The following is a 72,089-nucleotide window of genomic DNA, read 5'->3' on the forward strand; positions in this document are numbered from 1 at the left end:
TGAGTCTTCATTAAAGACTTAAAGGTTGAGACCGAGTCTGTGTCTCTCACATGGGTAGGCAGACAATTCCATAAAAATTGAGCTCTATAGGAGAAAGCCCTGACTCCAGCTGTTTGCTTAGAAATTCTAGGGACAATTAGGAGGCCTGCGTCTTGTGACCGTAGCGTACGTGTAGGCATGTACAGCAGGACCAAATCAGAAAGATAGGTAGGAGCAAGCCCATGTAATGCTTTGTAGGTTAGCAGTAAAACCTTGAAATCAGCCCTTGCCTTAACAGGAAGCCAGTGTAGGGAGGCTAGATTTTTTTGGTTTTAGTCAGGATTCTAGCAGCCCTATTTAGCACTAACTGAAGTTTATTTAGTGCTTTATCCGGGTAGCCGGAAAATAAAGCATTGCAGTAGTCTAACCTAGAAGTAACAAAAGCATGGATTCATTTTTCTGCATCATTTTTGGACAGAAAGTTTCTAATTTTTGCAATGTTACGTAGAAAAAGCTGTCCTTGAAACAGTCTTGATATGTTTGTCAAAAGAGAGATTAGGGTCCAGAGTAACGCCAAGGTCCTTCAGTTTTATTTGAGACGACTGTACAACCATCAAGATTAATTGTCAGATTCAACAGAAGATCTCTTTGTTTCTTGGGACCTAAAATTTGACCACCTCTGAACAGTTGGTGTTGAGATGTGTCTGTTTACTTGAAATCTGTGAAGCATTTAGTTGGGCTGCAATTTCTGAAGCTGGTAACTTTAATGAACTTGTCTTCCCTCTGCAGCAGAGGTAACTCTGGGTCTTCCTTTCCTGTGGCGGTCCTCATGAGAGCCAGTTTCATCATAGCGCTTGATGGTTTTTAAGACTGCATTTGAAGAAACTTTCAAAGTTCTTGAAATTTTCCGGACTGACTGATCTTCACGTCTTAAATGATGGACTGTCATTTCTCTTTGCTTATTTGAGCTGTTCTTGCCATAATATAGACTTGGTATTTAACCAAATAGAGCCATCTTCTGTATACCACCCCTACAACACAACTGATTGGCTCAAACACAATAAGAAGGAAAGAAATTCCACAAATTAACTTTCAACAAGGCACACCTGTTAATTTAAATGCATTCCTGGTGACTACCTAATGAAGCTGGATGAGAGAATGCCAAGAGTGTGCAAAGCTGTCATCAAGGCAAAGGATGGCTACTTTGAAAAATCTGAAATATAAAATATATTTGATTTGTTTAACACTTTTTTGGTTAACACATGATTCCATGAAACTATGTTATTTCATAGTTTGGATGTTTTCACTATTATTCTACAATGTAGAAAATAATACAAATAAAGAAAAACCCTTGAATGAGCAGGTGCATCCAAACGTTTGACTGGTACTGTGTGTGTATATATGTGTGTATATATATATATATGTATGTGTGTGTGTGTGTGTGTATATATATATATATATATATATATATATATATATATTACTCAAAAAATAAAGGGAACACTGAAATCTGAATGAATTAAATATTCTTATTAAATACTTTTTTCATTACATAGTTGATGTGCTGACAACAAAATCACACAAAAATGATCAATGGAAATCAAATTTAGCAACCCATGGAGGTCTGGATTTGGAGTCACACTCAAAATTAAAGTGGAAAGCCACACGACAGGCTGATCCAACTTTGATGTAATGTCCTTAAAACAAGTCAAAATGAGGCTCAGTAGTGTGTGTGGCCTACACGTGCCTGTATGACCTCCCTACAACACCTGGGCATGCTCCTGATGAGGTGGCGGATGGTCTCCTGAGGGATCTCCTCCCAGACCTGGACTAAATCATCCGCCAACTCCTGGACAGTCTGTGGTGCAACGTGGCATTGGTGGATGGAGCGAGACATGATGTCCAATGCCACTCTACTGGGTCTAATTCGACCATGAACAACACCTGCAGGAGAGAGAGAAATCATTAACGAAGGTTACTAGGGTAAGTCGGGATCTGTTTTTTTTTTATAGGTTATGGTCCCAAACATTGAATTAAAACATATAAACATATGTAGAGACTCATTGATAGTGAGTGATATTTTTTTGCGTGGAATTTCAACCATAATTTTGGACTCCATTTCAGTCTGCTGCATTTGATATCCATATTGTGCAAAACACAACTCCCTAAACATTTGATTTAAACAGGGACAACACGACGGGAAACTAACTTTTTTGAAACATTACTTTACGTCGAAGTTCACAATTTATGTTGATAACAACGTTCTGATTTCCAATGGAACGCATTAGTGGCCAAAAAGGGTAGTCGTTGTGGTCTCGCATACCAAGGCATGTGTGTATTCATTCAGACAATTCTGTTGCAAAATATTTCTTAAACGGAAGTAAAAGAAACGAAACGGGGAGGGACTTGACTGAATTTGTCCAATAGAAAATCTTGTTTTAATGACACCCTAGCCCAGAGAGGTTACTCTTTGGTTTGGTCAGCTTCGTAAACAGTGAGTCTGCGACACTGGCAGCTCATTATCCTACACACACAAATCTGAAATTACATTAGCCCACTAAATGTACTGAATCTAAAGACTTTAGGTCAAATGCACCGTTTTGAAATTCGGTACATAGCTCCCTCTCCTCACAAGGAACAAATTTGCCTCAGGGACCAATAAGGTCTGCCATGATGGATTTTTTTTGAATATTGTTAAAACGCTACTCTTCTGGCAACAAATCTGCACAAAACTTGACATGTGTGATCTATGCACAAAAGTCTCTCAACACAATATTTTCCAGACCAGTACCTAAAATAACATGGCCGCTGTTGACCAATAAACACTCACGTGGGCGTGATCTGGCTCATAAATGTATATACATCTGTAAAGGATATCCATATTGTAACACCATTTGGTACACATGTTGCAAACACTGTTAAGACTCAATATGTCTTAATCTGTTTGACTCAGAGTGCTGAAATTTGGCATACATGCTCAGGGATACGAGTCTAGCTAACCTACACGCTCTCTCAGACACCACTGGACTGATTTTGACAAAACATGGGTGAATGACGCATCTTGCCATAGAGAATCCTCATTTACAACAGTACACTGTTTGGCCCAAAGGGGGCATTGCATACTTGGGGGCGACATGTTTACTGTTGCCTTATTTTAAAGTGAGGATGTCGGGAAACTAATCTATATGTATAAAAAATGCTCTGCCAAGATTAGACCTTCAAATGGGATTGACCTCAATTGAAAAAAAGGCATACACTTCTTAGAAATAGGTGATAACATAGATGAGTCAGGGTCATTAGAGTCTAACACAGATTTAAAAAAAACATTCAGTCAGAATTGGAAGACAATCCTACTGACCCTGCCAAGACTACAAGGGCAAATACAGTATCTTACTATTGTGTTATTTTCTTAGAAAGTATAAACACTTAAAGCCAAGGGCAAACAGAGAAGCAGTGCACATTTAGCAGGCTGTGTTAGGGCCATACATAAATAGAGGAAGGAGAGGATGGAGGAAAACATAGCAGCAGGACAGGAAGAAACAGATGGTCGTTAACAAACACTGTAGACATACACATGAGTGAGTGAGTGAGCGGCCAATCTAACTTTCCTCTATTCATGAACAACAAATGCAAAGGGAACTCTCCACATTTTGGATAGAGCAGAGCACAGACAGGAAGAGTGTGTTTTCATGGGCTAAGGATCCATCACTTTCCAATAAAGGATAGCTTATGGCAGCTGGGTCTGGGTCTAAACTCTTGATTACGCCTCATGTCCACATGCATCAAACTCTTTACTTTCTTGCGGAAGTCATTCATTGTCAATGAAGCAATCCGCAACGCTACGTTGGGGGTGCCGCAATAGGCTGCGGTGCATTCTTTGTACCGCATGCATTCAATATTTTCCACTCGTGGGTTGCTTTACTGTGTGGTGGTACAAACAGAAGCACAGTCAGAGACTAACAAGCTTAGCTTTTAGCTACTGTAGTTGAAAAGCGAAGCACATGTGCGTCAAGCACGGACAATGTGGACTAGACATCCAGCAAAACAAAACGCATATGCATCTGGTGGACATCGGGCAATACAGACCTCCATGCAGTGGAAGCAGCTGGCTGAGCCAGGGGGAAGAAGGTGGTGTTATCTAGAGGTTACCCATCAGGCCACTGAACAGGAAGCAGGGACAGAGGAACAGGAAGTATGGCCAGGTCAGCTGTAGGCTGATGGGAAAAATTCCCAGTTACAGTAATAAACACAGCAGCGTGCTGGGGGATATGTGTAAACCTATTTTATCTTCAGCAAAGAGACTGCTGAGAGACCAGTCTCGAGTCTTGCAAGCTCCATACAGAGAATGCAGGTGTGTGTTTTTTTTTTGGGCCTATGTGTGTTTGATCTGTCCCTGTGACTGTGTGCATGACTGTGGTATTGGAACTTTGTTGTTGAATCCATTTGTTGTTAGTATCATTATCGTGACAGGAGGAACAGACTTTCCAAAATATTCCAATCTGGAATTCACACTGAAGCTGTCAATATCTCCAAATGGTGGTTGTTGTTCTGCTGTCAAGGCAACCTGAAGACAAGTGTGTCATCTCAGGGTTGATCTCACAGCAAGGACAGCGCACAGAGACAATACCAGTGCTATCAGTGCATGAGTTTGCTTGAGACTGAGGAGTAACACTGAGGCCCATTGAGCTCTACTGGGACTGGAAAGAGTTTCTCCACACATGGCATATTACAGACAGATCATAAGACATATTTCCATCTATTCAGGGAAATAATGAAAAACGTAGTTAGAGAGTTTACATTCAGTAATGCTAATACCTAGGATATGTATTTGCATGGTAGTACCTATGTAATTACAGTGTAGAAACACATTGTTGCTACATACAGGTAACTGCCAAAATAATGGAAGCACTTGAGGGATGCAAAGTACTGTATATTGAAGACAGGTTATTCCACACAGGTGTGGTTCCTGAGTTAATTAAACAATGAACATCCCATCATGCTTAGGGTCATGTATAAAACTGCTGGGCAGGCCATTATTTATTTGTCCGCATAGGATGAGAATGTCCCCATCCACAGGGCATGAATGGTCAATGAATGGTTTGATGAGCATGAAACGATGTAAACCACATGCCCTGGCCATTTCAGTCACCAGAGCTCAACCCAATTGAACACTTATGGGAGTTTTCCACCACCATCAACAAAACACAAAATGATGGTATTTCTTGTGGAAGAATAGTGTTGCAACCTTCTGATAGAGTTCCAGACACTTGTAGAATCTATGCCAAGGTGCATGGAAGCTGTTCTGTCTCGTGGTGGCCCAACACCCAATTAAGACACTTTGTGCTGGTGTTTCCTTTATTTTGGCAGATGCCTACTTGCAATACCTGTACTTGAAGCAACCCTTAAAATGTGAGGCACAATGTTCTATTTGATATTCAGTTGAACATTTTCCTTCCCCGATATAACCAATGCAGAATGGATCACCTGAAAAGCAAAAAAAAAAAAACAGGGGGAGCCACCCCCTCCCTCCTCCCTCTCACACACCAGAAGTAGTCTTCTCCAAAATGATTGACACCCTTGATAAAGATGAGCAAAAAAGACTATCAAATAAATAATTAAAATACTGAGCTATATCGTATGCTCAGCATATTAAGAAATATATATTATTTTAAAATAGCACAATTGCTTGTAGAAAGATATTTTGTTTAACAAGTAGCCTAATACTTATTGTCACCCTGGCTTTCAATATTCCAGCACTATTACTTTGCTACTATGGCCAATGTATTGCCTTACCTCCTTACGCCATTTGCACACACTGTATATAGACTTATTATATTGTGTTAATGACTGTATGTTTGTTTATTCCAGGTGGACCTCGGTGTTGTTGTTTGTCACACTGCTTTGCTTTATCTTGGCCAGGTCGCAGTTGTAAATGAGAACTTGTTCTCAACTGGCCTACCTGGTTAAATAAAGGTGAAATTTAAAAAAAATCAAACACATATTTTACAGTAGGTATGAGGTACAAGATCCCTCACAATGTGTTCTCCAATCTCATAAACATTTTAGAAAAAGGATGTGCCGTTATCCTCGCAAAGGTGCTGGAGTATTGAAAACAGGGCTGCCAATAATTTTGTAATTAATTTTTTTGTGAAAAAAAAACGTATTACTTGTTAAAAAAAACATATCTTTCTCTGAGTAATTGTGTTAGTATATAATTTCCCATTTTTTGCATGAAATATAGCTCAGTATTTGATTTATTTATTTGATATCGTTTTTTTGCGAATCTTTATCAAGGGTGACAATAATTTGTGTGGTGACTGTGGTGCCAAATCGCCACGCTTCCACCTACAAAGGCAAAGAGCAAAAGAAGGAAAGCAAATATTGTGAAAGCTGTTATTCAAAAGGAAATCAAGTCAACCTGATTAAGATTGGGTTGCGAAATAGAGCGGGTAACAATATTTTCAAAAACAATACGTAATCCCAGAGGACACCGCTCCTTTTACTGCATTACCTAATCCCATCAACCATTGCGGGAGGCGGGAACATGGCTGGTTGTCCACGCAACGTGCATGTCATTACAAAAAGTAACGCCCATCACATCATCTCAAACCAATAGAAAGCCTTAGAAATTACATCATTGTTATTTTCAGTATAGCAGCAGCATAGAAGTGGATAAAGTTCGTCTCCACGTTGGAAGTGCTAGAAAGTACATTGTATCGAGTGAGATACAGCATCTGCTTAGAAAAGAAAAGCCTTATTTCAGTTGGCAAATCGAATAAAACAATTATTAATTGAAAAGACGTATATCGATTGAGGAAGTGAATATTTTTGTTTGATACTATTCTTCTTTTATCAAGTCTCAAGAAAAGTTTCCACGTAGGACATCAAAAGTTGTCCTCCGACTTGAGTTTCGAACATTAGTCTACTTGTCCTAAAATTGTCAAAAGATTGGGGACATCGGATTGCAGTTTATCACTCCAAATTGTTTATTGCAATTTCAACAGTTGATGCTTTTATTTTTTCCCAACAACTATCTTCGAGATAAAGACCAGTCAATTGATGCCCACCAAGATGGAAGCTACATTCTATGACGAATCGGTAAATGGTCAGCAAGGCGCAGTGGGTGGATATCATGGGTTTAACCCGAATAGTATGAAGCAGAGTATGACACTGAACCTCAACGACCCTAAAATGTTTAAACCTCATCTGCGGGCGAAAGCTATCGATATACTGACGTCCCCTGATGTGGGGTTATTAAAACTGGCCTCTCCGGAATTGGAAAGGCTCATCATCCAGTCCTGCAATGGTTTGACGACTCCGACCCCAACTCAGTTCCTCTGTCCCAAGAACATCACCGACGAGCAAGAGGGTTTTGCTGAGGGTTTCGTGAGGGCGCTCGCGGAGCTTCATTATCAACAGCATATGCCTAATGGCAGTTGTGACTCTCAGACGAATGCTTCCAACGACATGGCATCCGCATCTACTGTGTTGGACAGTCCTATACCCTACAGCTGCACCGTGCGCCCCGAGCCACCGGAATACACAAACTTGGGCCTTTTCAATCGGACTGTCAGCTCTGCGTCGGCACCTACCGGCGACAGACACTCTTCCGCCAGTTACACGTCCGTCCCGTCCCAAACCCACATCGAGACCCAGCTGCCAGCCCAGCACCCACGGCTACAGCCATTCAAAGAGGAGCCCCAGACGGTGCCCGAGATGAGCGGCGATACCCCTCCGATGTCTCCTATCGACATGGAGAGCCAGGAGAGGATAAAGGCCGAGAGAAAGCGCATGAGGAACAGGGTGGCCGCGTCTAAATGCCGGAAAAGGAAGCTGGAGAGGATCTCGAGGCTGGAGGACAGGGTCAAAAACCTGAAGACGCAACACACAGAGTTGGTCTCTTCTGCCAACGTGCTCCGGGACGAACTGGCACTGCTCAAACAGAAGGTCATGGACCATGTTAACAGCGGGTGCCAACTCATATTGACGCAGCAGCTCCAGGCGTTCTGAACAGCCATAAGACATTGCGGTTTGAGTGAGACTTTTCATTATGGGACCAAACGCAGCTCATATAGGGGCGTGTTCGTCGTCTTTGCCCCCTGACAGAATGGCGACACGAAAAATAAACGTATTCGTGGAATAAATAGGCTAGTGGTGGCTACGGCCAACAAACAGTGGAAATGCCTGTTGATCGATTACGAGTTCTGACATTGTCTAGTATGTATATAGACCAAGTCTAGCACTGAGTTTTCTCACCAGCGACAAGTTGTACAATGTAACACTATAACGTTACGAGACATTGCTTTATTGACACACCTTGTGCGAGGATTGACCCAGAGGTGTTTGTGTACTAGGACTGACACAAAACTGCCTTACTTTCTTAACATTTACATTAATACCATTTTGTGAAAAGGTTCAAATAAATGTTAGACCTGAATGAATACTTTATCATAATACTATTTTTATGCCTGTCTTTTGAGCACTTCAGAAAATACAAATATACGACAAATACAATGTGGAATAAAAAGTCATGAATTGAGAATATTGTCTTTGTTATAATTATAAAGAATCGGGTTTTAAATAGCTTTTATTGGCGCAGAAAACACGTTGAATAGTTCGTTCTTGGATGAGCAGTGAATGCATTTAATGTTTGTTAACAGTAAAATGGGGACAGACTGACCATTGAGTCACTCCAGTGTAGTGTAATCGCTTGGTAGGGGACCGTGCTCCTCGACAACGATTGGACACCGTTTCGGAAATGAGCAGCAAGCAAGCCAAATATGGCAAGAGAGCTCTGGGAGCAGTTACGTTTTCTATGACGGTGGGTCAGGGTGTGCCTAAAATACTGTCTGTCTCCTGTTGTAAATGCTGGTTGGTACTAATAGTCTTACGACTGGTGTTTTAAGGAGCTGAGGTGCTATATAATAAATTACATTAATTATCTTTCATAACGAGTTCCCATGACTGAGAAAAAAAAACATTCTTCAATAGTGTCGTGTAATGTGTTCAATAGATGTGTATACGTGCTCAATAGTGTCAACTACTGCCCCCCTTCACACCTACACTGCTGCTTAAATGATTACCACTATGCTGCTATCCATTGGTTATTGATTGATATTCCCAAGTATCTATTCATACTGCTACTGGTCACTATTACTCCTGTTTACATGTACAGTGCATTTGGAAAGTAATTAAGGCCTCTGGACTTTTCCCCCACATTTTATGTTACAACCTTATACATTTTAGAATGAGTTTTTTCCCCCCTTAATCAATTTACACACAAAATCTCATAATGACAAAGCACAAACAGGTTTGTATACATTTTTTGTAAATTTATATTAAAAATAAAAACAATATAATTTACATAAGTATTCAGAAACTTTACTCAGTACTTTGTTGAAGCACCTTTGGCAGCGATTACAGCCTTGAGTCTTCTTGGGTGTGACACCACAAGCTTGGCACACCTGTATTTGGGGAGTTTCTCCCATTCTTCTTTGCAGATCCTCTCAAGCTCTCTCGGGTTGGATAGGGAGCGTCGCTGCAAAGCCAGAGATGTACAATCAGGTTCAAGTCCAGGCTCTGCCTGGGCCACTCAAGGACATTCAGAGACTTGTTCCAAAGGCACCCCTGTGTTGTCTTGGCTGTGTGCTTAGGGTCGTTGTCCTGTTGGAAGTTGAACCTTCGTCCCAGTCTGAGCGCTCTCGAACAGGTTTTTAATCAAGGATCTCTCTGTACTTAGCTCACTTCATCTTTCCCTCGACCCTGACTAGTCTCCCAGTCCCTGCCGCTGAAAAACATCCACACAGCATGATTCTGCCACCACCATGTTTCACCGTATGGATGGTGCTAGGTTTCCTCCAGATATGACGCTTGGCATTTAGGCCAAAGAGTTCAATCTTGGTTTCATCAGACCAGACCATCTTGTTTCTCATGGTCAGAGTCCATTAGGCGCCTTTGACAAATTCCAAGCGGGCTGTCATGTGCCTTTTACTGAGGAGTGGCTTCTGCATATCCACTCTAACATGAAGACCTGATTGGTGAAGTACTGCAGAGATGGGAGAACATTCCAGAAGGACAACCATCCCCACAGAGAAACTCTGGAGCTCTGTCAGAGTGACCATTGGGTTCTTGGTCACCTCCCTGACCAAGACCCTTCTCCGATTTCTCAGTTTGGCCGGGTGGTCAGCTCTAGGAAGAGTCTTGGCGGTTCCAAATTTCTTCCATTTAAAAGTGATGAAGGCCACTGTGTTCTTGTGGATCTTTTTCTTGGTACTCTTCCCCAGATCTGAGCCTCAACACAATGCGGTCTGAGCTCTCCAGACAATTCCTTTGACTTCATGGCTTGGTTTTGCTCTGGCATGCACTGTCAACTGTGAGACCTTATACAGACAGGTGTGTGCCTTTCCAAATCATGTCCAATCAATTGAATTTACCACAAGTGGACTCCAATCAAGTTGTAGAACCATCAAGGATGATCAATGGAAACAGGATGCCCCTGATCTCAATTTCAAGTCTCATAGCTAGGGTCTGAATACTTTAAATAAAAAGGTATGTTTTATTTTTAATACATTTGCACAAAAAAAAATCTAAAAACCTGTTTTCACTTTGTCATTATGGGGTAATGTGTGTAGACTGAGGATTTTCTAAAAAACAAAACAATTTTAGAATAAGGCTGTAACGTAACAAAATGTGGAAAAAGTCAAGGGGTCTGAATACTTTCCAAATGCACCGTATATAATACCATTAGTATATTACCATAAGTAGTTATATATATCCCTGCTACCAGTCATGTTTTAGGCCAATATACATGTAAACAGGACTATCACGCCTACACGGACACTTGCACACCACTTATGATGCTGCCATACTGTTTACTATTATTATAAGGGATTCACAGCAAAGCTATGCTGAACAAATTTGCCTTAAGAACCCATACGGTCCCTCAGGATAGATTTTCCTCCATCTTGGACATTTTGAAAAATCTTTGAAAAACTTCTCATGAACCATAAATCCAAATTATACCATCTCTTATTAACTTAGTTTTTCTCAAACTAAGGGATTGGTGACAAGATGGCGGAGTTATTGATAAATCAGGAAATCAAGATTTTACATGTCCATTTAAAACCTTTGTAAATCCACAATGGCCTATCAACTTTGTAGGGTCATCAAATACATTACCATGATGAACCATGTTAAGTTTGGCTTTGATATCTTTAAAGTTAGGAAACTATTAACAATTCACTTTGACTATGTAAGGCTAATGTTTAAAGTAATCATAAAATAATCTTCACCTGGACTGAAAGTCTGATACACTCAGAATTTGGTATTTTGAATCATCAAAACAGTCCCTAAACAGTTTGAGAAAATAACATTAATGCATTCAAAGATGGCCACTCTATACCAATAGATGCATATTAGCACATGCTAAAATGTGGAAAAACAAAAATATAATAACTTCAAAGAAATCTTCTCATGAACCATGACACCAAATGTGGAATGTTGGCCCATGCTACATCTTAACTTAGCTTGAGAAAAGCTAAAGGGATTGGTAAAAAGATGGCAGAGTTAACAAATCAAAAATCAGATTTGACGTGTCCATTTAAACCACTGTAAAGCCACTACAAAGTGGCCTTCAACTTGAAACGCATCATGGACGTCCTTAAGATGAACCTATAGATGCATGTTAGCACATATGCTAATAATACTTAAAACATATTCTCATGAACTCATGAAGTCAGATTGAGTCTATATACCAAATCTGGAGTCAATGAATTAGCCTAATGAATTTGACAATGATTAGTTGCTGCATTCAAAGTCGGCCACACTGCACCACAAGATGGCACCATATCACACCAGGGCTATAAAGAACTGAACCGATGGACATGGGCCATGAATCTTGGTAAGTAAACCTTACGTATATGTCCTTACAAGCTGTGTGAACATAAAGTCACTGCAACCTTAGATGGCTGCACCAGACCAGTTGGTGGCACTGTAGATGTCATTGGCAACAGTGGCACCATAAGATACTAGAGTAAATACTATTGGTCAAGTGGACTTTGATATTAAACAAGATCGCTGGTGTAAAAATAATAATAACTAAACAATATACACACACACACACACACACACATACATATTTGTATGCATACTAATGCATGCATTGCTCTGACAAAGTACAGTGAACAAGGACCCAAGTGTACTACTCAGGCATAACTCTACAAGAGCATGTTAATATCGCAATAATAAGGCTGCAACATTTGTACACAGAGGCTTGGGAAATACAACAAATGTAACACTATTCTATCAAACAAATTAACTGACAAAATAAACCCACCAGGTCAGAAATGCACACCTCAAACGTATTAACATCACTAACGGTGCATTTAAAGGAGGGTCAGAGAGGCTATGGGAGAGATATCACTGTGTGCGCACCTGTGTAGACATGTTAGTGCCATAACAAGCTGTCCGTGACCACACCACACTGGGCCTTCATTCCTTCCTTCCTTCCTTTTCATTACAGCACAGCTCTGTGCATCTTAGGCTGGGTTTGCACTCTACCAAGCGTTCGAAAACGTTATTGACACTAGTGTAAAGTGGTGCGTGGTGAAGCGGTTGCAGAGCCTCTACGGAGTAGACCTAGTGGAGTGGAAATCCAGTCTTCGATATCATCCTCTTGCTCTGCTTCAAGGCAGGGTTTAGGGGCCATATGGATGCCTCAACACTGTGTGTTAAACTCTCCATTTGTCTCAGCCATACCCCCACAACAATCTGCCTGTCTATCCACCAGACTGTCTGTGTGTGTGTCTCAGCTGACGAGCAGACCATCGTTCCCTGCGAGGCGTTGGCGGTGCACACGGTCCTGCTCCAGTTCCTCGTGACTAGGATGCCACAGCCGGGACAGAATCCGTTCCATGTTCAGGGCATACATGGTGTGAGAGGGCATCACACCTCGGTGGACCTACGTCAAGGAAAATCATGAACAATATAGTTGTTTGAGTTGATTTTTTTCTTTCACATACAATGACACATATACCTTTTCAGCTTTCCTTTTGATTAGAGAGAAAAATGTTTGTGGAATGCGGTTGAAAAAGCAAATCAATTCAAATGTCAGAATGTTTTTTGTTATAGGTATATCATGTGACGTAAGGCAGATTGAAGCTGTGATTCTCTCACCTGTAACGCTTCCAGGAGATCAAACATGCTGATCGGAGGGAGGGGCGCAAGGAGACGGTCACCAGAACAGGCCAATAGGAGAGCAGCCTGCTGCTCAGCATCGTCTTGTAATAGCTGAGGGGGCAGGCCGGCCAGACGAGATGCACTGTGAGGTGGGCTAGAGTACGGATGAGGAGAGGGAGTCAGAACAAACAGACGAGCATGACAAGAGCCTAAAAGTAATTTATTAGTAAGGGGAAATTCTGCCTGGCCCTAAAACTGCAAAGGACCCTGCCTTTGTAAATAAAATAAAATAAGTATTTTAAAATGGACCTCTATCCAGTCTCCAAGTGGTCCTTTTTGCAGTGTGTTGTATGGGCAGCTCTCCTACCTCACCTTACTGCTACTTCATGTACCTAAAGTATAGTATGTTGTTTTGAACTAACAACCATTTAAGGTAAAACTGAAGTCTATAAAATTACTCTACGTTGACCCTTGATGTTACATCTGAACAGAGCAGTTAAACTTTATTCTACAGTCCGCCGCTTACCATATAGTTACTCATTAAAATGGTAATAGCCTAATAATTGCATTTTTGTTTCTATGCAATTCATTGATACAAGTAGATGTGCAACCAGAGGGGGAAAAAGCTGTAATAAAAAAATATAAACTCTTGACCACCTTTACTCCTTACACAGAGACGCATTCAAAGCTCTCCCTCACCCTCCATTTGGCAAATCTGACCATAATTATATCCTCCTGATTCATTCTTACAAGCAAAAACTAAAGCAGGAAGTACCAGTGACTTGGTCAATAAGAAGGTGGTCAGATGAAGCAGATGCTAAGCTACAGGACTGTTTTGCAAGCACAGACTGGAATATGGTCCGTAATTCTTCCGATGGCATTGAGGAGCACACGTACATACATACCCCAACCAGAAGCCATGGATTACAGGAAACATCCACACTGAGCTAAAGGGAAGAGCTGCTGCTTTCAAGGAGCAGGACTCTAACCCATTAGAATATAAGAAATCCCACTATGCCCTTCAATGAACCATCAAAACAGGTAAAGCATCAATACAGGACTAAGATTGAATCGTACTACACCGGCTCCGATGGCAGTGCTTGCAAACTATTAGACTACAAAGGGAACCACAGCCCCAAGCTGCCCAGTGAGCCTATTTTTATTTATTTAACCTTTATTTAACTAGGCAAGTCAGTAAGAAACAAATTCTTATTTACAATGACGGCCTACCAAAAGACGAAAGGCCTCCTGTGGGATTAAAATACATTCAACATAAATATAGGACAAAACACACACATCACAACAAGAGAGACAACACAACAATACATAAAGAGAGACCTAAGACAACATAGCATGGTAGCAACACCACATGGTAGCAGCACAAAACATGGTACAAACATTATTGGGCAGTCAACAGCACAAAAGGTCAAGAAGGTGGAGACAAAAATACATCACACAAAGCAGCCACAACTGTCAGTAAGTGTCCATGATTGAGTCTTTGAATGAAGAGATTGAGAAACTTCCATATCTACTGGGTGAAATTCCAGTGTGCCATCACAGCAGCAAGATTTGTGACCTGTTGCCACGAGAAAAGGGCAACCAGTGAAGAACACACACCTATGCTTATTTATATTATCTTGTGTCCTTTACCATTTGTACATTGTTAAAACACTATATATATATATATATATATATATGACATTTGTAATGTCTTTGTTTTGAAACTTCTGTATGTGTGATGTTTACTGTTAATTTTTAATTGTTTATTTCACTTTATATATTCACTTTATATATTATCTACCTCACTTGCTTTGGCAATGTTAACACGTTTCCCATGCCAATAATAAAGCCCTTGAATTGAATTGATAAAACTGTCCAGTTTGAGTGTTTGTTGGAGCTCGTTCCATTCACTAGCTCCAGCGAACTGAAAAGAGGAGCGATCCAGGGATGTGTGCGCTTTGGGGACCTTTAACAGAATGTGACTGGCAGAACGGGAGTTGAATGTAGAGGATGAGGGCTGCAGTAAATATCTCAGACAGGGGGAGTGAGGCCTAAGAGGGTTTTATAAATAAGCATCAAACAGCAGGTCTTGCGATGGGTATACAGAGATGAACAGAATACAGAGTAGTACAGAGTGCAGTGATGTGTCCTATAAAAGTGCATTGGTGGCAAATCTGATTTGCCGAATGGTAAAAAACATCTCGCCGCTCGAGAGCACCCTTACCTGCCGATCTATAAATGATGTCTCCGTAATCTAGCATGGGTAGGATGGTCATCTGAATCAGGGTTAGTTTGGCAGCTTGTATGAGGTGACTACTTCAAGCTCTAAACCCTCAGAGGTAGTAATAACACCTGGGGAAGGGCAGCATTCTTCTTACCAAATCACATGACCTTTGTATTGTAGCTGTTCAGAAGGTTAAGGGCAGAGAAAGCTTATTGGACACTAAGAAAGCTTTGTTGTAGAGCATTTAACACAACATCTGGGGAGTGGCCAGCTGAGTAGAAGACTATCATCTGCATATATACTCTCCTTCACTGCAGCCGAGGTGAGTAAAACATTTAAACGTGTTAACCCTCGCAAGGCTGCAAGCCCAGACGGCATCCCCAGCTGCGCCCTCAGAGCATGCGCAGACCAGCTGGCTGGTGTGTTTACGGACATATTCAATCAATCCCTATCCCAGTCTGCTGTTCCCACATGCTTCAAGAGGGCCACCATTATTCCTGTTCCCAAGAAAGCTAAGGTAACTGAGCTAAACGATGACCGCCCCGTAGCACTCACTTCCGTCATCATGAAGTGCTTTGAGAGACTAGTCAAGGACCATATCACCTCCACCCTACCTGACACCCGAGACCCACTCCAATTTGCTTACCGCCCAAATAGGTCCACAGACGATGCAATCTCAACCACACTGCACACTGACCTAACCCATCTGGACAAGAGGAATACCTATGTGAGAATGCTGTTCATCGACTGCAGCTCAGCATTTAACACCATAGTACCCTCCAAACTCGTCATCAAGCTCGAGACCCTGGGTCTCGAAACGCCCTGTGCCACTGGGTACTGGACTTCCTGACGGGCCTCCCAGGTGGTGAGGGTAGGTAACAACATCTCCACCCCGCTGATCCTCAACACTGAGGCCCCACAAGGGTGCGTTCTGAGCCCTCTCCTGTACTCCCTGTTCACCCACGACTGCAACTCAATCATCAAGTTTGCGGACGACACAACAGTGGTAGGCCTGATTACCAACAATGACGAGACGGCCTACAGGGAGGAGGTGAGGGCCCTCGGAGTGTGGTGTCAGGAAAATAACCTCACACTCAACGTCAACAAAACTAAGGAGATGATTGTGGACTTCAGGAAACAGCAGAGGGAACACCCCCTATCCACATCGATGGAACAGTAGTGGAGAGGGTAGTAAGTTTTAAGTTCCTCGCGTACACATCACAGACAAACTGAATTGGTCCACCCACACAGACAGCATCATGAAGAAGGCGCAGCAGCACTTCTTCAACCTCAGGAGGCTGAAGAAATTCAGCTTGTCACCAAAAGCACTCACAAACTTCTACAGATGCACAATTGAGAGCATCCTGTCGGGCTGTATCACCGCCTGGTACGGCAACTGCTCCGCCCACAACCGTAAGGCTCTCCAGAGGGTAGTGAGGTCTGCTGGCAACTTCACCGGGGGCAAACTACCTGCCCTCCAGGACACCTACACCACCCGATGTCACAGGAAGGCCATAAAGATCATCAAGGACAACAACCACCCGAGCCACTGCCTGTTCACCCCGCTATCGTCCAGAAGGCGAGGTCAGTACAGGTGCATCAAAGCTGGGACCGAGAGACTGAAAAACAGCTTCTATCTCAAGGCCATCAGACTGTTAAACAGCCACCACTAACATTGAGTGGCTGCTGCCAACACACTGACTCAACTCCAGCCACTTTAAGACAGTCGTGAAGAGGGCACGACAAAGCCTATTAACCCTCAGGAGACTGAAAAGATTTGGCATGGGTCCTCAGATCCTCAAAAGGGCCCACAGCTGCACCATCCTGACTGGTTGCATAACTGCCTGGTATGGCAACTGCTCGGCCTTCGACCGCAAGGCACTACAGAGGGTAGTGCGTATGGCCCAGTACGTCACTGTGGCCAAGCTTCCTGCCATCCAGTACCTCTATACCAGGCGGTGTCAGAGAAAGGCCCTAAAAATGGTCAAAGACTCCAGCCACCCTAGTCATAGACTGTTCTCTCTGCTACCGCACGGCAAGCTGTACCGGAGCACCAAGTCTAGGTCCAAAAGGCTTCTTAAAAGCTTCTACCCCCAAGCCATAAGACTGCTGGAAAAAATAATCAAGGGCTACGCAGGGTCTTCTTTTACACTGCTGCTACGCTCTGTTTATTATCTATGAATAGTCACTTTAACTCTACCTACATGTAAATATTACCTCCACTAACCGGTGCCCCTGCACATTGACTCTGTACCGGTACCCCATGTATATCACCTAGCTATTATTATTTTACTGCTGCTATTTAATTATTGGTTACTTTTTATTTTCAATGTTTTACCTAAAAATGTTTTCTTAAAAACTACTTAAAGCATTGTTGGTTAAGCAGGGCGGCAGGTAGCCTAGTGGTTAGAGCGTTGGGCCAGTAACCAAAAGGTTGCTGTATCAAATCCCCGAACTGAAAAGTTAAATCTGTCGTTCTGCCCATGAAGGCAGTTAACCCACTGTTCCCCGGTAGGCCATTATTGTAAATAAGAATTTGTTCTTAACTGACTTGCCTAGATAAATAAAGGTGAATAAAAATGTAAGGGCTTGTAAGTAAGCATTTTACTGTAAGGTCTACCTACACCGGTTGTATTTGGCGCATGTGATAAATAACACTTGATTTGATACTTTGTTGAACATTTTTCTAGTTGATTTAAGGCAGCTGAACGCTGCAGAAAGACAATTAACCTCATTACCAATCTGTGACAATGTGGTAGGCTGCCAGGCTGTTCTTCAAGTAGGGCTGGGGGGTGACATCACTGCCGAAGGCGTAGGGGAAGTGTCCATCACGCACTCGGTAGGCCTTCCTCCTGGACACCACAGCAGTCAGCATGTCCTTCAGTTGGTTCTGTGGTAGTGGAGGGAACGACAGGTGAGTGAAGTGTGTGTATGGGGAGGGGGGGGGGCCTGAGTGGACTGATACAACTTGCTGTTGGAAGGGGTACAAAGCCTGTCTCAAAGTATAAAGTAACCTGTGCTGTATGAGAAACATGAAGTCTTACAGCCCTTCTAATATCTTGTACTAGTATCCCATAAAAAACACACACTCGACACATACCTCCACTGCGTGGACCATGGTGCTGACGGCGTCCTCCGTGACGTTGTCCAGGCCCAGCTCAAAAGCGGTGACCATCATGCGGGCCTCCAGCTGGCCCCGGGTGGGCAGCAACAGGGTGTGGGCACTAAGTCTCAGCTCCTCTTCCTCACTCCCAACCTCCCGCGGGCTGAAGGCCTGGGCCGCACTCAGAGGGTTCTGGGGCTGGAAGCGATGCTGGACACGCAACGGGTCACACGCACGGAATTATACTTCACCAACAGGAGAGGTCTGAAGTTTATAAACCATGTATTACTGCCACCTCCCATTATGCATTATTGAAGGACAACAACTCACATCAAATTTCTGTCTGAAGGAGAACTTCTTATTTCCTTTGGCAGGCTTGCCAGGCTTGGAGGCTGAGCTACCTGCCCACTGCAAAGATCCAGCACCCTCTGGAAAAGGGAATGGGTTGCAGTCAGGTTTGTGGTCAACATACAGATGTGTGGTATCCATCGATAGTGATATACTCGATGGAAACCCTACCTGGTGTGGAGACGATTATCTGACAACGTGTGAGAATGGCCAGGAGAAAGTCATTGTGGACATGAACTGAGAGAGAGAAAGAAAAATAAGTAGAGTTTGATTGTAATTCATTCTTTTTTTTGCACTGAGCAGACTAGCTCTGGTCCATACGCTTGTATCAGCTCGTAGTGCAAATCGGATACATGTGCATGGCTAGCGGCTGTAAACAAAGTGCTCTCATTTCATATTTTGGAGAACGGACAACTGAAGAATTCAGTGAAAAGTTAAATCAGAACTCTAGTAACATCTTAACTTTGGTGAGTAATGAAAGTATATTGAAGCCAGTCGCAAAAAAAAAAAAATTGTTGATGGGGGGGATGAATGGAAAGATGCAAGTCGCTGGCATGGACCAGAGCTTGGTTTAAAAACCTTGATGGCTGATGCTATGTATTGGTCAGTGAGAGGTTTTGAAGCCCCAGGTCACCCATTTTGTCACTGCTCAGAAGAAGCAGTCCTCCGTAGGTATTTCGATTAAAATGGACAAAATTACATGTCATTATAGGTTTTGGGGGCAGTAATATTAGAATTTTCCAAAAATTATACTTAAAGTTTTTATATATTTTTTCAATTTTATTTTTAGCTCACATAATATAAAAGTGTGCATTAATTAAGGTGCGTCTGTAATATAATAAATAAGGCAAAAATACATTTAGACATTAATAAATGCATTTTTAAAGCTTCCAAAATATTTTTTACAACAGTGAGGGAGTGCCTAGATGGAGGTGGGGAGCTTCAAAACAGGCCTTTCCCGAAATGCACCTTGGCCTTACCAACCCTGACCCAGTTTAAGATGGAAGTTTACTTAAACTTAGGTTGGAGTCATTAACTTCTTGGTGAACGGGGGGGCAGTATTGAGTAGCTTGGATGAATAAGGTGCCCAGCGTAAACTGCCTGTTTCTCAGCCATAAAAGCTAGAATATGCATATAATTAGTATATTTGGATTTTAAAAACTCTGAAGTTTCTAAAACTGTTTGAATGATGTCTGTGAGTATAACAGAACACATATGACATGTTTCTACGGACTATAACGGAACTTTTTGGACTTTTCGTCCGACCTTTCTGCTGGACTTGCACGCGCGTTGCGGGTTTGGATTTGTTTTCCAAGCAAGCTAACAAAAGGAGGTGTTTGGACATAAATAATATACTTTATTGAACAAATCAAACATTTATTGTGTAACTGGGATTCCTGGGAGTGCATTCTGATGAAGATCAAAGGTAAGTGAATATTTATAATGCTATTTCTGACTAATGTTGACTCCACAACATGGAGGATATCTTTATGGCTTGTTTGGGCTCCGAGAGCTGTACTCAGATTATTGCAAGGTATGCTTTTCCCGTGTTTTTTTCTTAAATCTGTCGCAGTGGTTACATTAAGGAGAGGGACAGTAGCGTCCCACCCCACCAACAGCCAGTGAAAGTGCAGGGCGCCAAATTCAAAACAATCTCATAATTAAAATTCCTCAAGTATTTTACGCCATTTTAAAGATACTGTGGCTGGATTAACGAGAATTGTGTCTGATTTCAAAAAGGCTTTACAGCGAAAGCACCACAAACAATTATGTTAGGTCACCACCAAGTCACAGAAAAACAGCCATTTTTCCAGCCAAATAGAGGAGTCACAAAAAGCAGAAATATAGATAAAAGTAATCACTAAAATGTGATTATCTTCATCAGATGACACTCATAGGACTTCATGTTACAAAATACATGTATGTTTTGTTCGGTAAAGTTCATATTTATATCCAAAAATCTGAGTTTACATTGGCACGTTATGTTCAGTAGTTCCAAAACATCCGGTGATTTTGCAGAGAGCCACATCAATTTACAGAAATTCTCATAATAAACATTGATAAAAGATACAAGTGTTATACATGGAATTTTAGATCCACTTCTCCTTAATGCAACCGCTGTGTCAGATTTCAAAAATCTTCACGGAAAAAGCACACCATGCAATAATCAATAGTACGGCGCTCAGATGACAAAAAAAGCATCAAACAAGGTTCTAAAGACTTGACATCTAGTGGAAGCCTTAGGAAGTGCAATATGACCCCATAGACACTGTATTCGATAGGGCAAGAGTTAAACCTACAAACCTCAGATTTCCCACTTCCTGGTTGGATTTTTTCTCAGGTTTTTGCCTGCCATATGAGTTCTGTTATACTCACAGACATCATTCAAACAGTTTTAGTAACTTCGTGCAGTTTATCAAAATCTACTAATTATATGCAGATTCTAGCTTTTATGGCTGAGTAGCAGGCAGTTTAATTTGGGCACGCTTTTCATCCAAAATTCCCAATGCTGCCCCTACCCTAGAGAAGTTAAACAATTTAAAGGCAAATTTGTGGAGTGTTTGAAAAACAAGTTTTAATGACTACAACCTAAGTGTATGTAAACGTCTGACTTCCAACTGTATATATATACCCGTTCCAAACAGACCCGAGGACAACCTGTATAGAAATAGTCAGATCCAGACTTGGTCCTATCCGAGTGAGGGAGCTGAGTTACTTTATTAACCGGAGGTGATAAAGTGCGAGAAGAGACAGTCTAGCAGGTGGGGCAGGGCAGTACTGTGAGTAACACAGGGAGGAAGGAACCAACAAGCTACACACTCCAGAAAAGCATCTCTCTGTGCGTGTGTGTGTGTGTGTGTGTAGCCCCTTCCGGAAAAGTCTTAATTACACATACCCGAGACAATCATATCAAATCTGACCCAGACCCGAGACACTATTTATAATTCTGGATCCAGACCCGCTCAGGTCCCAGTTTGGGTCTCAGGCAATGTTACCTCTAACCTGCAGGCTTGCAGCTCCCCGGGAATGCCCCCCAGAAGATATATCAGCCCACATCGAGAAGCACAACATTGAACTTCACTCAAATTTTTACTAACACTATGAACATTTCCCTTTACTATGGGAATTGCGATCGAATCAATGCAATGTTAGCCACTTTCAATGCAACATACCAAAACAAAGTATGCAAGAGATTTTGTTTTAGGCAGAACGCATCAGAGTAGGGTTATATTGCATTGATAGGCCTGAGACCCGAGTTAGGCATAACCAATCAGAGCTGCAGTAGGCTTATATGCATGTTCACAGTAAACACTCGCTGGAAGTCACACAGCATTTAGTAAATGTTCAAGTTTGCACTAAGCAGATCTGAAATTTTCTCAGTGCATACATTTCTGTATGAAGACCTCTAGTCGAACCCACAGAAACAGTCAGAATGTTGAATAATTTCTCCACTAACCGTTGTCTTGTGCCAAAAGGCGACGAGCCTCGATGTCAAACTCTTCCTTGCTTATCTTGTGTTTGAACCACAGTTTCAAGTTCGCCCAGTAACTATAAGAGATGCAATTGAGGAAATTAACATTCATGACAACGTTAGCTAAACATTCAGTAAAGTTAACGTAAAGCGTGCGCATACTAGGTTCGATTTGCTCCTGGCAGAACTTGGCTTGGCAAAGTGAACGTCTGTGCCTCGCATACCCTCTTAAAAAGACCTTCACTTGAGAAATTGCAATATTACGGTTCGTCCCTCATGACAACGTAGCAACATAGCCAGTATACACTTCCTCAAAAGAGTCAGAATGAATATAAGATTAATTCATAAATTGTCATTCATTTTGACGTTTTTACAGGAGAGGCCTTAGTCGAGCCATATTACATCTAACTGAGATGTTCGTTGCAGCATTTCTGAAGTAATAAACTAGTCATCTCTCGTTGAACAACAACACGTAGTTCCCACTCCTACAAGCGGGGAGTAGACCGAACTTCGACTTGGGAGAGTATTCGAACACGCCTGGTGTTCAAATTGATTACGTTCGTTGCGGAACAAGAGTTGAGTGGAGATGAACAGACTCAGTTCAGTCAGTCCAGTTTTGTCAGTCATCCTGATGAGTCGTTCCCAGCTTGCTAGTTTATGCTTGTGGCTAGAAACTTATCTGCTGAAGGTTGGTCTTGGGACTGTTCAGAATTATTCCATTTTAATCTGATTCATTTTTATTTTTTCTACCTTTTACACTTGTAACTTTATACGTCATACCTGTATACAGGTTGAACATTGCCAATTTTGACACTCATAAACTCCTAAATTGGAACGCAGTGGCTGTACAGTAACATGCTATACTTGACTTCTGAGCTCAGGGTCTCCGCTTCACAGTTCTGTATGGGTTTTGACCGACAGACGTTCTGAACTTGAGCACGGAGTGCCACAAGAAGTTGACCCAATCCCTCCTGCGAATTGGGACTTTTGAAAATGTTTTGTTTTCTGAGTGAAGGAAATGCTGTAAATAACGAGGACACCAGTGAGGCCAAAATTGCACTGAACATCTCCATATCACAAAACTCATGTAATATACTGTGTCAACGTTTATGATCACTATGTTTTATGTAATTACAAGATGACATGGCATTATACACTGGGTTGTCCTGAACAGAATGAGCCTGTTTGTTGTATTGTAAAGAGCATTTGCTCTGGACCACGCATCAGAACGCACTCATGACTCCATTCCATGCGCACCAAAAGTACGATCTGCTTTTCTGAATTGCCTTGTGAAAGCGTAACACTGTAAAATCGTATTTTATAATTTAGCTAGTCATGTTGTCACATTATACCCACCTGACCCAGATTGCGATTTATAATGGATTGCGTAAACAGTAGAACAAAAACGCCACAAAACGAACTGTTCAGGGTGGATGCGGACGCCTTTAGTCGCACAATTTTACATCTACCTAAGATGTTTGGTGCAGTATTTCTCAAGTGGAAAAATGTGCATAAAAACTAGTCAACTGTCGTCGAATGACAAACACCTAATTGAAAAATCCCTACTGTTGACCAATCAGTGACGAAGGGGCGTAGACTTTGAATACCGAACTTCGACTTGCCTCAAGAAAAAGTGTGTGTGCTAAAAAAACCCTGCGAACGCCCAACGTTTTTTTTTTTAATATATGCGGGAATCGTGTACTCCCGAGTCGATATTCACGTAATAAAAGGAATTCCCATCGACCACAAGTTGCTGTTTCGAGCACCGGGTCGTCGTTTGATATTACTACTTTTTCCATAACGACAATACAAGTTTGACGTTGGGCGAAAAAAATAATGTTCATAATGTACCTATGACAATTGTCTACAGACATGTCGATAACCAGACTTTAGACTTGCTTTCAATGAGAATAACAAAGTCATTACACATACTTTTTAAAAGTAGTTTTGAACGATAAATTGGCTAAAACAAGCAGACAAGAAAATTGCATTTGTAAAAAGAGCCAATGGGGTAACCATAGGTTGTTTTACCCACAGGCGGGCGCGGTCGCGATGTTATACCTATGGGTGTGTTGGTAAATCCACTCTGGAGTGCCGAACTGCCTTCTGGGCGTTCGTAAATTGAGAGCATTGTCAGATTGCCCGTTAGTAAATTCAGAGGTCCACTGGACGCTCTGGCCGAGGAGTAGAGTTGATCCGAGCAGTCAAGCCGTTTTGAGCTCCCGAATGGCACAGTGGTCTGGGGCACTGCATCTCAGTGCAAGAGGCGAAACTACAGTCCCTGGTTCGAATCCAGGCTGTTTCACATCCGGCAGTGATTGGGAGTCCCATAGGGCAGCGCACAATTAGCCCAGCGTCATTCATTGTAAATAAGAATTTGTTCTTAACTGACTTGCCTAGTTAAATAAAGGTTAAATGTACAAAATTATAATAATTTAAAAGCACCCAAGCAAAATGGCTAAATAAAGTTAGCTAGTTTGCTAGTTACTTCCAGACACAAATAAGAGAACACCTCACTGACCATTTCACTCAGCCTAACGGAGCTGGTTAAGCTGCTTTTCATGGCAACAATTTTAATAACTTTTTTTGCCGAAATGTACAGTCATATTAAACGGGTGTTGCGCGTTCGGAAATGCATCAGTTACTCTTCACTCTAGCACACTCAGGCAAGAAGCTCAAAAATCGAGCAGATAGCCAGCGCGAATTTACGAACGCACCGATAATACCGACTGGGAAACAAGCTACCGGCTTTAGCTAGCTAGATAATACATAGCCGTTAGCAGAGAGCTAGTTTTAGCTATCCATTTGTGGCCGATTAAAACAACTTTCGAAATAGGAAAGTTAAAAAGAAAAGTGTAAGGACAACATCAAACCAACCAATAGTTGCTTACTTACTGTTTAACATTATCACCAATTGCGTCAGTTAAATGTTTCTTGGCAATTTCAAGCTCAGTAGCATGGGCTGCCATAACGACGTCTATACAAGTGTTGGACGAAATCATTCCGCGCCTGGGCTGCATCTTCTTTTTTCTGTTATCGTAAGTGTGTGCATCAGCAAAAGGTGTAATAGCGCCACCTATGAACTTGGAATATAGGAAAACACACACACACACACTTCTGCAATTACAATTTCCTGCCAGCAGAGAGCACACATGCCTCATGAGACAGTGCTGTGTATTATTATCAGTGCATTCGGAAAGTCAGACCCATTGACCTTTTCCACATTCTGTTAGCTTACCTTAGTTTTTTCCCCTCATCAATCGACACACAATACCCTACAAAGCAAAAACAGGTTTTTAGACATTTTAGCAAATGTGTTAGTAATCAAAATTATTAAATCAAATGTATTAAGAAACACCTTTGGCAACGATTACAGCCTCAACTCTTGATGGGTGTGACGCTTCTAAGCTTGGCACACCTGTATTTGGGAAGGTTCTCCCATTCTTCTCTGCAGATCCTCTCAAGCTCTGTCAGGTTGGATGGGGAGCGTCGCTGCACAGCTATTTTTTATTTAACCTTTATTTAACTAGGTAAGTCCGTTAAGATCAAATTCTTATTTACAATAACGGCCTAGGAACAGTGGGTTAACTGCCTTGTTCAGGCAGTACTTATGTAAATGTGATTTTTCAGTCCATTTTTTTGATAAATGAGCAAACATTTGTACTGTGCCTAGAGAAAGTATTCACCCCACTTGGCATTTTTCCTATTTTGTGGCCTTACAACCTGGGATTCAAATATACTTTTGGGAGATTTATATCATTTGATTTACACAACATGCTTTGAAGATGCAAAATATCTTTTATTGTGAAACAAACAAGAAATAATACACACACAAAAAAAAAGAAAACTGAGTGTGCATAACTATTCCCCTCCAAAGTCAATACTTTGTAGAGCCACCTTTTGCAGCAATAACAGCTACAAGTCCCTTGGGATATGTCGCTGTAAGCTTGGCACATCTAGCCACTGGGGTTTTTGTCCATTCATCAAGGCAAAACTGCTCCTGCTCCTTCAGGTTGGATGGGTTCCTGATGGTGTACAGCAATCTTTAAGTCATACCACAGATTCTCAATTGGATTGAGGTCTGGGCTTTGACTAGGCCATTCCAAGACATTTAAATGTTCCCCTTAAACCACCCAAGTGTTGCTTTAACAGTATGCATCGGGTCATTGTCCTGCTGGAAGGTGAACCTCCGTCCCAATCTCAAATCTCTGGAAGACTGAAACAGGTTTCCCTCAAGAAGTTCCCTGTATTTAGCACCCTCCATCATTCCTTCAATTCTGACCAGTTTCCCAATACCTGCCTATGAAAAATGATGGTGGATGGTGTTCTCGGGGTGAATCTGGGTCAGGTGGGGTTTCCTTGAAGGCCAAAAAGCTCAATTTTAGTCTCATCTGACCAGAGTACCTTCTTCCATATGTTTGGGGAGTCTCCCACATGCCTTTTGGTGAACACCAAACGTGTTTGCTTATTTCTTCTTTCAGCAATGATTTCTTTATGGCCACTCTTCCGTAAAAGCCCAACTCTGTGGAGTGTATGGCTTAAAGTGGTCCTATGAACAGATACTCCAATCTCCGCTGTGGAGTTTTGAAGCTCCTTCAGGGTTATCTTTGGTCTCTTTGTTGCCTCTGATTAATGCCCTCCTTGTCTGGAGTTTTGGTGGGCGGCCCTCTCTTGGCAGGTTTGTTGTGGTGCATTATTCTTTCAATTTTTTTAATAATGGGTTTAATGGTGCTCCGTGGGATGATCAAAGTTTCTGATATGTTTTTGTAACCCAACCCTGATCTGTACTTCTCCACAACTTTATCCCTAACCTGTTTGGCGATCTCCATGGTCTTCATGGTGCCGCTTGCTTGGTGGTCCCCTTGCTTAGCGATGTTGTAGACTTCGGGGCCTTTCAGAACAGGTGTTATATACTGAGATCATGTGACAAATAGATTGCACACAGGTGGACTTTATTTAATTAATTATGTGACTTCTGAAGGTAATTGGTTTCACCAGATCTTATTTAGGGGCTTCATAGCAAAGAGGGTGAATACATATGCACCTGGGAGAACATAGGCCCACCCACTTGGGAGCTAGGCCCACCCACTGGGGAGTTAGGCCCAGACAATCAGAATGAGTTTTTCCCCACAAAAGGGTTTTATTACAGACAGAAATACTCCTCAGTTTTATCAGTTCTCCGGGTGCCTGGTCTCAGACAATCCCGCAGGTGAAGAAGCCGGATGAGGAGGTCCTGGGCTGGTGTGGTTACACGTGGTCTGTAGATGTGAGGCCGGTTAGACATACTGCCAAATTCTCTAAAATAACGTTGGAGGCAGCTTATGGTAGAGAAATGAACATTAAATTCTCTGGCAGCAGCTTTGGTAGACATTCCGGCAGTCAGCATGCCAATTGCATGCTCCTTCAAAACTTGAGACATCTGTGGCATTGTGTTATGTGACAAAACTGCATATTTAAGAGTGGATTTTAGTGCCCCCAGCACAAGGTGCACCTGTGTAATGATCATGCTGTTTAATCAGCTTCTTGATATTCCACACCTGTCTGTGGATGCATTATTTTGGAAACTGAGAAATGCTCACTAACAGAGACGTAAACAAATTTGTGCACAACATTTGAGAGGAATAAACTTTGTGTGTATGGAACATTTCTAGGATCTTTTATTTCAGCTAATGAAACATGGAACCAACACTTTACATGTTGTGTTTATATTTTTGTTCCGTATATATATTTATACTGTGGACTCCGACAATGCTAGTCCTAATATTTCTATATTTCTTAATTCCATTCTTTTACTTTCAGATTCATGTGTATTGTTGTGTATTGTTAGATATTACTGCACTGTTGGAGCTAGGAACTCAAGCATTTCGCTACATCCGCAATAACATCTGCTAAATATGTGTATGCGAACAATACAATTTGATTTGATTTAGTCAGCTATCTAATCTTGTAGTAAGCATGGTTGAATTACTGAATGGGCTGGGGCCCATTGATCATCAGTTATCAAATAAAAAACTATAAACGTTTGCCTCCACCCTATGGCAAAATGTGTAGTACTGCAGGAAAATAGCTGTAAAACTGCAAATTTTTCTCTCCACCCATGGCAAAATTTGCAGAATTGCATGAAATGTGTTATAAAATTGCTAAATCTTCTCTCTAGCCTGTGGCAAAACGTGTAGAATTGCAGCAAACTTAATTTAAAATGGCAACATTTTCTCTATACAACAAGGGGGGGCTGCTAAAATGTTTTGCTTGCAAGCCACATGATGAGTTCTGTTTTTTTGTGGGCCCCCATCCCCATCAAAGTTGCCCATTCCTGATTTAGCTTTACACGACTCCCAATAAACATAGCATATAGGCACAAATAAAACAATGAGCCAGATGTTTCATCGGATCTATTAATCTAAAGCATCCGGATGGCATTTCCACTCACCACCAGCTATGGTGATGAGAGGAAGCCCAGTGGCCGGCAGTGGGAGAAGATGGAGTGATATGGAATTTGGCATACATTCTACACATTTTCTCATCAAACATTTGATCTCAATACAGTTTTCTGTTCCCAAAACTATAATTTGTTACAGAGTGGACTAAGTTTGGTAGACTCAACCCTTTGCCAAAGAAAAAAAAATGGCTTTGTTTAGGAGGAGTGCAAGGGTGAATTGAGTTATTGCCCACGCACTTCACAGAGTAGGTGTTCCCTAACGGAAATATGTAAATACATGCTAAAACACCGCAAATATGACCTCGCTAGCTGGTGCTTGGCACTGCCCACCTCCTTGCTTGTTCTGCCCACTATGATTAATTTGCTCCCATTGGAAACGACAGACTGGTCTATCATGGGTTATAGAAATCTTTGATGTTGGTCAAATAAAATAAAATAAAATGTTATTTGTCACATGCTCAGAATACAACAGCTGAAGATCTTACCTTTGAAATGCTTACTTACAAGCCCTTAACCAACAATGCAGTTCAAGAAATAGAGTTAAGAAAATATTTACCAAATAATCGAAAGTAAAAAAAAAAATTGAAAAATAATAACACAATAAAATAACAATAACAAGGCTATATACAGGGGGTACAAGTACCGAGTGGATGTGCGGGGTACAGGTTAGTTGAGGTAATTTGTACATGAAGGTAGGGGTAAAGTGACTATGCATAGATAATAAAAAGCGAGTAGCAGCAGTGTAAAAACAAAGGGGGGAGGGTCAATGTAAGTAGTCCGGGTGACCATTTGATTAATTGTTAATTGTCCAGCAGTCTTATGGCATGGGGGTAGCAGCTGTTAAGGATCCTATTTTGGACCTAGACTTGGTGCTCCGGTACTGCTTGCAGTGCGTTAGCAGAGAGAACAGTCTATGACTTGGGTGACTGGAGTCTTTGACAATTTTTGGGCCTTCCTCTGACACCGCCTAGTGTATAGGTCCTGGATGGCAGGATGCTTGGCTCCGGTGATGTGCAAAATGTCTGGACCTAGGTATAAGTTGTCATTAGTCACAGATCTAGGATCAGTAAATCTGACTTTATTTTAGTGTGGGACAATTTCCTCATTCTCTATTGATTGGTTGTTATTGGGTTAAATATGACATTTTGTGATTGAATATATGCAATATGATACGATATATTGTCAAAAATAATATATATATTTTTTTCTCCCATCACTATTGTTGTGTTGTTGTCTTGCAGCACATACTCTCCCAGTGTCTGGGGCAATTTCCTTTTTCTCTATTGATTGGTTGTTATTGGTTTAAATATGACACTTTGTTATTCAATATACAGTATGCCTATCAAATATACAGTTTTTCAATCCAGTGTATAGATGTACAAGTTGCCTTGGGGAGAGACCATCTTTTCACCACAAGCATTAAGAAAATCTCGAGACAACAAGACATGATAATACCCATTCTTGCACTCATCAAAGAACACTAAGGCTCTTGTTTGATGTTTCATGGAAATTAAAATCACTTCTAATGATGTACAACTTTGGCAATCAATAATTTTCGTGTGGCTGATCCATACTAGTATAGACTGGAGGAAAATAATCTATAAAAAGCTAAATTAAATTAAAATGTACATTAGGAGCACTGGCCTACAGTGTCCAAATCCAACAAAGCAACATAATTATTAATAGGGCAAGAATAACAATTATTGGCTATAAAACCTTTGTCTTTATTGAAGGCTATGACTCTTAATGATAAAATAAATGTGTGTGTGTGTGTGATGTGCAACAGGTTACTTAAAGAGTGTTGAGGGGTAGAGAACGTATTCATTTAAATGTAAATCAATTCCAGACAAGGAATGCTACATGCTTTGTGTTTTCTTCACTCTCATATGAACTTTTTCTCCAAAGTTAGGAGTTACCTATTTTTACATACAAACAACCACCTTTGAAACACAATGAAACACCCAAGCACGCACGCACACACACACACACACACACACACACACACACACACACACAGTCAAGAAAGTTTAAGAAAGTCCCCTATCCCAGTATTTTCCAAGTAGTATCCTTCTCCCACACTCACAAGTATTTCCTCATTTGGGTTTTATGTCCAAAACATTTTGCCTAAAGCCAACTTTGTTTGCTGAGACCACATATTGTGTCCATAATCAAATAAACACAGCTGCCAATAGCTCTGAGATGGCCACAATATACACACCCGCCTTGTGGGACAAACACACATAAACTCACAACCATCCCTCACAGAAACCTCTTTTATAAGAGCCAAAACACTGGATAATCAAGATCATAAGTTCTTCTAAGAGGACTTCTAGAAATAGAAACAGAGGTATGTATGAGAGAAATGTTGAAAGTGATTGAGAGTGAGTTGCTGATAAGTGGGTTATATGGGAAAGTTTCAAAGCTTAACCACGAGATTGAAAGTTAAAGATTGATTGAGAGCGTGCGTGAGTGAAACAAACACCAATCACTAAGCTGCAACAACAGCAAGTGTGAGTATGTATGTGTGATCCAGAGCGGGTGTAAGTGTCATCACCACACACACCAATTCCAGGCAACCAGGCATAGTGGGTTTCGATCTTTTCTTTTATTCTTTCCTGCCTTCTTTACTTCCTTCTCTCCTTCCTCCTTTCCTTCCTTCCCTCCCTCCTTCCTTCACACCTCACGGCACAACACCTCTCCTTTTTTTAGTTTGTGCGTATATATTGATATGTAGGCTACGTGTTCCATTTTTAAATTGATGTAGTTCTGTCCTTGAGCTGTTCATGTCTATTGACATTCTGTATTAGGTCATGTTTCAGGTTTTGTGTTGACCCCAGGAAGCGTAGCTGGTGCTTTCGCAACACCTAATGGGGATCCTAACAAAATACCAAAAATACCTTCCTTCCATTAGCAGTTGAAACCTTATATTAGAAGGAGTTTTGTTATTCTTTAGAAGCACTATGACATCAAAGATAGTTGGCAGGACAACCTCCCACTCCACAGTGAAAAATTACCATCACCCCAGGCTAGCTCAATCTTTTTGGACCAGCCTCCATCCTACTGCGAGTGTGTGTATGCATGCATGTGTGTTTGAATGCCAGAGAGAGAGCGAGACCAGTACTAGGCAGAAGGCATGAGAGTCAAGAGCATGCAGTTATACAGGAGCCACAACGGAGACTGAGACATCGGCTCCGACAAGCCTGTAACAAAGACCAGCAGGAGAAACAAACAACGTTGGGACGCATAGACTGTCTTCACACAGCTGCAGGTGTGTACACACTCCTCTTCCTGTAGCTTATCTTGTCCTGTTTGCCTTTTCTTCAACTACGTTAAACAGCAAATTCCAGTTATGGTATTGTTTAGATGAGAGATAACAACAAGTTTGTAGATCGTATCTGTTATCCTCAAGAGTATCATAGTTCTGCAAATGGGTTCTATTACCATTATATAACTAATTTATTTAGAAGAAAAGTCATTACAAAGGGCTTGTATTTTAATGGAAGCCTCCCAGAACTTAAACCATTAACCATAATTAGTTGTTCATCTATTTTAATACACTCCCGCTGTTTATTAAAGCTTTATTCGCTGTTGTTAAAGGTTTATTAACTGTTATCAATGGTTTATTAACTTACAAATGTGAGTCATTATTAGACTAACTTTGGGTAAGGAGAAAAGACTGAGTAAACATCCCCCCTGGGTCTGCCTGTGACTGAACAGACACACTTCAGTCACAGCAGAACATCCAGTGACCAACTGGCACTGGAGGACAGTCACCCCAAAGACTGTCCTCTGCTAGCCTACTGTAGGACAGTCACCGCAAGTTTGACCTGTCTGGATGCAAACCGCCCCATCAATATAAATGAGCTATCGGTCTGGCTCTACCTGAGGGGAAAATGTACTTTGGAAACGTTGTTTTGCTTTTTATAAGTCAATGAAAAATGTAATTCTCTGAATGTGGCTGACTTGATGAAGAGTAGCAGGCCTCGGGTGTTAGCAACAAAGACATACTATACAGCAGTAATAACACACTATTAGATTAATAATCCTGCTATATTGATCCTTTTCTGTGAACACTGGCACTTATCTAAATTGGGGTTTGGGACTAACTTTTAAGAAGGGTTAATCGCTGAAGCCTAATTATTGATAGTGATGATGAAAAAGGGTTTTGATAAAAGAGAGAAAGAGAGAGAGAGAGAGAGGGCATGGTTCATGTTCACGTCCCAAGTCTCTGACTTATTATGGCTTTAAAGTTCTAATATATCCCTTTCTTAATCTCTCCTCCTCCAATTTTCCTCAAACCTATTCTCCATCTGTAAGTATGTTTTGGGGTGCTTTCGATTTGATTTGCCTGAAAGCCTGACACAAAGGAAATTTGATTTCCAGTGCTGGACTGGTCATGATAAATAACACTTAATCAATAGTACATACATAAATAAAGAACATCTGATGTTGCCCTCTGCTTGACGTCAGGCAGTAATACAATATTTCTCTCTTTTGACAGTGAACAATTTTGCCACCACATTGGTTTTGGTTTAGGTAATGCTACTGGACCCCTCCATTAAGTATGGTTGGGATGGGACCATTCAAATGCACCTCAGAACATTTCCGAGAAGACCGCAGGCAGAAATTATTGCGTGCCCCCACTACTTTTTCCATCCAAGACATATTGAGTCCTTGCTTCCTCAGTATGTTTGAATCCAGAAGATTTGTTTTTATGGGTAGCCTATTGATGTGAAGTAGGTCATATTTTGCACCTGTCAAAAGTGTTGGATGGACGAGGGTTCTATTTCAAATACTTGATGTTTCGATGTCTCACTATGGGATATGCTTGGGCGTGGCCACAAGCTCGAAGTAACCAATCAAACAGCATCTGTTGGAGACAAGTAGTCACACACTCACCTGGAATGCATTGCAATTAACAGGTGTGCCTTCTTAAAAGTTAATTTGTGGGAATTTGTTTCCTTCTTTATGTGTTTGAGCTAATCAGTTGTGTTGTGAAAAGGTAGTGGTGGTATACAGAAGATAGCCTTATTTGGTAAAATAACAAGTCCATATTATGGCAAGAACAGATCAAATAAGCAAAGAGACATGGCAGTCCATCATTACGTTAAGACATGAAGGTCAGTGAATTTGAAAAATTTCAAGAACTTTGAAAGTGTCTTGGGCAGGCCAGTCACCAGTAAGGTGAATTCACTGTCATGTTCATAGAAACATTCCTAGACAATCATAATTTTCAGACGGATACATTTGAGGAAGTGGGATACATACGCATCCTTCCTGGAGAGGAACAAACAGGGGATTGACCTGACCACCACTCCACATGGACCTGACCTGTCTGCCTCTCTTTGCCAATCTGCTCCTCTGGTACAGCATGGCACACAGTCCCAGGAGGCTCTGAGGTCAATAGCCAGCATGGACCACGGGGGACAGGCCGCTCCGCCAACGCCCTCTATGCCAGCGACACAAGTTAGCATTCCCTCCATCTAGCCAAAGCACCTCTCCTTCGCCTTTCTGCCAATTAACAACAACGTAAAATCGTTCCTCTCATCCAGGGCTTGGACCAGGAAAGTCATCAACCATCAGCTCTCACTCATTTCAGGCTGCCACCAATTTAGGGTCTGGGACAGTAGGGGACAAGCCCAACGAGGCCACAGTTAGCTCATCAGCAGTCATGGTTGTATCCTTCACACAACCAGATTAGAGCCAACATCATGGAACTGCTAATAGCCTCAGCCTATGGAATTCCAAGACCCAAACTGCCATACTTTGTGAGTGGAAAGGAGAGTTATTTCTATCCTCTTGGAAATGGCATTGGAGAGCCTACTGGGTATTCACAGTCATCTGTCAGAAAGTTACAAATAACAAGTACTGATGGATCACTTGAGGTTCCCCAGTGCATACAAGCTGACCAAATCCAAAATGCACTCCGCAAAATCATACACGGCTGCTCTCCAGGCTCCGAAAGCGAGATATGGTGAGCCACGCCAGCTAGTCCAGAGTGTAATTGACAACATCCTGAATGTGCCTCCATGGCAGCATGATTGCAGGTGAAGATGAGGGCGAAGAGCATTGCTCACCAGGCCTCAATCTCAGCCACAGCCTCTGGTTAAGGAAGGAGTTTGAACGCAAGGAGAGTCATTAAAGGCTAAATTCCACACCATGTACTTAAATAGTGAAGCCGGGGAGGAACCCGGAAGGGAGGAACCCGGGAAGAAGATCGCTCTCAAATTCTAGCACAATTGCCCCTATTGCAATAGTAAGGGGAACTTCCTGGGCTCATGACCCAAGATACAAAATCTCACTCGACCCCAATTGAAGGCCTGGATAACTTCAGGTGAGCGATGCTACAAGTGTGCCCGTAGCCATAAATCGGAGAGCTGCACATTGCTGAAACCCTGCAACAGCTGTAAGAAAATCCATCTCACAGTATTGCATGAAGTAATTCCCCAAACACAGAAGGAGCAGAGTATGCTCATGGTAGGAGCCACAAAGGAGCTCTACTGTACCTCGACCAGCCAAGGGTCATGTTGAAGGTGGTAAAGGTCACTCTGCAAAGCGAAGGGAGGAGCATGGATACAATCAATGTTCTAGATGATGGGTCTGAACGAACAATCATTCTCCCAGCTGCTGCCTGGCAGGTGAACCTGAAGGGGACCCCCGAGACCCTTAACCTCAGAACGGTGCGACATAATATTATCCAAGTGAAGGGCTCTGCTGTGACATTTTGCATTTCACCTTCAGGACATAGGAACGTGGCCTACAATATCACAAATGCCTTCACGGCAGATGGCCTTCCTGCCAGATGAGTGTTCTACAGAAGCAATATCCTCATCTCAGAGGACTGCCTCTTTGCACACATGGCCAGGGTTGCGCCACTCATCCTGATCGGGTCAGACTACCCACACTTGTCCATCTACTTCTCTCCACCCAAGCTGTAGAGTCACAGCAAGTCCTATTAACCAGAAGCAGTGTAGCTCCATCTCCATGTGCAGCTACTGACCTCCTTCGGAATGTAGATCCTCTGAAAGATAGACACCTTCCCCAACTGGAAGCTAAAGGAGGTCACCCGCTCAAAATATGACTCCTCCTATGCATTAGACCTCCTGCAGAAGCACACCACCACTGAAATGGATGGTGTTCAGAGGTACGCAACCCCACTACTATGGGTGCCCAACCATACCATCGTCCTCTGTAAAACACAACACAGGCTGTACTCCCACTACTCCGTGGGACAGAGCGGTGACTGGTGAAGAACCCTGAGCTTGCAAAAGTTTATAACTGGGAAATTCATGACCTTGTGAAGGCAGGATATGTCACAAAAGTGACAGCTCATGAAATGGGAAACCCACTCAGCAAATCCCGGTATCTCCCTCACCATGCTATCCAGTAACACAGTGGGAAGTATTGACTTGTCTTCAACTGTTCTTTCCAGGCGCTGGTCAAAGGATCAACCTTAGGTCCTTCCGTACAAAGGTGTCCTTGCACTCCTCAGCCATCATGTACTCCCATTTGGCACCACATGCTGTCCTTGCTGGGCCATTTATGCTCTGCAGAGACACGCCTGGGAGCACCCAGACAGTGACCCAGAAGTCTGGGATTCAGTGGAGAATGCCTTCTATGTGGATAACTGCTTACAGAGCCAGAGACAAAGTCCAGAATCTCCTATCCAAAGGGGCTTTTGAGGTCTGACAGTGGGCTAGCAACACAGCAGAGGTATCCTGCACCTCCTGCCACAAGCCAGGTCAAATAGTAGTGAACTATGATTTTCGCAGTCTGGCGCTAACCCACAAGAGCCCACTCTAGGACTAAGATGGAGCTGCATACCAGATACCCTTGGGTACAAGCACCACCAAAGTCTTAGTCCAGTACCTGTGGCAGACCAAGAGGGATTGGGATGACCCAATCCATCCAGCAGAGCTAGTGGAATGATGGATCTGTTGGGAAACAGATTTGTCAGAGTTCTCCAGATGCCAAGGTGTTATGTTTGCACCCTGTGGTGACCAACTTGGATCAAGCCGGGAACTTCATGTGTTCTGTAACGTTTCAGAGTGGGCTTCTGGAGCAGTTTCCTATCTTGGAGTGTTGGATGATGCTGGCCAAACCCATGTCTCCTTTGTCATAGCCAGGTCCAGGGTTACACCCAAGTAGCAGTTGTCAATGCCTAGGTTGAGCCCAATTGGCCTCCACCTTGCAAGCTGGCTCACCTTGCCAATTCAAGGGGTCATCTACTGGGCTGATTCGACCACGGTACTGACCTGGCTCAAGTCAGTCCTGCAGGTATAAGGTGTTCATCAGAACTTGCATTGTGGAAATCCAAGATCTAACGGCAGTCAATGATTGGAGGTATGTTGACAGAGAAAATAACCTTGCTGATGATATCACTCGTGGTAAAACTCCAGGAACCATCTACTGGGCTGATTCGACCACGGTACTGACCTGGCTCAAGTCAGTCCTGCAGGTATAAGGTGTTCATCAGAACTTGCATTGTGGAAATCCAAGATCTAACGGCAGTCAATGATTGGAGGTATGTTGACAGAGAAAATAACCTTGCTGATGATATCACTCGTGGTAAAACTCCAGGAACCGGCTCAACCCCATCGCTGGAGCTTGGGACCACCATTCTTGTCCCAACTGGAGAACGAGTGGCCGACAGCCCCAGTGCTTGCGGCCCCTCCACAACCAACTGAAGCACATGCTACAACATCTCCACGGAGCCAACAACAGCTCTCCCTGACCCAGCACAATCCCAAACACCTCATATGTGGTGGCTTTCATATCCACCTCCCTCACTGCAGAGACACTCCTCCTACAGCATGCACAAGCAGTCAGCTTCCCTGAGGAGCTAAAATCTCTGAAAGCAGGTAAGGAAGTGGCTAAGGACAGCCGTCTTCTCTCTTCTGCCCCAGAGAATGACCAAATATTCGGAATGATCAGAGCCAGAGGGAGGCTGCACCAAGCAGAAGTCTTGCACCCCGATGCTATCCATACAATTATCCTTGACTCCAGACACCCTCTCAACAACCTCCTCGTCAGGAGTTATGATAAGAAGCTTCTCCACCCAGGGCCAGTAAGAGTCTATGGGGCGATGTGGCAGAAGTACTGGATACTTGGAGGACGAGGAGCAATTCACAAGCACCAATATGCCTGCATGGCAGATTTGCCACTGCTCGCTTGCGCCTCCTCAAACCCCCTTCTGTTCAACAAGAGTAGATTGTTTTGGGCCCATTACAATCAAGCTAGATCGCCGAGTGGAGAAGCACTGGGACATTCTGTTTAAGTGCTTGAAAACTAGATGTATCCACCTGAAACTACTGGAGAGTTTGGATGCTGAAGTCTTCCTCATGGTCCTACGGCGGTTTAGCTCCCGACGGGGGAAACCCTACAAGATCCTGGCTGACAGAGGCACAAACTTCAAGGCGGGAGAGGCCAACTTGGAGGAAACCTTCCAAGCAATGTAACCAACCCTCCAGGATCAACTGATGGAGCCAACAAATCTCCTTCAAATTCAACCCCCGAGGAGCTTATTTTGGAGGAACACGGGAGCGAGAGATCAAATTGGTTAAGACGGCCTTACAAGACGTCCTGGGTGACCAAACTGTCACTGAAACCGTCTTGCGGACCGTCCTGATAGAGGTTGAAGGAATACTAAACTACAAACGGTTGTGTTAGATCAGTGGAGATCCAGGTAAAGAACCAGACATATATCAAGCCTGTTGTCCAAATAATTCCTCTCCCTGAGATGACAGAGGACGTGGAGGGATGAGCCTTTTGAGGAGTGTGGAATTTAACAGAATTCTGGGGTGGCTGTGGAAAAGGCTCATGGAGTTGGTGAAATCTCCCTTTAATTCATAGCCACTTGCCCAGCTTGACCAGAGCGCTTTAATTAGGTCAGGTTGAAATGTCTGACAGATCTCAACTCATTAAAAGGAGGAAATCTCCACTGCCTGACCTCGCTGCTTTCTCTCCCCCAACTCCATCTAATCCAGACATTGTGTGCATCCACAAATCAACAGAAATCCACAGAATCTGTTATCTTTCATCTGAACTATTGTTTACTCTCGGGAGAGTGGGACATCAGTTATCATTTATAGTTATTACCACGGAGCGCAGCTTGGAGCGCATGCTTCAAACCTATTGTGTTATATCAATGGACAATGATCAAGGCCCTACAGATCATCACGGGACAATTATGCCACTGAAATATGGTTCAAATGTAACAAAATTACATGTAGATATGAAGACAAACCTGGAAGTATGAAACATAATTATTATTTGCTAAATTGATAAATCCTGAGATCAAACTGATTGAGATTACAGATTGAATCATTTATAACTGATTGATATATTTGCATTGTCATTATCATGATTATATTTAGTGAGTTTCCAGGCCCCTCCGGTGACAAATTTAGCTACTTTTAGGCTGTCTTTTGGGGAATTTTGACACAGAGGCATTCTGTGGTTTTGATGAAATTTACCAACTTTTCCAACTAAATTCTGATGCAAACGAGAGGGGAAGAAGCTGTCTGTGCAAAGACACAAACACACAGACAGAGAAGCACAAGGGGAGGGGTGTGTGAAGGGGAGGGGTGAAGAAACTACTTCCGGACTGCAGCAGTGCTGGAGAAAGGCAACTGCAAAAGTCATCTAGCGACTACTAGCGACAAGTAAAGGAGCCAATAGCAGATCTCACTGAAAAACAGTTGCGAATGCTAAGCTAGCCTTATCAGTCAGTTGAATGAGAGAGAGCCAACTGAACATTGAAGAGAGAAGCACTAAGTAAACTAATTATTTTAAACCTTATCCGGAAAGTGAGCGAGTTATAAAGCAGGATATAAAACAAAGTTAAGCGAGAATAATTATATAATTCTTCTTTTTTTATGACGTTTTGATAGTTGAATGGATTTATGAAAGTATGTTAGCAAAAAAGCTAGAATTGTCTAATTTTAGCTCCAGTCAAGCTAGACTGTAGTGGCAACAGAGGAACAGAGGACTCTAACAAATGTTAACACGGTCACACCCTGATCTATTTCATCTGTCTTTTATAAACAGGGGGAACATTGTAACTTGCTGTTGTTAGGGATATGAAATTATGAAAATGTATCTTTGAGATAAGATTATTATTAATACCTTTTACAAGTAGTTTTTAGTATGTTGGCTATGTATAAGATGAACCTAGTCGTTGAGGAGAGATAGCTGTATTGAAGAGAGAAGCACCAGGAAACCTTTTTTTAATACCTTATCTTCTTAATGGGGTTAAAAACGTCTTAGGGATCAAATCCCTTTAGCAGGATCGATTTGACAGCATCCGGTGAAATGGCAGAGCGCCAAATTCAAATGAAATTACTGCAAATATTAAACTTTCATGAAATCACACATGCCATACACAACATTAAAGCTATACTTGTTGTTAATCCAGCCAACGTGTCAGATTTCAAAAAGGCTTTACTGCAAAAGCAAACCATGCTATTATCTGAGGACAGCACTCCGTCAAACAAAGACAGACCATCATAATTCAACACGAAACTCAGAAATAAAGATATAATTCTTTCCTTACCTTTGACGAGCTTCTTCTGTTGGCACTCCAATATGTCCCATAAACATCACAAATGGTCCTTTTGTTCGATTTATTCCGTTGTTATATATCCAAAATGTCCATTTATTTGGCGCGTTCGATCCAGAAAAACACAGATTTCAACTCGCGCAACATGACTAAAAAATATCTCGTAAATTACCTGTAATCTTTGTCCAAACATTTCAAAAACCTTTCCTAATACAACTTTAGGTATATTTTAACATAAATAATCAATACATTTTCAGACAGGATAAAATGTGTTCAATACCAGTTCAATACGCCTCGAATAAACAGTACACTTGTAACGGCGTTCTTTTGTTGTTGAAGGAGAGTCGGACCGAAATGCAGCGTGTAAGTTACTCATGTTTATTATAAAGACAAAACGAACGAACTATACACAAATAACTAAATAAATACAAAAAAAACAACAAACAGAACGAAACCTAATACAGCCTGACTGGTGCTACCTACACAGAGACAGGAACAATCACCCACCAAATACAAAGCGAAAAACAGGCTACCTAAATACGGTTCCCAATCAGCGACAACGAGAAGCACCTGACTCTGATTGAGAACCGCCTCAGGCAGCCAACCTAATTAACACACACACACACCCCTAATCAGCTACCAACCCAAACACTACAAACCCCAATACGAAAATACAATACATAATAACCCCATGTCACACCCTGGTCTGACTAACTAATAAACTAAAACACACAATACTAAGACCAAGGCGTGACAGAACCCCCCCCCCCCTAAGGTGCGGACTCCCGAACGCACCTCAAAACCATAGGGAGGGTCCGGGTGGGCGTCTGTCCATGGTGGCGGTTCCGGCTCCGGACGTGGACCCCACTTCATAAATGTCAATGTTCCTCCCCTTCGCGTCCATGGATAATCCACCCTAACCGCCAACCATGGCCGAATAGTCCTCACCCAGAACCCTACATAACAAAGGAGCAGCTCGTGACTGAGGGGCAGCTCGGGACTGAGGCAGCTCGGGACTGAGGGACAGCTCGGGACTGAGGAACAGCTCGGGACTGAGGGGCAGCTCAGCACTGAGAGGCAGCCCAGCACTGAGAGGCAGCCCAGTACTGAGAAAAAGCCCAGTACCGAGATGAAGCCCAGCCAGGAAGTTGAATCCGGCAGATCCTGGCTGACTGGCGGATCCTGGCTGACTGGCAGATCCTGGCCGACTGGCAGATCCTGGCTGACTGGCGGATCCTGGCCGACTGGCGGATCCTGGCTGACTAGCAGATCTGGCAGATCCTGGCTGACTGGCGGATCCTGGCTGACTAGCAGATCTGGAAGAGTCTGGTTGACTGGCAGATCTGGAAGAATCTGGTTGACTGGCAGATCTGGAAGAGTCTGGTTGACTGGCAGATCTGGAAGAGTCTGGTTGACTGGCAGATCTGGAAGAGTCTGGTTGACTGGCAGATCTGGAAGAGTCTGGTTAACTGGCAGATCTGGAAGAGTCTGGTTGACTGGCAGATCTGGAAGAGTCTGGTTGACTGGCAGATCTGGAAGAGTCTGGTTGACTGGCAGATTTGGAAGAGTCTGGTTGACTGGCAGATCTGGAAGAGTCTGGTTGACTGGCAGATCTGGAAGAGTCTGGCTGACTGGCAGATCTGGAAGAGTCTGGCTGACTGGCAGATCTGGAAGAGTCTGGTTGACTGGCAGATCTGGAAGAGTCTGGCTGACTGGCAGATCTGGCTGCTTCATGCTGACTGACGGCTCTGGCTGCTCCATGCTGACTGGCGGCTCTGGCTGCTCCATACTGACTGACAGCTCTGGCGGCTTCATGGAGACTGGCTGCTCTATGCAGACTGGCAACTCCATGCAGACTGGCAGCTCTTTGCAGACTGGCAGCTCTGGCTGCTCCATGCAGACTAGCTGCTCCATGCAGACTAGCAGCTCAGGCTGATCTATGCAAACTGACAGCTCTGGCTGCTCAAGGTAGACTGGCAGCTCAGGCTGCTCTATGCAAACTGACAGCTCTGGCTGCTCAATGTAGACTGACAGCTCAGGCTGCTCTATACAAACTGACAGCACTGGCTGCTCAATGTAGACTGGCAGCTCAGGCTGCTCTATACAAACAGGAGGCTCCGGCAGCGCTGTAGAGGAGGAAGGCTCTAAAACCGCTGAACAGACGGGAGACTCCGACAGAGCAGGAGAGGGAGAAAGCGCTGGCTGCGCTGAACAGGCGAGGCGCACTGTAGGCCTGATGCGTGGTGCTGGCACTGGTGGTATTGGGCCGAGGACACGCACAGGAAGCCTAGTGCGGGGAGCTGCTACTGGAGGGCTGGGGTGTGGAGGTGGTTCTAGATAAAGGACAGGCACAGGAAGCCTGGTGTGAGGAGCTACTACCGGAGGACTGGTGTGTGAAGGTGGCACAGGATGGACTGGACCGTGAAGGTGTACTGGAGAGCCTGAATGCAGGACTGGCACAGGACGTGCAAGGCTAGGCAGGTACTCAGGAGGCTTAGTGCGTGAGGCTGGCACACTTTCCACCAGCCGACTAACACGCACCTCAGGACTAGTATGGAGTGCTGACCCAGGTGCCATCAAATCCCCGACACGCTCCGTCGGCCGAATATTATATCTAAAGCACCAAACTAGCAACTCCCTCATTAAACTCTCCTCCAATTTTCCCATTAACTCCTTCACAGTCTCTGCTTCGCTCACCTCCAACACTGGTTCTGACCTCCTCCTTGGCTCTTCACAATAAACAGGGAGAGTTGACTCAGGTCTGTCTCCTGACTCAGCCACTCCCCCTGATAGCCCCCCCCCAAAAATCTTTTGGGGCTGCTACTCGGGCTTCCATCCACATCGCCGTGCTGCCTCCTCATATTTGCGCCTCTCCGCTTTAGCCGCTTCTAATTCCTCCTTGGGGAGGCGATATTCACCAGGCTGAGCCCAGGGTCCTTCTCCGTCCAGTTCCTCCTCCCATGTCCAATTCTCCAAATGGTGTAGCCTCTCCCACTGAAGCTGCTTCTGTTGTTTCTCGTGTAGCTCCTGTTTGCGCTGCTCCTGCCTGTAGACACGCTGCTCCTGTTTACTCTTCGCCTGCTGCGCTTTAGGGCGGCTACACTCTTCTGGTTTAGCCCAGGGTCCTCTTCCGTCCAGGATTTCCTCCCATGTCCAGAAATCCTTAAAACGAGGCTCCTCTTTGCGCGGCTCCTCTTTGCGCTGCACCTGCCTGTTGACACGCTGCTCGGTCCGTGTTTGGTGGGTGATTCTGTAACGGCGTTCTTTTGTTGTTGAAGGAGAGTCGGACCGAAATGCAGCGTGTAAGTTACTCATGTTTATTATAAATACAAAACGAACGAACTATACACGAATAACTAAATAAATACAAAAAAAACAACAAACAGAACGAAACCTAATACAGCCTGACTGGTGCTACCTACACAGAGACAGGAACAATCACCCACCAAATACAAAGCGAAAAACAGGCTACCTAAATACGGTTCCCAATCAGCGACAACGAGAAGCACCTGACTCTGATTGAGAACCGCCTCAGGCAGCCAACCTAATTAACACACACACACACCCCTAATCAGCTACCAACCCAAACACTACAAACCCCAATACGAAAATACAATACATAATAACCCCATGTCACACCCTGGTCTGACTAACTAATAAACTAAAACACACAATACTAAGACCAAGGCGTGACAACACTTCACTCGACCCTCGTTCTGGACAGCCCTACTTCTTCATTTCTCAAAGGAAAAACATCAACATATTTCTAAAGACTGTTGACATCTAGTGGAAGCCATAGGAACTGCAAGCAACTGCCTTAGAATTCTAGATTCCCATTCAAACCCATTGAAAAAAGAGTGACCTCCATTTTCTTTCCCCATGGATGGTTCATCCTCGGTGTTTCGCCTGCCAAATAAGTTCTGTTATACTCACAGACATCATTCAAACGATTTTAGAAACTTCAGAGTGTATTAATAATATGCATATCCTAGCTTCTGGGCCTGAGTAGCAGGCAGTTTACTTTGGGCACACTTTTCATCCGGACGGGAAAATACCGCCCCCTAGCCGTAAGAAGTTTTAAGAGTGTCCACTAGGCCTACGCTTTTTAATTGCAGAGCGAGTAGTGAATGTTGCATTATGTGAGTACCATACATTTTTGCATTTTTGGTCACTTAACCCGTAAAATGTTGTTACGCAGAACATCATGATAATACATTATAAACAACTACCATGCTTTCATGTTCACATGCTGTTAGTGTAAAACCATGGTATATTCCCTCGATCCATGGCAGTACAATAAAATAAATACCATTATACGATCATCATGGTTTTTGGTCAATGCCGTGGCAGGAAAATACCATGGTATTTACAGCAGTACCTTTACATGGTACATTTTTGTAAGGGTCTCCGCAAAGCTAGCAAACCCCAAAATAGCTTTTTCACTTGTAAGGATAGAATTGCTTCACTCCATGACGGTTGAGAGACACGATTTGTTCGTTGAGAGACAAGCGAAGCATATGCTTTCTCTGGCTAGCAGTGTGGTTACTAGCTAGGCTATTTAACCTCAAGACGAATGCTAACTAGTTTACATGTACTATTTCTCTGAGCAATGGTGCTGGCTTACCCCTCACAAGGAGAACCAAGCGGGGTGCCTGCCCCTGCTCCCTCTACTGGAACACCCTTATCCGTGTGGGGCTACAATTTCAGACAAGGACACACTCTTTGTGGACCACCTAGCTGGGGGTCCCACCCGCATGTGAAGGCTGCGGAAAAGCACTCACCGTGCTTACCCCTTCACCCTCAAAACAGGGCAATGAGGAGACCCCGCAATCGCAACCCACTTGGGCGGAGGTAGCGGCAGGTTACCCTGAGGATCTATGTCCTATACAGTGGGGAGAACAAGTATTTGATACACTGCCGATTTTGCAGGTTTCCCTACTTACAAAGCATGTAGAGGTCTGTAATTTTTATCATAGGTACACTTCAACTGTGAGAGACGGAATCTAAAACAAAAATCCAGAAAATCACATTGTATGATTTTTAAGTAATTAATTTGCATTTTATTGCATGACATAAGTATTTGATACATCAGAAAAGCAGAACTTAATATTTGGTACAGAAACCTTTGTTTGCAATTACAGAGATCATACGTTTCCTGTAGTTGTTGACCAGGTTTGCACACACTGCAGCAGGGATTTTGGCCCACTCCTCCATACAGACCTTCTCCAGATCCTTCAGGTTTCGGGGCTGTCGCTGGGCAATACGGACTTTCAGCTCCCTCCAAAGATTTTCTATTGGGTTCAGGTCTGGAGACTGGCTAGGCCACTCCAGGACCTTGAGATGCTTCTTACGGAGCCACTCCTTAGTTGCCCTGGCTGTGTGTTTCGGGTCATTGTCATGCTGGAAGACCCAGCCATGACCCATCTTCAATGCTCTTACTGAGGGAAGGAGGTTGTTGGCCAAGACCTCGTGATACATGGCCCCATCCATCCTCCCCTCAGTGCAGTCATCCTGTCCCCTTTGCAGAAAATCATCCCCAAAGAATGATGTTTCCACCTCCATGCTTCACGGTTGGGATGGTGTTCTTTGGGTTGTAATCATCCTTCTTCTTCCTCCAAACACGCGAGTGGAGTTTAGACCAAAAAGCTCTATTTTTGTCTCATCAGACTACATGATCTTTTCCTATTCCTCCTCTGGATCATCCATATGGTCATTGGCAAACTTCAGACGGGCCTGGACATGTGCTGGCTAGAGCAGGGGGACCTTGCGTGCGCTGTAGGATTTTAATTCATGATGACGTAGTGTGTTACTAAAGGTTTTCTTTGAGACTGTGGTCCCAGCTCTCTTCAGGTCATTGACCTGGTACTGCCGTGTAGTTCTGGGCTGATCCCTCACCTTCCTCATGTTCACTGATGCCCCACGAGGTGGGATCTTGCATGGAGCCCCAGACCGAGGGGATTGACCGTCATCTTGAACTTCTTCCATTTTCTAATAATTGCGCCAACAGTTGTTGCCTTCTCACCAAGCTGCTTGCCTATTGTCATGTAGCCCAGCCCAGCCTTGTGCAGGTCTACAATATTATCCCTGATGTCCTTACACAGCTCTCTGGTCTTGGCCATTGTGGAGAGGTTGGAGTCTGTTTGATTGAGTGTGTGGCCAGGCGTCTTTTATACAGGTAACGAGTTCAAACAGGTGCAGTTAACACAGGTAATGAGTGGAGAACAGGAGGGCTTCTTAAAGAAAAACTAACAGGTCTGTGAGAGACGGAATTCTTACTGGTTGGTAGGTGATCAAATACTTATGTCATTTAATAAAATGCAAATTAATTACTTAAAAATCATACAATGTGATATTCTGGATTTTTGTTTTAGATTCTGTCTCTCACAGTTGAAGTGTACCTATGACAAAAATTACAGACCTCTACATGCTTTGTAAGTAGGAAAACCTGCAAAATCCGCAGTGTATCAAATACTTGTTCTCCCCACTGTATGTTTGACAGCAGATGAAGGAGAAGGGGACTTCCTCATTGACGAGTTTAAGAAGAAGAAGAAAAAGCCCAAGCCCTAGGCTCAAGGCTGTCTTTCTCCCTCATCAGAACTTCAGTACCTAATGACAAATATGGGCTAATCGATGTCTGTAAACGATCAGCGACAAGACTCAATATCGAGTGGCCCGCACCCATGATGGGTGGCAGCGCCGAAAGGAACTGGTTCAACAGGAAGACACTCCCCTCTCTCACCATCCCGGGAAAGTAATTTCTCTTAGCTGTCCAAAGCCAAATGCAACTGGGACAAGCCCTTGTCCAGCAGTGTCCAAATTAGGCATTTTCTGGGCATGGACATGGCTATGGAGACTTACATCGAGGTCTCCCTACAGCTGCAGTGTGTATCCGTCCTTCTGCCTCCCCCACCCAGCGCAAAGTTTTTCTTTGTGGAGAAGAAGGAGGGAACCCGATGCATCGATTACCGGGGCCTCAATAACATCACAGTGAAGAACCGCTACCACTCATCCCCTCGGCCTTCAAGCTGCTCGAGGGGGCCACCGTTTTCTCCAAGTTGGACCTGTGGATCGCCTACCATCTGGTGCGGATACGGGAAGGGGACGAGTGGAAGACCACCTTCAACATGGCCAGCGGCCACTATGAATACCTGGTCATCAAAATCAAATCAAATCAAATTTATTTATATAGCCCTTCGTACATCAGCTGATATCTCAAAGTGCTGTACAGAAACCCAGCCTAAAACTCCAAACAGCAAGCAATGCATGTGTAGAAGCACGGTGGCTAGTAAAACTCCCTAGAAAGACCAAAACCTAGGAAGAAACCTAGAGAGGAACCAGGCTATGTGGGGTGGCCAGTCCTCTTCTGGCTGTGCCGATTGTGGAGATTATAACAGAACATGGCCAAGATGTTCAAATGTTCATAAATGACCAGCATGGTCAAATAATAATAATCCCAGGCACAACAGTTGAAACTGGAGCAGCAGCACGGCCAGGTGGAGTGGGGATAGCAAGGAGTCATTCTGCCAGGTAGTCCTGAGGCATGGTCATAGGGCTCAGGTCCTCCGAGAGAAAGAGAGAGAAAGAAAGAGAGAAAGAGAGAATTAGAGAGAGCATACTTAAATTCACACAGGACACCGGATAGGACAGGAGAAGTACTCCAGATATAACAAACTGACCCTAGCCCCCTGACACATAAACTACTGCAGCATACATACTGGAGGCTGAGACATGTCATGCCATTAGGACTTACCTACGGCCACGCTGTGTTCTAGGCCTTGGTTAATGATGTTCTCCGCGACATGTTGAACCGGTTCGTTTTTGTCTACATCGATGACATCCTCGTTTTCTCCCACTCAGCCCAAGAACACATGTCCAACAGGTCCTCCAGCGCCTCCTGGAGAACCAGCTTTTTGTGAACGTGGAGAAATGCGAATTCCATCGCTCCACTGTCCCCTTCCTTGGTTACATCATTGCTGCAAGGAATGTACAGATGGAGCGGTGGTGGATTGGCCCCAGCCTATGTCCAGAGTGAAGCTGCAACGTTTCCTGGGATTTGCTAACTTTATCCGGAGTTACAGCACCATGGCTTCTCCCCTGTCTGCACTGACATCCCCAAGGTTCCATTCACATGGTCCCCAGCTGCTGATCGGGTGTTCCAGGACCTCAAGCACCACTTCACCACTGCTCCCATGTTGGTTCATCCTGACACATCCTGTCAGTTTGTGGTGGAGGCCAATGCTTCGGATGTTGGAGTGGGGGCTGTCCTGTCCCAGCGTTCTACCCTGGACCTCAAGTTACCTCCATGCACCTTCTTCTCCCATCACCTCAATGCCACGGAGAGGAACTACGATGTGGGGAATCGTGAGCTTCTCGCGGTGAAAATGGTGTTGGAGGAGTGTAGACACTGGTTGGAGGGGCGGTACATCTGTTCATTGTGTGGATGGATCACAATAACCTGGAATATCTCCGCACCGCCAAGCATCTCGATTCCAGTTATGTTAGGTGGGCCCTGCTTTTCACCCGGTTTAACTTCTCCCTCTCCTACCGACCAGGATTCAAGAACATCAAGCCGGATGCACTGTCACGCTGCTATAGCCCCGCGACTACACTTTCAGATCCTGAGACCATCCTTCCCACCTCGTGTCTGGCGATGGAACTCAGCTGGGGAATAGGGAAGCAGGTCCGTGAGGCGAATCGTTCCCAGCCAAACCCGGGGAGCAGATAACAGGATGTTTGCGTGTGCCTGACACTGTCCACTCCTTGGTCGTGGAGTGGGCCCACTCCTCCAGGCCTGCCTGCCACCTGGGCTCTCATCGGACCCTGACTTTTGTGCGACAACGCTTTTGGGGGCCTGCCTAACATGGTCCCGGAAGTCTCCGCGTTCATCGCCGCCTGCACGATCTGTGCACAGAACAAGACTCCTTGGCAAGCTCCGGCTGGTCTTCTTCAACCACTGCCTGTCCCTCACCATCCCTGGTCTAACATATCCCTGGACTTCGTCACACGTCTTCCCTCATCTGATGGCAACACCTCCATCCTGACAGTAGTGGACCAGTTTTCCAAAGCCACCCACTTCATTCCTCTCCTCAACCTACCCTCTGCCAAAGACACATCCCAGGTCATGGTGCAGCACTGTCTTCCGGATCCATGGACTCCCGGTGGACATGGTCTCCGACCGGGGCCCTCAGTTCTAGTCCCGGGTTCTGGAAGGCTTTCTGTATGCTCATTGGTCAGCCTGTCCTCCGGGTTCCACAGTTCAATGCAGTCCAATGCCTCCTAGCAGTCCAATGCCCAGTCGGAGCGAGACCTGGAGACAACTCTGCCAGCAACTCGTGTAGTTGAATAAGCCTGCAACACCCTCCCCTGTTCTGCCACTGGGCTCTCACCTTTCGAGTGTTCCCTGGAGTGTTAGCCCCTGCTCTTTCCGGAGCAAGAGGAAGAGTTCAGCATACCCTCGGCCCAGATGTTTGTCCGCTGCTGTTGCCAAATCTGGAAGAGAGCCCGGTTGGCTCTTCTCAAGACCACCACCAGGTATCGACGACAAGCGGACAGCAAATTTCTCCAAGATTATTAGCCTCTCTGCTGTTTGTCTTCTGTTGCCCCGTACCCTCAGTATTCATCCAATTTTTCATGTGTCTAGGATTAAACCTATGTCTCACAGCCCTTTGTCTCCTGCCTGCCCTGACCCCGAGCCGGCCTGCTGTTCTGCACCTTATTGACTCTGTCCTGGATTACGGACCTCTGCCTACCTTTGACCTGTCTTTTGCATGCACCCGGTTTGGGTCAATAAACATCTGTGATTCTAGCTGTCTGCATCTGGGTCTTATCCTGAGTTCTGATTTTAAAAAATGGATTCCCAGAAAACATTACTTATAAGCCAGTCTCACACATCCAGCTCTTTCATTCGATACCAAATTCAGACTGCCATATTTAGGCCAGTCAGGAGAAATAGGATGCGAGTAAAATGGGTCAGTCAGAAACAATCATTGGCCTCCAGCTGGCGCCCAAGAGATGCACAGGCATAATCTTATTATAGGTACACTTATGCACACACTTCTTTGAGATAACTTTTTTTATTTATTCAGAATTGGGGCTTCATGTTTGCCTTCATCTAATTCCAAACCAAAACTTCCTACTTGATTTTCAGACTTTTATATGAAAGAGTGGAGATTTTTTAACAGTATCCCTCCACTTAATTATAATAATACATAGGTCCTATATAGCCCTTTTCTATAACCCAAAGACACAATCTGAAGCTTTTGAAGAAGCTTGAGAAAGCAGGGGAGATGTAGGAATATGAGAAACGGGGCTAACCAAACACACCCAGAGATATGATATAGCCTGGTCAAGGGCAGTAGCGTGAAGGAATATCCAAGAGTGAATGAACTTAAGTCAGAATTGGAGTTGTGATAACATATTTCTGCATGTCTGTTCTGCAGTGGACACACCACTGCTAAGAATTCAACCACGTATTGACTCGCTCTCCCCTGCCTATGTTTTAGGTGCACCAGTGACACAGACAGCCTTGTTGTAGAAGAGCAGAAGAAGAGAAAAGGAACCACCAGCTATGGGGCCCAGAGCTTGGTGCCTGTTTGTCCTGCTTGGGCTGTCCGTCTGGGGCAGCAGTGAGGGCCTCAGATCCTCCATCCTGACCCGGAGACGGAGGTACCTGGAGGACAAAGGAGATCCACCCAAAAAGTGCTCGTATACCTTCCTGGTCCCTGAGCAGAAGATCACAGGGCCAATCTGCACCAGCCGGGGCCTACACACGGACAAGGACCGCGTGACCCGCCTGGACGTAGCGGCGGTGAGGGACCTGCTTTCCAAACAGAGACGGGAGATGGATACCCTGAAGCTGGTGGTGAACATTGATGGGAACATGGTGAACGAGATGAAGTTGCTGAGGAAGGAGAGCAGGAACATGAACTCCAGGGTGACCCAGCTCTACATGCAGCTTCTGCACGAGATCATCAGGAAGAGAGACAACTCTCTGGAGCTGGCTCAGCTGGAGGGACGCATTCTGAACGCCACAGCAGAGTCCCTACGCCTGGCCGCCCGCTACCGTGACCTAGAGGTCCGATACGCTGCACTCTCCGCCGTGGTCAACAGCCAGTCAGTTCTGGTTGGTGCCCTGGAAGAGCGCTGTCTGCAGGTGTACGGCCGGCGGCAGGAGCAGTCTCCTCAGGGCCCACCACTGGTGCAGGTGGTGCCAGAGAACATACCGGTTAGCATCCCGAGATTTACCAACGAGATCCAGAGGGACCACGGCCGGGCATTTCCCAGAGACAGGGGCTCCCAAGCAGGGCCAGCACCCACAGGAAGCACCCTGGAGCTCCAGAAGGCTCCGCAGGGCAACTTCAGTGCAGAGGGTGAGGCAACTGATCATTAGATACACTATATAGTGCATTGGGTCAGTATTCAGACCCCTTGACTTCGTCCACATTTTGTTACGTTACAGCCTTATTCTAAAATGGATTGAATTGTTTTTTTCCCCTCATCAATCTACACACAAAACCCCGTAATGACAAAGTGATAACAGGTTTTTAGACATTTTTGCAACTGTATACAAAATAAAAAACATAAATACCTTATTTACATAGGTATTCAGACACTTTGCTATGAGATTTGAAATTGAGCTCAGGTGCATCCTGTTTCCATTGATCATCCTTGAGATGTTTCTACAAGTTGATTGGAGTCTACCTGTGGTCAATTCAATTGATTGGACATGATTTGGAAAGCCACAAATGGAAACCACTCCTCAGTAAAATGCACATGACAGCCAACTTGGAGTTTACCAAAGGCACCTAAAGTATTCTCAGACCATGAGAAACAAGATTCCCTGGCACCACCCCTACGGTGCTGTGGCAATGTTTTTCAGTGGCAGAGACTGGGAGACTAGTCAGGATCAAGGGAAAGATGAACAGAGCAACATACATAGAGTCCTTAATGAAAACCTGCTCAGGACCTCAGAATGGGGCGATGGTTCACCTTCCAACAGGGCAACGCTCCTAAGCACACAGCCAAGGCAACGCAGGAGTCACTTCAGGACAAGTCTCTGTGTCAAGCTTGTAGCATCATACCCAAGAAGACTCAAAGCTGTAATACCTGCCAAAGGTGCTTCAACAAAGTACTGAGTAAAGGGTCTGAATATTTATGTAAATGTGATATTTCAGTTTTTTATTTGTAATAAACTTGCAAAAATCAGTTTTTGCTTCGTCATTATGTGTGTAGATTGATGAGGGGAAAAACTATTTCATCCATTTTAGAATAAGGCTGTAACGTAACAAAATGTGGAAAAAGTCAAGGGGTCTGAATACTTTCTGAATGCACCGTATATACAAAAGTATGTGGACACTCATTCAAATTTGTGATTTGCCTATTTCAGCCACACACATTGCTGACAGATATATAAAATCGAGCACACAGCCATGTAATCTCCAAAGACAAAACTTTGTCATGTGGAATTGCTTAACTGAAGAGCTCAGTGACTTTCAACGTGGCAATGTCATAGGATCCCCACCTTTCCAACAAGTCAGTTCGTCAAATTTCTACCCTGCTCCAGCTGCCCCGGTCAACTGTAAATTATGTTATTGTGAAGTGGAATAGTCTAGGCGCAACAATGGCTCAGCTGTGAAGTGGTAGCCATACAAGCTCACAGAACGGGACCGCTGAGTGCTGAAGCGGTCTTCGGTTGCAACACTCACTGCCGAGTTGTAAACTGCCTCCGGAAGCAACGTCAGCACAAGAACTGTTTGTTGGGAGCTTCATGAAATGGGTTTCCATGGCCAAACAGCTGCACACAAGCCTAAGATCACCATGCGGAATGCCAAGTGTCAGCTGGAGTGGTGTAAAGCTCGCTGCCATTGGTCTCTGGAGCAGTAGAAACACGTTCTCCGGAATGATAAATCACGCTTCAACATCTGGCAGTCTGACAAACCAAATTGGGTTTGGCAGATGCCAGGAGAACATTCACTGCCCCAATGCATAGTGCCAACTGTAAAGTGTGGTGGAGGAGGAATAATGGTCTGGGGCTGTTTTTCATGGTTTGGGCTAGGCACCTTAGTTCCATTGAAAGGACATCTTAACGCTACAGCATACATTGACATTCTAGACGCTTCTGTGGTTCCAACTTTGTGAAAACAGCTTGGGGAAGGTCCTTCCCTGTTTCAGCATGACAATGCCCCTGTGCACAAAGCGAGGTCCATACAGAAATGGTTTGTCGAGATCGGTGTGGAAGAACTTGATTGACCTGCACAGACCCCTGACCTCAACCCCATCGAACACCTTTGGGATGAATTGGAATGCCGACTGCCAGCCAGGCCTAAATGCCCAACATCAGTACCCAACCTCACTAATGCTCTTGTGGCTGAATGGAAGCAAGTCCCCTCAGCAACACCTAGTGGAAAGCCTTCCCAGAAGAGTGGAGGCTGTTGTAGCAGCAAAAGGGGGACCAACTCCATATTAATGCCCATTATTTTGGAATGAGATGTTCGACGAAAAGGTGTCCGCATACTAATGGTCATGTAGTGTAGGTTGGTAGGTGAGGGGGTGGATGGGTGGTTAGTTGTTGTTTGTTTGGTAGCAAGGATAAAGCATAGACTTATTTCAAAATTAACCTCAAACCAATGTGTGTTCATTTTCTTCTTAGTCAGATTTTTTTATTATGTAACATTTGCATATTCGGCTAGAACTAGGTTTGGTGCTGCTCACCAGAAAGAACACAGACCTCGATGGAAAGAAAATAGGTCGTAGCATTCTAAGTTCAGAAGAGGGAAAAGAGAAAAAAGAAACACAGAAAATAAACATTTAACTCATCTACCAAAATTCCTGACACATTTAGATTGTCCCGACCCAAGAATAATAAAACGTGTGGGATTTGAAGGCAGCTGTGTATGAAAGGGAACCCTCTGCAGGATGGCTCCCTCTCATGCTAAGCATGGACAGAACCTAGGCTGGAATGACATGGTTTCCGCTGACCACAAAGTATCTGCACATCTGGCTTACTTCACCACCGCTTGCTGAGACCAATAGCGATCCTCACCTATAAACTAGGCAAAGATTCATCTCACATTAAACAAACACAATAGTTGAACTGTTCACATCTGCTCTAAGACAAATGTATAACAAATAAATGGTAGATAGAGATAAATCCTAATATTCAATGTGTTCTAAACAAATCACTGCTTTAACTGCCTACATCTGGTGTGTGATATTTTGTTATTTTGTGTGTTATTTCTTACATTATTAGCCCAGAAAATGCTGTGTACACAAAAAACGAAAATACAATAATAAAATAAAAATACAAGCATTTTGCTACACCCGCAATAACATCTGCTAAATATGTGTATGTGACCAATACAATTTGATTTGATTATCAGTTTGTAATCGATAAATACCTCCGTCTCTACATTTGTCCCTTCATCTCTTTCCCCATCCCCCATCTCTCCCTTCATCCCTCCATCTCTCCCTTCATGCCTCCATCTCTCCCTCCATCTCTCCCCCACCATTCTACCCTCCATGCTCCCCCAGGTCCTTTCAGGGACTGTCTCCAGGCCCAGGAGGCTGGCCATGGCACCAGCGGTATGTACCTGCTGAAACCTGACGAAGCGGAGAGGCCCATGCAGGTGTGGTGTGAGCAGGGCCTGGACAACGGAGGCTGGACCGTCATCCAGAGCAGGAGGGATGGCTCTGTCAACTTCTTCAGGAACTGGGACGCCTACAAGGTGATGATGAAAAAGAGAAAAGACACTGAAAACGAATAAGCCAGAGACAACAACAGTGCCGTTATGTGAACTATCCAAAAGGAACTCGTCTGGTCTGGTGTCTCAGGATCCTTTCCAAGGCCTGGACCCCTTGTGTTTTCACTTATAATATAATGTATTTTGTGTGTGTCAGCGTATTATTGCTGAAGTGATTTAGTTTGAGATGGCCATTATGAAAGGTATATTCCACCGCTCAATCTCCAATGTTTACTTTCCAAACTACCACAGCTCTGCTAGCTATATCTTCTTTAATTACAGTGCACTAATTCAATCTGAAGTGAATTCTCTGATTGTTGTTTGTCTTATATATTATCATGGCCAAAGAGATTAAAGCTGTTCACCTGAACAGACCAAAAAGTGATTTTAGATGCATTTGTCTTCCAAAGGTACTTTCTGACAAAAATTGATTTATAGTATTCCTTTTTTTAGCATTCCTCTTTTTCAACCACTCAGACTATACAAAACCAACAACTAACTTTTCATTTATCTTTCTTAGAATGGATTCGGCAACATAGATGGGGAATACTGGCTGGGGCTGCTGGGGATCTACAATTTAGGGAAGCAGGGAGACTACAGACTTCTAGTGGAGCTGGAGGACTGGGTGGGGAAGAAGGTGTATGCTGATTACAGCAGCTTCCACCTGGAGCATGAGAACGAGGGCTACCGCCTGAGGTTGGGCACCTACCAGGGAAACGCTGGCGACTCACTCAGCAGCCACAACGGCAAGCAGTTCACCACACTGGACAGAGACAAGGATGCCTTCTCAGGTGGGTCAATCAATCAATTCATATACTGTTGGCTAAATGCATAAGATATACAGTAGGCTCTAAAGAAAGCATATGAGACAAACAAATGGGCTATTTACATGATCTCTATGCAGGTAACTGTGCACACTTCCTTAAGGGAGGCTGGTGGTACAACTCCTGTGGCCAGGCCAATCTGAATGGTGTTTGGTACACTGGCGGTGTCTACCGCAGCAAGTTCCAGGACGGAATTTTCTGGGCAGACTACGGCGGAGGATTCTACTCTATGAAGGGAGTCCGCATGATGATTAGACCTATAGACTGAGACTACAGAGGGAGAGACATGACCATCCTATCCCTCAACCAACACATGTACACAGAGATTGAGTACAAACATTGTCTGACCTCATTGTGGGATGGTAAAGTATTAAAGTATCCTACTAATGTCTGGGCCTTACTGTCAGCACTAGACTTAGAGCCAAGGAGTGCCAGACCTTTCAGTTACCATGGAGATCAAAACAACTGACCATATGGTATGGAATTGAAATCTGTGTATGTTGCTAGAGGTAAAAGCTTGCCTATTTTAGAGGCGTGTAAATATCTTTACATGTCATAATAACATCTTATGTAAGCATTCAATCTACTTTGTTTCAACTTCTCCATCCTGAGATGCTTCATCATTTGCATCCCTTGAGATGTTTTTTCATGTATTTGAAATAAACCAGGGAGAAGCTGTAAATTATCCTATAGAAAACATTGGGTTTTCGATTCACTGTCCATATTTGTGGATCATGCAACATTTATTGTGCTCTCACAGCTGACTTATGTATTGTAGCCTGTGTGAATGTTTTTCTCATTTTGCAGTTGATTAAATCTCAATACGAGCCAGAGACAAAACAAGAAAAAAAAGAAAAAAGGAAAGGAATTACGGTTTGTTTTGTGTGGTTTTCGGAGACTTAAAAAATGCACACGAAGCAGAGAGTTAGTATGAAGTATCGGAACAGACAACGAGAAACACATGGCTGAAAGCCACAGGATAGAGTGAAGGGAAGAAGGGAGAGAGGGGGAGAGGGAAAGAGACAGGGGAAGAGAGGGGGGGACTGGGATGGATTCTGTCCACATTTTAAAGTGATCCTTTTTTTCTTCCTTTTAAATACAGAGAAATTTACATTCTTTCCGTACAAAAGTGCTTGGGCTGTATGTTTAAAAAATATATATTTTACATTGAAAAAGTCACGACTCCCTGTGGTCCGTAATCACCGGTAGAACTGGCTAGATCTGGAGGGAATCTGACCCCAAAGGAGAGACCAGCGGGTTCCTCTGACTGATGGGTCTGCAGCACACGGCACACTACAAAAGACATACTGTATCACACGTTAAAGTCAATGGGAAAGAGACATCTATAAACTTCAACAAAACATATGATTATAATGAGCTTTGCTGTATATTTGTCACACATGGACACAAGATGAAGGGTAATATTCAAGTTTAAGTCACCAGACTTGAATATAAACCAGTCAGAATGAACCAAACAGGCTCTTTGTGCTGTTTTATGGACAAGTTTACAGATGTCCAAAAACTCAGAGCCAATTAAACATGCTGTTGTGGAATACTCAATCCAAAGATTAAGGCAGAGAATAATTTAAAGTATAATAGTGAATCTTTGCAAGCAGCTGGAAGGTAGATCCCTCACTGATCTCAGTCAGGGAAGGAGCTGGAAGGTAGATCCCTCTCTGATCTCAGTCAGGGAAGGACCTGGAAGGTAGATCCCTCTCTGATCTCAGTCAGGGAAGGAGCTGGAAGGTAGATCCCTCTCTGATCTCAGTCAGGGAAGGAGGTAGAAGGTAGATCCCTCTCTGATCTCAGTCAGGGAAGGAGCTAGAAGGTAGATCCCTCTCTAATCTCAGTCAGGGAAGGAGCTGGAAGGTAGATCTCTCTCTGATCTCAGTCAGGGAAGGAGCTGGAAGGTAGATCCCTCTCTGATCTCAGTCAGGGAAGCAGCTGGAAGGTAGATCCTTCTCTGATCTCAGTCTGGGAAGGAGCTGGAAGGTAGATCCCTCTCTGGCCTCAGTCAGGGAAGCAGCTGGAAGGTAGATCCCTCTCTGATCTCAGTCGGGGAAGGAGCTGGAAGGTAGATCCCTCTCTGATCTCAGTCAGGGAAGGAGCTGGAAGGTAGATCCCTCTCTGATCTCAGTCAGGGAAGGAGCTGGAAGGTAGATCCCTCTCTGATCTCAGTCAGGGAAGGAGCTGGAAGGTAGATCCCTCTCTGATCTCAGTCAGGGAAGGAGCTTGAAGAATAACTGGTTACATGTTGTTGGTCAATTTCTTCAACAGATGATCAGATCTATATAATTATCAAACTTATATACAGTTGAAGTCAGAAGTTTACATAAACTTAAATTCTCCAACCTAAGTGTAAGTAAACCATTTAAATGCAATGCTACCAAATATTAATTGAGTGTATGTAAACTTCTGACCCATTGGGAATGTGATGAAATAAATCAAAGCTGAAATAAATTATTCTCTCTACTAGTATTCTGACATTTCACATTCTTAAAATAAAGTGTTGATCCTAACTGACCTAAGACAGATAATTTTTACTAGGATTAAATGTCAGGAATTGTGAAAAACAGAGTTTAAATGTATTTGGCTAAGGTGTATGTAAACTTCCAACTTCAACTGTATATTGGTAGTAGAATGGAAACACAGACTCTTTGTTTAAGTATTAAACGTCTCCTTTAGTAATACAATTGTAGGCAGAAGTTGGTATAGAGTACTATATGATAGCTCTCCCCAGGTTCTGCAATGTGTCTGAGACATCCTGTAACTCATACAGCCTCCCCAGTCCTACTTGCGTGAGTTTCCCTGGCAACAACATTTTAATACATCTAACCTCCCCCTGACAGCAGCAACCATCTTGTCAGCAATTAAAAGCTCAGAAGTGGGTTTGACCGAAATTTGACCTTTCATCACAAGTTTGGGGTCATAACAAGGTGAACGAGTCTAAGCATCTTCTGACAGGTGGCTGTTTTTATCAGACATGAGGCAGCCTTGTGTTCTCAGGAAACCAGTCGTATTCTCAGAACCCCAGATAGCCAACGGCGGGGCCCAGGCCGGAGGAATATGAACGTAGGTGGTTTCCACCTTCTGATAGTGCCTGAAGGGCTCAACACTCAAAACAGGTGTTTACACACACACACACACACACACACACACACACACACACACACACACACACACACACACACACACACACACACACACACACACACACACACACACACACACACACACACAGAGGTCTCCTAAAGAGGAGACCTTACAGTTTATCATAAAACAATTTATTAACCCTTTAAGGTATGAGGCCTTGGTTTAACCCCTTCAATGTCCCTTATATAGTGAGAGGTGATAATACAATCATATTGTTTACACAACAGTTATTTTATACAAGCAACAGTTCCAGAACACAATGGCCTTGTGTTAGGGTGCAGAGATAACAGGAGTCTATGAAATGCATAATATCACAGAGCAGAACATAACCCTTGAGAAGTTAAAACAGCTCACCCCAATTCTGCCACAAAAATGCTTACTCACAAACTATTACAACAATGTTTTACATTTACTAGACACTCTTATCCAGAGTGAGTTACAGGAACTATTAGGAGTAAGTGCCTGGCTCAAGGGCACATTGACATAATTGTCAGCTCAGGGATTCGAACCAGCAACTTTTGGGTTACTGGCCCAACACTCTTAACCACTAGATTAACCGCCGCCCCTTATATTCTACATCCATTTTTGAAAATGAATGATATACCCATTGATTCTTGAAGAACATGTCTTGTAAATGCCTCATGAGGTTAAGACAACAAGGGAATGGACAACTAAGAGAGGTCATCCAAGGTTAATCTCTTTATATGAGAACAGTTCAGTTCTATATGTATTTCAGCAGATTGAGCATTACCGTGATCTACATTCTGAGACCTTCTCTACCTCAACTGATTTGCATGGGTTGCTTGAGTCTCTGTGTGTGCCTTGTGCAGTGGTATGGTTCAGTGGGGAAGAGAGAAAGAGATTTCCACTGGAGGCCTGAGGTACTGTGCATTTTTTTACAGGCTCTCTAATATTTGCATTGGATGGCGCTGGGGCCTCTGTGTGTGTGTGTGTGTGTGTGTGTGTGTGTGTGTGTGTGTGTGTGTGTGTGTGTGTGTGTGTGTGTGTGTGTGTGTGTGTGTGTGTGTGTGTGTGTGTGTGTGTGTGTGTGTGTGAGAGAGAGAGTGTGTGTGTGTGTGTGTGCTCACGTCCACCGTTTGTAAAACACATCCACCCTGAGTCTTCCCGTCACTCTGTCTGCACCATAAACCCTCAAACTTGACACAGCCAGTTAGCCACACACCTGCCACCCTCTGCCAGAGAGCCACTGCTGTCATGAGCCTGAAGGGAAAAGGTGAGATCCTTGGCCCTGTGAGGAGACCACACTCAGGGACTGGCGACAGCGAGGCTCTGGAGACGACTGGTGGTCTTCTGTGAAACCATCAGCACCATCAGAGTCTTTGACCACCATGACAGTGCTAAGCTAGAAGATATTTGGGAAATAATTGTGGAACCTTCAAACTACAGGTTCCCGGGGACAGTTGGGAATCTCCATAGAGATCCATTTATCCATCCCGGCCCAGTGGTTCTCAAACTTGTCACAGGCAGCACACCCACAAACAGCTAATGATATTGAGCTGGGATGCAAAACAATACCGATTGACAGAAAATATCCCTGCATAAAAATATAACCAATTAGCTAACAGAGCTCATTTCTGTATGGAGTCTGGACTGAGCAACTCCTCCACTAAGACATACAGATTTTAGATTCATAGTCATCCAGTGAGAGCTGGGAAGTTTAATTTAAAGGCAGCTGCCTGGAGGAGTTTGCCTCTCACTCAAATAACTTTAAAACGTGGTATGATATTTCAGTGAGACGTGAAACACAGGAGCCTTTGCCAAGGCTCAATTAAATTTATTTTAACAGCACACAAGAGCAAATCCAAGCACAGAAAACATATCCAAAGACAACAAATAAAAGAGAGCCTTGAGTCATGAAAAGAGCGTTACTCTTCTCTTCAAGCCAAGTTTTCAAGCCAAGCCAAGCTGCCGTTTAGAAAGTATTTAGTCTATTAGACGTCTATTAGCTGTCCTTCAAGGCACATCAGTTGTCAGCAAGAGCTTTCCACAGTCCCTATACTTAAACAGATATATTATGTTTGCTCCCTCAACATCCAGAGCATGGCATGCATTTGTAGATGACGATAGATAAAACAACACATTTTCATATATTTTTTACAAAATGTTATTCCCCAAACCATGAAACACGGAGAACATCAATGGTATAAACAGATGTTTGATCTTGATTCAGTTGGGCAGACAGCTTTGTCACTTGGCAGTGGTCTATGTGTCTGCTTGCCCCTAATGTGACTCCTTACTGTGTGACATCATAAGAATCACATTTGGGGCAAGATGCCTGTATGTCTGTCTGGCCCCTGGTAATAGAGCTAATACTGCCCTCCTGCTTATTGCTCAGCTGTTTTTATGGCCTAGTTAAGTCCAAACAGCTGAAGTAATGGTCATGAAGAATGTATAAACAGTCGCCTACCGATAATATTTTCCCTGAAGCCAGTGGCCCCTCCTTGTGGCAAAACTAGTTACTTGACTTCTTCAAAAACATTACATAGGCCTAAATCAGATAGGCTACTGAGCAAATGGCACTAGATCCCAATGAATAAATAATTCTGCATTCTATGCAAATTTTGGCAAGTCAATTAGGACATCTACTTTGTGCATGACACAAGTCATTTTCCAACAATTGTTTACAGACAGATTATTTCACTTATACGTCACTGTATCACAATTCCAGTGGGTCAGCAGTTTACATACACTAAGTTGACTGTGCCTTTAAACAGCTTTGAAAATTCCAGAAAATTATGTCATGGCTTTAAAAGCTTCTGATAGACTAATTGACATAATTTGAGTCAATTGGAGGTGTACCTGTGGATGTATTTCAAAACCTACCTTCAAACTCAGTGCATCTTTGCTTGACATCATGGGAAAATCTAATGAAATCAGCTAAGACCTCATAAAAAATATTGTACAAGTCTGGTTCATCCACAAGTCTGGTTCATCCCTGGGAGCAATTTCCAAACACCTGAAAGTACCACATTCATCGGTACAAACAATAGTATGCAAGTATAAACACCATGGGACCACGCAGCCGCCATAACGCTCAGGAAGGAGATGCGTTCTGTCTCCTAGAGATTAATGTACTTTGGTGCGAAAAGTGCAACTCAATCCTAGAACAACAGCAAAGGACCTTTTTTATTTTTTATTTTTTTTATTTCACCTTTATTTAACCAGGTAGGCTAGTTGAGAACAATTTATTTTTTAATATAATTTATTTTTTAGCCTTTATTTAACTAGACAAGTCAGTTAAGAAAAATTCTTATTTTCAATGACGGCCTAGGAGCAGTGGGTTAACTGCCTGTTCAGGGGCAGAACGACAGATTTGTACCCAATTGCAACCTGGCCAAGATAAATCAAAGCAGTGTGACACAGACACCAACACAGAGTTACACATGGAAGAAGCCACTGCTTCAGCCATGGAACAGCCATGGAAGAGAATGAAAGGATAGCAGCTCCAGCTGTCAAAGAAGGGAGAGTGCAGGCTATTCTGGATAGGGCAGGTACTTTTGTGTAGTTCCAGTCCCTAGAAAGAAGTGAGGACATAGATAATAGTAACATAATATTTAGTGCTGTCTAATATGAGTATAATGAAGCCTGTTTCTTGTAATGTTTTCTATCCTCAGATACAAAGAGCTGTGAAAGCCTGTATGCAGATGAAAAGGTCTCAATGAAGTGCAGTGGGTTCTTAGTCCTGGGGCCTTAAAGGGGTGCACATTTTAGTTTTTGTCTTAGCACTCCACAGCTGATTCAAATGATCAACTCATCAAGCTTCAACTGGCATTTATGTATTCATTTGTGATGACATCCTTGACGTGATCCTGCTGTTGTCACATGCATCTATCTATCCAATGTTCTCATGATTTGTTATAAGATATATTATACTTCAATAATCCACAATGACCTGGTGATGTAAAAGTCTAATAATGACATTGTCTTCCATGTTCCTACAGATCCCTTTCAGAGGAGCCTAGTGGTTAGAGCGTTGGACTAGAAACCAAAAGGTTGCAAGTTCATATCCCCAGCTGACAAGGACCAGGAGGGGACCTGCAGCTCTCTGCCGTATGCCAGAGGAGAGGTCTGCTGCTCTGCATGATGTTGCATGGATGGGGGCAAACACTGCAGCATGGGAGGCAATCCCGGTGCAGGAGATCTTCACCTCCTACTTCTTTGACGAGGGTGCTGTTCCCTGGTAACACCTTGTGCCTTACACTATACACAATCAAAGGCTCTTAAAAGCCACCCATATTGCAACATTCTTCAATTTACTTAGCTACAGTGCCTTGCGAAAGTATTCGGCCCCCTTGAACTTTGCGACCTTTTGCCACATTTCAGGCTTCAAACATAAAGATATAAAACTGTATTTTTTTGTGAAGCATCAACAACAAGTGGGACACAATCATGAAGTGGAACGACATTTATTGGATATTTCAAACGTTTTTAACAAATCAAAAACTGAAAAATTGGGCGTGCAAAATTATTCAGCCCCCTTAAGTTAATACTTTGTAGCGCCACCTTTTGCTGCAATTACAGCTGTAAGTCGCTTGGGGTATGTCTCTATCAGTTTTGCACATCGAGAGACTGACATTTTTTCCCATTCCTCCTTGTAATACAGCTCGAGCTCAGTGAGGTTGGATGGAGAGCATTTGTGAACAGCAGTTTTCAGTTCTTTCCACAGATTCTCGATTGGATTCAGGTCTGGACTTGGCCAACACCTGGATATGTTTATTTTTTAACCATTCCATTGTAGATTTTGCTTTATGTTTTGGATCATTGTCTTGTTGGAAGACAAATCTCCGTCCCAGTTTCAGGTCTTTTGCAGACTCCATCAGGTTTTCTTCCAGAATGGTCCTGTATTTGGCTCCATCCATCTTCCCATCAATTTGAACCATCTTCCCTGTCCCTGCTGAAGAAAAGCAGGCCCAAACCATGATGATGCCACCACCATGTTTGACAGTGGGGATGGTGTGTTCAGAGTGATGAGCTGTGTTGCTTTTACGCCAAACATAACGTTTTGCATTGTTGCCAAAAAGTTCAATTTTGGTTTCATCTGACTTCCACATGTTTGGTGTGTCTCCCAGGTGGCTTGTGGCAAACTTTAAACAACACTTTTTATGGATATCTTTAAGAAATGGCTTTCTTCTTGCCACTCTTCCATAAAGGCCAGATTTGTGCAATATACGACTGATTGTTGTCCTATGGACAGAGTCTCGCACCTCAGCTGTAGATCTCTGCAGTTCATCCAGAGTGATCATGGGCCTCTTGGCTGCATCTCTGATCAGTCTTCTCCTTGTATGAGCTGAAAGTTTAGAGAGATGGCCAGGTCTTGGTAGATTTGCACTGGTCTGATACTCCTTCCATTTCAATATTATCGCTTGCACAGTGCTCCTTGGGATGTTTAAAGCTTGGGAAATCTTTTTGTATCCAAATCCGGCTTTAAACTTCTTCACAACAGTATCTCGGACCTGCCTGGTGTGTTCCTTGTTCTTCATGATGCTCTCTGCGCTTTTAACGGACCTCTGAGTGTCACGCCTTGGTCTTAGTATTTTGTGTTTTAGTTTATTAGTTAGTCAGACCAGGGTGTGACATGGGGTTATTATGTATTGTGTTTTCGTATTGGGGTTTGTAGTGTCTGGGATTGTAGCTGATTAGGGGTGTGTGTGTGTTAAATAGGTTGGCTGCCTGAGGCGGTTCTCAATCAGACTCAGGTGATTCTCATTGTCGCTGATTGGGAACCGTATTTAGGTAGCCTGGTTTTCGCTTTGTATTTCGTGGGTGATTGTTCCTGTCTCTGTGTAGTATGCACCAGTCAGGCTGTAATTGGTTTCACGTTCTGTTTGTTATTTTTGTATTTATTAGTTATTCGTGTATAGTTCGTTCGTTTGTCTTCACTAAATAAACATGAGTAACTTACACGCTGCATTTCGGTCCGACTCTCTTTCAACAAAAGAAGAACGCCGTTACAGAATCACCCACCAAACACGGACCGAGCAGCGTGTCAACAGGCAGGAGCAGCGCAAAGAGGAGCTGCGTTTTAAGGATTTCTGGACATGGGAGGAAATCCTTGACGGAAGAGGACCCTGGGCTAAACCAGAGGAGTGTAGCCGCCCTAAAGTGCAGCAGGCGAAGAGGAAACAGGAGCTACACAAAAAGCAACAGAAGCAGCTTCAGTGGGAGAGGCTACACCATTTGGAGAATTGGACATGGGAGGAGGAACTGGACGGAAAAGGACCCTGGGCTCAGCCTGGTGAATATCGCCGCCCTAAGGAGGAATTAGAAGCGGCTGAAGCGGAGAGGCGCTGGTATGAGGAGGCAGCACGGCGACGTGGATGGCAACAAGTGGAGGCACTAAGGAGAGCAGAGGCAGCCGGAGATAGGAGCCGACGATACGAGGGAACACGGTTGGCAAGGAAGCCCGAAAAGCAGCCCCCAAATTTTTTTTGGGGGGGGGCTATCAGGGAGTATGGCTGCGTCAGGTAGGAGACCTGCGCAATCTCCCTGTGCGTACCGGGGGGCTAGAGAGACCGGGCAGGCACCGTGTTATGTAGTGATGCGCACGGTGTCCCCAGTGCGGGTGCATAGCCCTGTGCGGTATATTTCAGCTCCGCGAATCGGCCAGGCTAGATTGAGCGTCGAGCCAAATGCTATGAAGCCGGCTCTACGCATCCGGTCTCCAGTGCGTCTCCTTGGGCCGGCTTACATGGCACCAGCCTTGCGCTCGGTGTCTCCGGTTCGCCTACATAGCCCAGTGCGGGCTATTTCTCCTCACAGCACTGGCAGGGCAACCGAGAGTATTCAACCAGGTAAGGTTGGGCAGGCTCGGTGCTCAAGAGCTCCAGTGCGCCTGCACGGTCCGGTCTATCCAGAATCACCTCCACACCCCAGCCCTCCAGTAGCAGCTCCCCGCACTAGGCTTCCTGTGCGTGTCCTCGGCCAAATACCACCAGTGCCAGCACCACGCATCAGGCCTACAGTGCGCCTCGCCTGTTCAGCGCAGCCAGCGCTTTCTCCCTCTCCTGCGCTGTCGGAGTCTCCCGTCTGTTCAGCGGTTCTAGAGCCTTCCTCCTCTACAGCGCTGCCGGAGCCTCCTGTCTGTATAGAGCAGCCTGAGCTGCCAGTCTACATTGAGCAGCCAGAGCTGTCAGTTTGCATAGAGCAGCCTGAGCTGCTAGTCTGCATGGAGTTGCCAGTCTGCATAGAGCTGCCAGTCTGCAAGGAGCTGCCAGTCTCCATGAAGCCGCCAGAGCTGTCAGTCAGTATGGAGCAGCCAGAGCCGCCAGTCAGCATGGAGCAGCCAGAGCCATCAGTCAGCATGAAGCAGCCAGATCTGCCAGTCAGCCAGACTCTTCCAGATCTGCCAGTCAGCCAGACTCTTCCAGATCTGCCAGTCAGCCAGACTCTTTCAGATCCGCCAGACAGCCAGACTCTTCCAGATCTGCCAGTCAGCCAGACTCTTCCAGTCAGCCAGACTCTTCCAGATCTGCCAGTCAACCAGACTCTTCCAGATCTGCCAGTCAACCAGACTCTTCCAGATCTGCCAGTCAGCCAGACTCTTCCAGATCTGCCAGTCAGCCAGACTCTTCCAGATCTGCCAGTCAGCCAGACTCTTCCAGATCTGCCAGTCAGCCAGACTCTTCCAGATCTGCCAGTCAACCAGACTCTTCCAGATCTGCCAGTCAACCAGACTCTTCCAGATCTGCCAGTCAACCAGACTCTTCCAGATCTGCTAGTCAGCCAGGATACGCCAGTCAGCCAGGATCTGCCAGATCTGCTAGTCGGCCAGGATCCGCCAGTCGGCCAGGATCCGCCAGTCAGCCAGGATCCACCAGTCAGCCAGGATCCGCCAGTCAGCTAGGATCCGCCAGTCAGCCAGGATCTGCCGGATTCAACTGCCTGGCTGGGCTTTTTCTCAGTACTGGGCTGCCTCTCAGTGCCGAGCTCCCCCTCAGTCCCGAGCTGCCCCTCAGTCCCGAGCTGCCCCTCAGTCCCGAGCTGCTCCTCTGTTATGTAAGGTTCTGGGTGAGGACTATTCGGCCATGGTTGGCGGTTAGGGTGGATTATCCATGGACGCGAAGGGGAGGAACAATGACATTTATGAAGTGGGGTCCACGTCCCGAGCCGGAACCGCCACCATGGACAGACGCCCACCCGGACCCTCCCTATGGTTTTGAGGTGCGTTCGGGAGTCCGCACCTTAGGGGGGGGGGTTCTGTCACGCCTTGGTCTTAGTATTTTGTGTTTTAGTTTATTAGTTAGTCAGACCAGGGTGTGACATGGGGTTATTATGTATTGTGTTTTCGTATTGGGGTTTGTAGTGTCTGGGATTGTAGCTGATTAGGGGTGTGTGTGTGTTAAATAGGTTGGCTGCCTGAGGCGGTTCTCAATCAGACTCAGGTGATTCTAGTTGTCGCTGATTGGGAACCGTATTTAGGTAGCCTGGTTTTCGCTTTGTATTTCGTGGGTGATTGTTCCTGTCTCTGTGTAGTATGCACCAGTCAGGCTGTAATTGGTTTCACGTTCTGTTTGTTATTTTTGTATTTATTAGTTATTCGTGTATAGTTCGTTCGTTTGTCTTCACTAAATAAACATGAGTAACTTACACGCTGCATTTCGGTCCGACTCTCTTTCAACAAAAGAAGAACGCCGTTACACTGAGACTATCACAGTGCAGGTGCATTTATAGGGAGACTTGATTACACACAGGTGGATTGTATTTATCATCTTTAGTCATTTAGGTCAACATTGTATCATTCAGAGATCCTCACTGAACTTCTGGAGAGAGTTTGCTGCACTGAAAGTAAAGGGGCTGAATAATTTTGCACGCCCAATTTTTCAGTTTTTGATTTGTTAAAAAAGTTTGAAATATCCAATAAATGTCGTTCCACTTCATGATTGTGTCCCACTTGTTGTTGATTCTTCACAAAAAAATACAGTTTTATACCTTTATGTTTGAAGCCTGAAATGTGGCAAAATGTTCGCAAAGTTCAAGGGGGCCGAATACTTTCGCAAGGCACTGTATGTCAACTGCAGTTATTCAATTCCCAGTTTCTCTCCCTTTAATTTTTACTTCTCAGGTGAGGGTGCTGTTCAGGTAAGAGTGATGTCAGCACATAAACAAAACAGGCTCTTTTAAGAGTCATATCGGAAAATGTCATGAACAATTAAACACCCTACAACTCACACCGACACACTTGTGTATCAATCTGATTGTGTTGTGCAGTAAGCAGGCTCAAGTTTACAACTGTGGCTCCTTCCACCTTCAAAGAATAGTCAAGAGGACCGACCATAGAGAATAGAGAACACTCCATTATTTATATAACTACGCTAATTTGTTTGTCCTCGTGTGTCTGAATGTTTTTCAGTATAAAGTACTCTGCAGCCACTCAGTGTGGACACTACGTGAGGCCACACACAGATTACTGTTAAACACTGTCTCTTTATAACTACCATATTTTCTCAATAACAGTCTCTCTCCCTCACTTCTTCCCTCTCCCCCTTCTCCCTAAATCCTTTAGGTTATATCAGCTGTGTCAGTGATCCTCTTCTGAACTGCCTGAAACGGAGTGCACAGCATGATCAGAGGTGAGAGGTCACTTGGTCGGTTAAACAGGAAGTATTATTAAAGAGATGCTTACATTGAAATGGAGATGTAGTAGTCCCAGAGTTAATGATCCAAGGTCAGTTTTGTATTTCACCCCCTGATGACCATGATGACTGACATTGGGTTAGAATTAAAAAGACAAGGTTTAATCATGCAATCTCTCATCTGCAAGTATGTTTTGAAGTACAGATTTCCACTGGTCTAATGTCCATTGCTTGTGTTTCTTGGCCCAAGCAAGTCTCCTTGTTATTGTTGTCCTTTAGTAGTGGTTTCTTTGCAGCAATTCGACCATGAAGGCCTCATTCACAGTCTCCTCTGAACAGTTGATGTTGTGATGTGTCTGTTACTTGAACTCTGCAAAGCCTTTATTTGGGCTGCAATTTCTGAGGCTGGTAACTATTGAACTTATCCTCTGCAGCAGAGGTAACTATGGGTCTTCCATTCCTGAGAGCCAGTTTCATAATATGGACTTGGTCTTTTACCAAATAGCAGTATCTTCTGTATACCACCCCTACCTTGTCAAAACACAACTGATTGGCTCAAACGCATTAAGAAGGAAATACATTCCACAAATTAACTTTTAAGCTGGCACACCTGTTAATTGAAATGCATTCCAGGTGACTACCTCATGAAGCTGGTTGAGAGAATGCCAAGAGTGCAAAGCTGTCATCAGGGCAAAGAGTGGCTACTTTGAAGAATCTCAAATATAAAATATATTTTGCTTTAACACTTTTTGGTTACTACATGATTCCATGTGTGTTATTTCATAGTTTTGATGTATTCATTATTCTACAATGTAGAAAATAGTAAAAATAAAGAAAAAACATTGAATGAGAAGGTGTGTCCAAACTTTTGACTGGTACTGTATATTATGAACATGCATTTTAACTTTTCTAAAATGATTACAGATCCAGCCAAAGGATTATTCAACTTTGATGGAGATTGCTTGGTGGGTTTGCAGTTCTGAAGTTTACACAGTGTTGTGTACAGTATGTACTTGCTGAATAAACCTTGAAAGAGAAGAGCACTGTGTCCTTTGTCAATGAGCCATATGAGAGTTGCTACACTAGCGCAAGCTTCGGGTCTGACCCAAGTTGATAGTGTTTCAAGTTCATTGCAGACAGGCCATGTGCAGCCAATGTGATTTATATAATATTTACTTATGCAATATTTTTATTTGTTGGCTTTATGAAGGCTATTTACATAGTTGACAATGGCAATAGAAGTTACTTTTTAGGTTTGTTTAATTTTCATATGAAAACCATAACTGGCACACAGATCGGTAGAAATGGTAAGTTAAATTGGCATTCCACATGAGAAAGGTTGACGACTCCACGTGTAGCCTGTTACCATCAACTTCAGGAGAGTAATGGCAGAATCTGCGGAAAGCCAGCAGGAGTGGGAGGAAAATTGTTGGGTTAGGTTTTTTTCTTCTGGTTTTCTAGATCTCTGGCGCCCTCATGAGGCATCAAACCATGAATTTAAAGCATCAGACAAGCTCAATGCATGTAGTTTGTTTTATTAGAACACATAGGGTGTGTTTATAAATGGAAAAATACATGTTTAAAACTAACTATAATATTTATAATGGATGTATTATATATTTATAACACTTGGATAATTCACTTTCAATAAAGCTTTTCACATTCTCTACTGGTTGAAATTAAGTCTCATTTGATGAAATAATACACATATCCTGTGTCCTCAGATCAGTGCAGATGGAGGAAATTCGATGGTGAGATGAACCTGTTTTAGAGTATTTACATGATGCAAAAGAGGTGTAGTGTGTGCACAGTTTAAAAATAATTCTGGTCCTGAATTACAAATCAGCCTTTAACTAGTTGAATAATGTGTTCTCATCTACTGATGCCCCAAGACCAGGATTGGTAAACAATGTTGAAGTGTATAATTGTAATACATATATGCAGACGCAGTATAATTTAAAGACTGGAGTATGATACTCCTGCAATTGGATATGACTGAAAAATAATGTCTAACAGTCATTCATACCTGAACCATACCTTTATTTGTCAAGGTAGAGTATTGTACATGATCAGTGAATATATTCAATGTACAAGCTACAATGTGGGAAACGCATGCTTGGTAATAACTATATATATATATATATATATATATATATATATATATATATATATATATATATATATATATATATATATATACGACTTAAAGTTATATGATATTCTACTTAATCCAGAGGCTTCATTGATGCCATTTAGAGTGTCTTGAAGTCAATACTACTGGCTATGATAGCTGAGGTTCATAGCTAGGTTCAAAGCTAGCTAGCTAATATTAACATTATAATATCGACATGTAAAAGTAATTTTCTGCAATTTCTTGGGGATTCATGATTAACTGGTGTAAACATTTAAAACCACTGCTCTGAACTAATATTTATACCAAAAGCTTTAAACAGTACATACACAGATCGTCTACATAGCTAGCTACACATCCATAGGCATACAATGTTTTTTTATCCTCCACTATATAATAAGCAAGAAGAGTTAGTTAGCTGCATTGCATGGCAAATATTGGCACGGCAAGCTTACAAAATTGTACATTCAAATTTGCAGTAAATGCTTTAGCTATGTAACGACGTTCTTCGTTTGTCGAAAGAGAGTCGGACCGAAATGCAGCGTGTTGGTTACTCATGTTTATTAATTGAACAAACGACGATACATGAAAAAACAAAAACAACAAACGGAACGTGAAAAACCTATACAGCCTGTCTGGTGAACACTAACACAGAGACAGGAACAATCACCCACGAAATACAAAGTGAAACCCAGGCTACCTAAATACGGTTCCCAATCAGAGACAACGAGAATCACCTGACTCTGATTGAGAACCGCCTCAGGCAGCCAAACCTATGTAACACACACCCCTAATCAGCTACAATCCCAATAACTAAAAAAAAACACTAAGAATTACAACAAACAATAAACCCATGTCACACCCTGGCCTGACCAACTAATTAACTAAAACACAAAATACTAAGACCAAGGCGTGACAGAACTCCCCCCCTTAAGGTGCGGACTCCCGAACGCACCTCAAAACCATAGGGAGGGTCCGGGTGGGCGTCTGTCCATGGTGGCGGTTCCGGCTCGGGACGTGGACCCCACTCCATAAATGTCATAGTTCCTCCCCTTCGCGTCCTGGGATAATCTACCCTCGCCGCCGACCATGGCCGAATAGTCCTCACCCAGAACCCCACTGGACAGAGGAGCAGCTCGTGACTAAGGGGCAGCTCGGGACTGAGGCAGCTCGGGACTGAGGGGCAGCTCGGGACTGAGGGGCAGCTCGGAACTGAGGAGCAGCTCGGGACTGAGGGGCAGCTCGGGACTGAGGGGCAGCCCAGAACTGAGAGGCAGCCCAGTACTGAGAAGAAGCCCAGTACTGAGAAGAAGCCCAGTACTGAGATGAAGCCCAGCCAGGCAGTTGAA

The 72,089-nt window shown here is 43.8% G+C and overlaps 3 protein-coding genes and 1 long non-coding RNA gene across 5 annotated transcripts; 2 read left to right on the plus strand and 2 right to left on the minus strand.

The window, feature by feature from the left end:
• Nucleotides 1-1,488: 1,488 nt before the first annotated feature.
• On the minus strand, nucleotides 1,489-4,337 carry LOC135558885 (uncharacterized). Its single transcript, XR_010458412.1, has 2 exons — nucleotides 4,066-4,337; nucleotides 1,489-1,923 (listed from the first exon to the last, which is right to left on the minus strand). It is a non-coding gene; the product is annotated as an uncharacterized LOC135558885 (long non-coding RNA).
• Nucleotides 4,338-6,639: 2,302 nt separating this feature from the next.
• On the plus strand, nucleotides 6,640-8,521 carry LOC135558884 (transcription factor Jun-like). Its single transcript, XM_064993085.1, has one exon. The coding sequence runs from the start codon at nucleotides 7,039-7,041 to the stop codon at nucleotides 7,987-7,989; it is 951 nt and encodes a 316-aa protein (XP_064849157.1). The 5' UTR covers nucleotides 6,640-7,038; the 3' UTR covers nucleotides 7,990-8,521.
• Nucleotides 8,522-10,529: 2,008 nt separating this feature from the next.
• Nucleotides 10,530-25,298, minus strand: LOC135558886 (transcriptional adapter 1-like). Of its 2 annotated transcripts, XM_064993086.1 has the most exons (8): nucleotides 25,198-25,298; nucleotides 22,288-22,379; nucleotides 19,002-19,067; nucleotides 18,813-18,910; nucleotides 18,480-18,692; nucleotides 18,118-18,269; nucleotides 13,153-13,309; nucleotides 10,530-12,937 (listed from the first exon to the last, which is right to left on the minus strand). In XM_064993086.1, exons 1-8 carry the CDS (start codon nucleotides 25,269-25,271, stop codon nucleotides 12,785-12,787), a joined length of 1,005 nt encoding a protein of 334 aa, XP_064849158.1. In that variant the 5' UTR covers nucleotides 25,272-25,298; the 3' UTR covers nucleotides 10,530-12,784. The 2 variants fall into 2 exon arrangements, with proteins under 2 accessions (XP_064849158.1, XP_064849159.1); XM_064993087.1 differs by lacking the exon at nucleotides 22,288-22,379 and having other exon boundaries at nucleotides 25,198-25,289.
• Nucleotides 25,299-31,004: 5,706 nt separating this feature from the next.
• Nucleotides 31,005-56,179, plus strand: LOC135558887 (angiopoietin-related protein 1-like). Its single transcript, XM_064993088.1, has 6 exons — nucleotides 31,005-31,088; nucleotides 31,843-32,009; nucleotides 50,804-51,670; nucleotides 54,831-55,024; nucleotides 55,560-55,830; nucleotides 55,944-56,179. The coding sequence occupies exons 3-6, from the start codon at nucleotides 50,869-50,871 to the stop codon at nucleotides 56,129-56,131; spliced, it is 1,455 nt and encodes a 484-aa protein (XP_064849160.1). The 5' UTR covers nucleotides 31,005-31,088; nucleotides 31,843-32,009; nucleotides 50,804-50,868; the 3' UTR covers nucleotides 56,132-56,179.
• The last annotated feature ends 15,910 nt before the right edge of the window (nucleotides 56,180-72,089 follow it).

This window comes from Oncorhynchus masou, chromosome 17, assembly GCF_036934945.1.
Source record: "Oncorhynchus masou masou isolate Uvic2021 chromosome 17, UVic_Omas_1.1, whole genome shotgun sequence".
Classification (NCBI taxonomy): domain Eukaryota; kingdom Metazoa; phylum Chordata; class Actinopteri; order Salmoniformes; family Salmonidae; genus Oncorhynchus; species Oncorhynchus masou.

Excerpts from the sequence above, each read along its gene's own strand:
- LOC135558884 (XM_064993085.1), top strand. The coding sequence starts at position 7,039 with ATGCCCACCAAGATGGAAGCTACATTCTATGACGAATCGGTAAATGGT.
- LOC135558886 (XM_064993086.1), bottom strand. The coding sequence starts at position 25,271 with ATGGCAGCCCATGCTACTGAGCTTGAAATTGCCAAGAAACATTTAACT. Across the intron at positions 19,068-22,287 it reads CCTTTTGGCACAAGACAACG|TTCATGTCCACAATGACTTT; the intron begins GTTAGTGGAGAA and ends TCTCTCTCTCAG. Across the intron at positions 18,911-19,001 it reads GATAATCGTCTCCACACCAG|AGGGTGCTGGATCTTTGCAG; the intron begins GTAGGGTTTCCA and ends TCCCTTTTCCAG.
- LOC135558887 (XM_064993088.1), top strand. The coding sequence starts at position 50,869 with ATGGGGCCCAGAGCTTGGTGCCTGTTTGTCCTGCTTGGGCTGTCCGTC. Across the intron at positions 51,671-54,830 it reads GGGCAACTTCAGTGCAGAGG|GTCCTTTCAGGGACTGTCTC; the intron begins GTGAGGCAACTG and ends ATGCTCCCCCAG. Across the intron at positions 55,025-55,559 it reads GGAACTGGGACGCCTACAAG|AATGGATTCGGCAACATAGA; the intron begins GTGATGATGAAA and ends TATCTTTCTTAG.